Here is a 72,089-nt window from a genome sequence, read left to right as displayed (position 1 = left end):
AAATTCATTTAGGTACAGCGTCGCACGACCGCGCAATTGTCCGTTAAAGTCACGCAGTAAAAAAAAAATCGCAAAAAAACCCCTGGTCAGGAAGGGGGTAAAATCTTCCGGGGCTTAAGTGGTTAAAACACTTTATAGCACAAACCACAAAATGCACTTACATCAAAGAAGTCCAGCAATCGCATTTAAAAACGAATTATAGGCAAATACAACAACACCCCTCCGTCCAGGACTTGAGAATCGCTGTGACGTCAGCACGTCGCTCCGCCCAGGTCACCTTCATTCCCAAGTCAAGAATGGATGGGTGTTGTTGTATTTGCCGGCCGGCATAATTCGATTCTAAATGAGATTGCTGGACTTTGATGTAAGTGCATTTTATGGTTTGTGTTTTAAGGACTTTATGCTATATTTTGGGTTTGACCTATGACCCTACTGCCGTGATGATTGGTTTGCATACCACAAGGTGGCTCTCAGAAGACCCCTAAAGGCCCTGGCTGGGTATTTAGCCACAAGCGAGATTGACCTTCTGTGATAGGAGGTCTGTATGAGCCGGTAAGCATGCATATCACTCCTATGAGCGGCCATGACACTATCTCACAAGGCATCGAATCATTATTATACAGCCTGGACCATGACTTCCCGCACTTCATTTCCTATATCAGAGCCTGACTCCAGCCAAATCTCCTTGTCAGTTTAGGATGAAGCAAGGATTTGCTGTCTATGGGAAGAGATTTCTCTCCTCTTCCTGTCTGGCAGCTATCACTGAAACAGGAAGTGAGGGGAAATCTTTCCAGAGGGGACAGCAGTAAGAACCTAACCAAGGCCCCCTACGCCTCTCCACTCCATCTTAAACTGAAATATAGGCTGGAGTTGGGATTTAACATATATTAGATATTATCAGAATGAATTTTTATGCAAATCAAAAGTGCAGCAACCAATAAGAATCTACCTCTCATCGGTATGGAGTTGGAAGTGAGTTGTGAAATGAGGAAGGGTGACAGATAAAAATGTCTGTGTGCTCAGAGCCCCTCTCTGTCTGTGTGCCTTCACCTCACTCCACTTCCTGCCAAAAGAGCCGAAAGAGCATCATCAGGAAGCGGAACCAATTATAGTGGGAAAGTTTCTCGGGGACAGGAAGACGCACGGACATGTGGCTAACCATAGAGAGGAGCCACGTACAGAGCGGCCGCGGGAGCGAGAAAGGGAGCTGCGATGTGATAGGCGCCCTCTAGAGGGCGGAAGGTGTGCAGTGCAATGACTGGGAACTGTAAACATCAACTGGTTGATATTTTTGCTTACTCTGCCTCTGTATATTATAAAGAATTGTATCTTTTTAAAAAAATATAAAGAAATAAATGTAGGTATATAAATAATATAATTCTTGTTTTAACTCTTTTCCACCCCTTGCTACATCTCAGTAGGGCCCCTTTCACACTTGTACGACCTGAAAGTCGAGCGACTTTGAGCAATGCCACCAACCTGGAGACTAGTGAGGGAGGAAAGCAGGAGGGAGACCAATGAGGGAGGCCAGTAAGAGAGGCATCCAAAAGGAGGCCAGTAAGAGAGGCATCCAAAAGGAGGCCAGTAAGAGAGGCATCCAAAAAGGAGACCAGTAACAAAGGCATCAAAGAAGGACACAAGTAAGTGAGGCATCCAAGAAGGACACGAGTAAGAGAGGCATCCAAGAAGAATGCCAGTAAGAGAAGCAGCCAAGAAGGAGACCAGTAAGAGAGGCATCCAAGAAGGAGGCCAATAAGAGAGGCATCCAAGAAGGAGGCCAATAAGAGAGGCATCCAAGAAGGAGACCAGTAAGAGAGGCATCCAAGAAGGAGGCCAATAAGAGAGGCATCCAAGAAGGAGACCAGTAAGAGAGGCATCCAAGAAGGACACCAGTGAGAGAGGCATCCAAGAAGGAGGCCATTAAAAGCGGCATCCAAGAAGGAGGCCAGTAAGAGAGGCATCCAAGGAGGCCAGTAAGAGAGGCATCCAAGAAGGAGGCCAGTAAGAGAGGCATCCAAGAAGGAGGCCAGTAAGAGAGGCATCCAAGAAGGAGACCAGTAAGAGAAGCATCCAAGAAGGAGGCCAGTAAGAGAGGCATCCAAGAAGGAGACCAGTAAGAGAGGCATCCAAGAAGGAGACCAGTAAAAGAGGCATCCAAGAAGGAGACCAGTAAGAGATGCATCCAAGAAGGAGGCCAGTAAGAGAAGCAGCCAAGAAGGAGACCAGTAAGAGAGGCATCCAAGAAGGACATCAGTAAGAGAGGCATCCAAGAAGGACATCAGTAAGAGAGGCATCCAAGAAGGATGCCAATAAGAGAGGCATCCAAGAAGGACACCAGTAAAAGAGGCATCCAAGAAGGAGGCCAGTAAGAGAGGCATCCAAGAAGGAGGCCAGTAAGAGAGGCAACCAAGAAGGAGGCCAGTAAGAGAGGCATCCAAGAAGGAGGCCAATAAGAGAGGCATCCAAGAAGGACACCAGTGAGAGAGGCATCCAAGAAGGAGGCAAGTAAGAGAGGCATCCAAGAAGGAGGCCAGTAAGAGAGGCATCCAAGAAGGACAGCAGTAAGAGAGGCATCCAAGAAGGAGGCCAGTAAGAGAGGCATCCAAGAAGGAGACTAGTAAGAAAGGCATCCAAAAAGGACACCAGTAAGAGAGGCATCCAACAAGGAGACCAGTAAGAGAAGCATCCAAGAAGGAGGCCAGTAAGAGAGGCATCCAAGAAGGAGATCAGTAAGGGAGGCATCCAAGAAGGACACCAGTAAGAGCAGCATCCAAGAAGGAGACTAGTAAGAGAGGCACCCAGGATGGAGACCAGTAAGAGAGACATCCAAGAAGGATACCAGTAAGAGAAGCATCCAAGAAGGAGGCCAGTAAAAGAGGCACCCAAGAAGGAGACCAGTAAGAGAGGCATCCAAGAAGGACACCAGTAAGAGAGGCATTCAAGAAGGAGGCCAGTAAGAGAGGAATTCAAGATGAGATCAGTAAGAGAGGCATCCAAAAAGGACACCAGTAAGAGAGGCATCCAAGTAGGAGACCAGTAAAAGAGGTATCCAAGCAAGAGACAAGTAAGAGAGGCATCCAAGAAGGAGACCAGAAAGAGAGGCATCCAAGAAGGAGATCAATAAGAGCAGCATCCAAGAAGGAGGCCAGTAAAAGAGGCACCCAAGAAGGAGACCAGTAAGAGAGGCATCCAAGAAGGACACCAGTAAGAGAAGCATCCAAGAAGGAGACCAGTAAGAGCAGCATCCAAGAAGGAGGCCAGTAAAAGAGGCACCCAAGAAAGAGACCAGTAAGAGAGGCATGCAAGAAGGACACCAGTAAGAGAGGCATCCAAGAAGGAGACCAGTAAGAGAGGCATCCAAGAAGGAGACCAGTAAGAGAGGCATCCAAAAAGGACACCAGTAAGAGAGGCATCCAACAAGAAGACCAGTAAGAGAAGCATCCAAGAAGGAGGCCAGTAAGAGAGGCATCCAAGAAGGAGACCAGTAAGAGAGGCATCCAAGAAGGACACCAGAAAGAGAGGCATTCAAGAAGGAGGCCAGTAAGAGAGGCATTCAAGATGAGACCAGTAAGAGAGGCATCCAAGAAGGACACCAGTGAGAGAGGCATCCAAGAAGGAGGCCAGTAAGAGATGCATCCAAGAAGGAGGCCAGTAAGAGAGGAATCCAAGAAGGAGACCGGTAAGAGAGGCATCAAAGAAGGAGACCAGTAAAAGAGGCACCCAAGAAGGAAACCAGTAAGAGAGGCATCCAAGAAGGAGGCCAGTAAGAGAAGCAGCCAAGAAGGAGACCAGTAAGAGAGGCATTCAATAAGGACATCAGTAAGAGAGGCATCCAAGAAGGAGGCCAATAAGAGAGGCATCCAAGAAGGACACCAGTGAGAGGCATCCAAGAAGGAGGCCAGTAAGAGAGGCATCCAAGAAGGACAGCAGTAAGAGAGGCATCCAAGAAGGAGGCCAGTAAGAGAGGCATCCAAGAAGGAGACTAGTAAGAAAGGCGTCCAAAAAGGACATCAGTAAGAGAGGCTTCCAACAAGAAGACCAGTAAGAGAAGCATCCAAGAAGGAGGCCAGTAAGAGAGGCATCCAAGAAGGAGACCAGTAAGAGAGGCATCCAAGAAGGACACCAGAAAGAGAGGCATTCAAGAAGGAGGCCAGTAAGAGAGGCATTCAAGATGAGACCAGTAAGAGAGGCATCCAAAAAGGACACTAGTAAGAGAGGCATCCAACAAGGAGACCAGTAAGAGAAGCATTCAAGAAGGAGGCCAGTAAGAGAGGCATCCAAGAAGGAGACCAGTAAGAGAGGCATCCAAGAAGGAGACCAGTAAAAGAGGCATCCAAGAAGGAGACCAGTAAGAGAGGCATCCAAGAAGGAGACCAGTAAGAGAGGCATCCAAGAAGGAGGCCAGTAAGAGAGGCACCCAGGATGGAGACCAGTAAGAGAGACATCAAAGAAGGAGACCAGTAAGAGCAGCATCCAAAAAGTAGGCCAGTAAAAGAGGCACCCAAGAAGGAGGCCAGTAAGAGAGGCATCCAAGAAGGAGGCCAATAAGAGAGGCATCCAAGAAGGACACCAGTGAGAGAGGCATCCAAGAAGGAGGCAAGTAAGAGAGGCATCCAAGAAGGAGGCCAGTAAGAGAGGCATCCAAGAAGGACAGCAGTAAGAGAGGCATCCAAGAAGGAGGCCAGTAAGAGAGGCATCCAAGAAGGAGACTAGTAAGAAAGGCATCCAAAAAGGACACCAGTAAGAGAGGCATCCAACAAGGAGACCAGTAAGAGAAGCATCCAAGAAGGAGGCCAGTAAGAGAGGCATCCAAGAAGGAGATCAGTAAGGGAGGCATCCAAGAAGGACACCAGTAAGAGCAGCATCCAAGAAGGAGACTAGTAAGAGAGGCACCCAGGATGGAGACCAGTAAGAGAGACATGCAAGAAGGATACCAGTAAGAGAAGCATCCAAGAAGGAGGCCAGTAAAAGAGGCACCCAAGAAGGAGACCAGTAAGAGAGGCATCCAAGAAGGACACCAGTAAGAGAGGCATTCAAGAAGGAGGCCAGTAAGAGAGGAATTCAAGATGAGATCAGTAAGAGAGGCATCCAAAAAGGACACCAGTAAGAGAGGCATCCAAGTAGGAGACCAGTAAAAGAGGTATCCAAGCAAGAGACAAGTAAGAGAGGCATCCAAGAAGGAGACCAGAAAGAGAGGCATCCAAGAAGGAGATCAATAAGAGCAGCATCCAAGAAGGAGGCCAGTAAAAGAGGCACCCAAGAAGGAGACCAGTAAGAGAGGCATCCAAGAAGGACACCAGTAAGAGAAGCATCCAAGAAGGAGACCAGTAAGAGCAGCATCCAAGAAGGAGGCCAGTAAAAGAGGCACCCAAGAAAGAGACCAGTAAGAGAGGCATGCAAGAAGGACACCAGTAAGAGAGGCATCCAAGAAGGAGACCAGTAAAAGAAGCATCCAAGAAGGAGGCCAGTAAGAGAGGCATCCAAGAAGGAGACCAGTAAGAGAGGCATCCAAGAAGGAGACCAGTAAGAGAGGCATCCAAAAAGGACACCAGTAAGAGAGGCATCCAACAAGAAGACCAGTAAGAGAAGCATCCAAGAAGGAGGCCAGTAAGAGAGGCATCCAAGAAGGAGACCAGTAAGAGAGGCATCCAAGAAGGACACCAGAAAGAGAGGCATTCAAGAAGGAGGCCAGTAAGAGAGGCATTCAAGATGAGACCAGTAAGAGAGGCATCCAAGAAGGACACCAGTGAGAGAGGCATCCAAGAAGGAGGCCAGTAAGAGATGCATCCAAGAAGGAGGCCAGTAAGAGAGGAATCCAAGAAGGAGACCGGTAAGAGAGGCATCAAAGAAGGAGACCAGTAAAAGAGGCACCCAAGAAGGAAACCAGTAAGAGAGGCATCCAAGAAGGAGGCCAGTAAGAGAAGCAGCCAAGAAGGAGACCAGTAAGAGAGGCATTCAATAAGGACATCAGTAAGAGAGGCATCCAAGAAGGAGGCCAATAAGAGAGGCATCCAAGAAGGACACCAGTGAGAGGCATCCAAGAAGGAGGCCAGTAAGAGAGGCATCCAAGAAGGACAGCAGTAAGAGAGGCATCCAAGAAGGAGGCCAGTAAGAGAGGCATCCAAGAAGGAGACTAGTAAGAAAGGCGTCCAAAAAGGACATCAGTAAGAGAGGCTTCCAACAAGAAGACCAGTAAGAGAAGCATCCAAGAAGGAGGCCAGTAAGAGAGGCATCCAAGAAGGAGACCAGTAAGAGAGGCATCCAAGAAGGACACCAGAAAGAGAGGCATTCAAGAAGGAGGCCAGTAAGAGAGGCATTCAAGATGAGACCAGTAAGAGAGGCATCCAAAAAGGAGACCAGTAAAAGAGGCATCCAAGAAGGAGACCAGTAAGAGAGGCATCCAAGAAGGAGACCAGTAAGAGAGGCATCCAAGAAGGAGGCCAGTAAGAGAGGCACCCAGGATGGAGACCAGTAAGAGAGACATCAAAGAAGGAGACCAGTAAGAGCAGCATCCAAAAAGTAGGCCAGTAAAAGAGGCACCCAAGAAGGAGGCCAGTAAGAGAGGCATCCAAGAAGGAGACCAGTAAGAGAGGCATCCAAGAAGGAGACCAGTAAGCGAGGCATACAAGAAGGAGACCAGTAAGAGAGGCATTCAAGAAGGAGACCAGTAAACGAGGCATCCAAGAAGGAGACCAGTAAGAGAGGCATCCAAGAAGGAGACCAGTAAGAGCAGCATCCAAGAAGGAGGCCAGTAAGAGAAGCATCCAAGAAGTACACCAGTAAGAGAAGCATCCAAGAAGGAGGCCAGTAAAAGAGGCACCCAAGAAGGAGACCAGTAAGAGTGGCATCCAAGAAGGACACCAGTAAGAGAGGCATTCAAGAAGGAGACCAGTAAGAAAGGCATTCAAGAAGGAGACCAGTAACAGAGGCATTCAAGAAGAATGGCCAGTAAAAGAGGCACCCAAGAAGGAGACCAGTAAGAGAGGCATCCAAGAAGTACACCAGTAAGAGAAGCATCCAAGAAGGAGGCCAGTAAAAGAGGCACCCATGAAGGAGACCAGTAAGAGAGGCATCCAAGAAAGACACCAGTAAGAGAGGCATTCAAGAAGGACACCAGTAAGAGAGGCATTCAAGAAGGAGACCAGTAAGAGAGGCATTCAAGAAGGAGACCAGTAAGCGAGGCATACAAGAAGGAGACCAGTAAGCGAGGCATACAAGAAGGAGACCAGTAAGAGAGGCATTCAAGAAGGAGACCAGTAAGAGAGGCAACCAAGATAGAGACTAGGTAACGAGGCAAACTAATAACGACATCCTCGGCCTAAAAAAAGAAAAACCCCACTATATAGCTAAAATTATGACAACGTTGTCAACACCACTTGGAAATTCCCCCAAATTTCTGAAAATACTAAAAAACATGGTCAAAAATTCAACATCATGAAAAATCAAGCACAAATGTGATCATAAAGCATCAAGCCCAAAAGGTGACTGACTGCCAAATAAGAAATGGCGCTGAAGGAAAGGATAGCCGATGAATGAACATCCATACATGTGACAAATCCAGTATGCTGTAGAGTGAAACAAAAAACTTTAAATAAACAAAAACACAGTACTGACCAGCTAACCTGGTGAACTGTGTATCAGATCAGTGTGTAAATTAGATCTGGGCAAATTGCAGCCCCAGGGCCACATTTAGGGTTGCCACCTGTCCAGGATTGACCCAGAGAGTCTGGGTTTTGAATACTGTGTCCGGGCTTCAGACCGCCTGAAACACAGACACATTTTTTAGAATGGTCTGCAGTTCCCCAAGTAACTGAGTACCACATCCGCCAAGTACATACTGTACATCTGCTTCTTCTGTCTTTACCTGAGCTCCGGTTACACCTTTTCATTCACATGTCAACCGATTTCCCCCACTGCTGCTGGAAACTCTCTTGTTGTTACCAGCTGCACAGCGGACATTTTCTTCCACAACACATGTACTGACCCAACCCATGACGTGCTGATCCCTACGTCTCAGGTTACTGCTTTCCTGACCATAACTTGAAAGCACACTTGTACTGATAACTATAAAGCAGACATTACTTTCTTCCACAGTACAGCACATCCTTTCTTCTCTGACACTCCAGCACTTTACATGAGAAGACATGCCGTTTCTTGGGTATATATCCGGTCATTGCCGGTAGCAACCACTGCTGTAACTCAGAGGAAAATCCCGGACGATGCCCCAAATGTAGCACTGTCCCCGTAGGGCTTGCTGTGTGATGACTTCTTGGGCCTCTTCTGATTACCTGTTTGCTCATTACTCAATAAACAGTCCAGGGTTTTTGGTTTCATATTTATTGTGGAACTTGGATGTGAGAAGGGAATAGTGGGACACTCCAACTGAACTTTTCACAGTAGATAAGGACAACTCTCACTTGGCATCACCACCAGGTTATTTGTGGAAGAGTCACACTGCTTTAACCATACTGCTACTTGTATAGAAGAATTAAGTCTTGCTCTCTCTAGCAGCAGACTTGAAGCAACTACTTTATCTTCAGGATACTGTCTGACATCCCCTTTACTGACATCCATCCACTGATTCTTCCACGGAACAGATGACCCTCACAGGACAGATCCCATGACTCAGATTTGTACTCCCTGTAGGCAAAATCAGATCCTTCTCAGTGTCTCCCTTCCAGTCAGCTCTGCGGGTGTTATGAGGCAGGTGGAAGCCTGTCGTGCAGAGAAGGCTTTCTGTTGCTTGGATGGAAACCTGAGGTGAGTAGCACAGGCTAGCCTGAGGTGCGGGGTCTAAGCATCCACCGGTCTTCACCAGAGCCTCTGATGGTGAGGATGGATTTGGTTGCAGGTGGATACCAGGTCGCGGTCCCCAGGGTTGCCCCACCAGAAGGTAACCTGTCAAGGTCCGAAGATGGATGAGCCAACAAGGAGAATCCAGAAGAGTAGTCAAAACGAGCCGGGATCAGGACGGGCAGCAAACAAGCGAGGTCAGGGACGAGCCAAAGGTCAACAGGTATCAGACAAGAATCAACAGGAAGCAGGTTCGGAACACAGGAGAGCTGAAGTCAACACAGCAAAGTGCAAATGCACCAGCTGCCTTTAAATAGGCCTCCTTTGGCGCCAAGCGTCCGAGTCAACGTGTGAGAACGCGTAATGTGCGTGGGGTCACGCACGTTACCGAATGCGCATGCGCATTGGCTAATGCGTATTAGCCAGGCGCTTATTCGCGCATGCGTATTAGCCAATTAGCGTCTTCTAACAGCGGGACATCTGGGTTCAGCTCCTATCTGACTCTCAGACCCTCAGGTCGACTACTGAGGCCGCATGCCAGCTTCTACAGAGGAGGGGCAGCCGCCCCTCCCTGCGGTACCCCACTCTCCAGCCAAAGACCCCGAGCACATGTGCCCTTGGCATTTATTTAGTCACCCAGCATGCACCAAAGCACTTTCCTCTGCCAAGCCAATTACCATGGCTGTTACAATGCCTGTGCCCTCACTTGTCAGGTTTCCTCCCACTGTCCAATATGCCTCCCTATTGGACCAGTGAGAAACATTTCAGACAAGCTGAGCTGCACCTGAGCACCATGAACAGACCCTACCGATGGATCCTGCTCTCTGGTAGGCAAAGAGCAATATAAATGGACCTGGCAATCTCTCTGGTAAGCAGAAAAACCCAAAAACTATACTCTCTCTTCTAGCACCTACCTAGGAGGGTGCTACACATAAAACTTAAACAAATCCTCCTACATACGTTGCACCTGTTTATCTGCAGCCTCTCTTCTCTACAGCCTTTCAAAGTGCAGAATTTCTACAACTTGTCTGAGCTGTAAGAAAGCAGGGGACGAGAAGCTGAAGTTACACTCTGCAGAACTCAGTGAGAGCTGATTGAAAGGAAGGGACACACACCTCTTCACACAGCCCACAGGAACAGAGCTAAGGCTGTCAATCACAGGCTGTGTGCTGGAGCTCCCTCCCCTGTCACCTTCTTATCTTTTGGTGTCAGGAAAACCTGTCAGAAGTGATTCATGTTGATAGCAGAGGAGACAGCAGACAGAAATGACACTTAGTGCTCTGGATTGAGACAAGTACACACTATAGAGGGATATGCTTTGTTCATATTTCATGTCTGAGGCTTACAACCACTTTAACCACTTGGCCTCTGTAAGATTTACCCCCCCTTCATGTCCTGGCAATTTTTTGTGATACGGCCCTGCATTACTTTAACTAACAATTGCGCGGTCATGCGACGCTGTACACATATATAAAATGTAATTTTTTGGTGATATTTGATCACTTTTGTGTTTTTTATTTTTTTTTTTTTTTGTGTACATATTTTAAATTTTATTATGATTATATATGGGGGGGGGGGGGGTTCACCACTATCTGCACATTGCTGCTCTGCAATATTTATTACCTTTTTTAGAGAGGGTGACACCATCACTACTACGTTCTAATACACTGGTTGATTTACATCTCTGTTATTAGTATTGTATGTGGGGGGGGGGGGTTCACCATTATTTGCACATTGAAGCTCTGCAATTTATCAAAATATTTTTGCAGAGGGGGTGACACCATCACTACTATATTGCAATACATTGGTTGATTTGCACTGGATATTACTTTTTCTAGGTTTCACAATTGCACTTATAAGTCCATTTGTACAATTTTATAGATGAAGTGTAGGGCAGTGCTGCATTTTTTTCTTTTTATTGATTTGGGTTAGACGAGGGAATCAGCTAACAAGATTCTCCCCTGTATGCTGGTGGTCAGTGTGCCCCCTGTATGCTGGTGGTCAGTGTGACCCCTGTATGCTGGTGGTACATGCAGGGTTCAGGAAGATGCTACATGCAGGGTTCAGGAGGATGCTACGTGCAGGGTTCAGGAGGATGCTACATGCAGGGATCAGGAGGATGCTACATGCAGGGTTCAGGAGGATGCTACGTGCAGGGTTCAGGGGGATGCTACATGCAGTGTTCAGGGGGATGCTACATGCAGGGCTCAGAGAATTCTATGTGCATGGTTCAGGAGGATGCTACGTGCAGGGCTCAGGGAATGCTATGTGCAGGATTCAGGAGGATGCTACGTGCAGGGCTCAGGGAATGCTACGTGCAGGGTTCAGGAGGATGCAACTTGCAGGGCTCAGGAGGATGCTACGTGCAGGGTTCAGGGGGATGCTACATGCAGGGTTCAGGGTGATGCTACATGTAGGGTTCAGGGGGATGCTACGTGCAGGGCACAGGGTTCAGGAAGATGCTACGTGCAGGGGACATGATACAAGAGATGGTCAGAGATTGCTATCTCTTGTATGATGCTCGCAGTCTCTAACCATCTCTTGTATGATATCTGCAGTCTCTAACCATCTCTTGTGTCATGACCATAGTCTCTAACCATCTCTTATATGATGCTCGCAGTTTCTGACCATTCCTTGTATAATGCCCACAGTCTCTGACCATCTCTTGTGTGATGCTCGCAGTCTCTAACCATCTCTTGTATGATGCTCACAGTCTCTGACCATCTCTTGTGTGATACTCTCAGTCTCTGACTATCTATTGTATGATGCTCACAGTCTCTAATCATCTCTAGTATGAAGCTCACAGTCTCTAGCCATCTCTTGTATTATGCCCACAGTCTCTAACCATCTCTTGTATGATGCTTGCAGTCTCTAACCATCTCTTGTATGATGCTCACAGTCTCTAACCATCTCTTGTATGATGCTCACAGTTTCTGACCATCTCTTGTGTGATGTTCGCAGTCTCTGACCATCTCTTGTGTGATACTCTCAGTCTCTGACTATCTATTGTATGATGCTCACAGTCTCTAATCATCTCTAGTATGAAGCTCACAGTCTCTAATCATCTCTTGTATTATGCCCACAGTCTCTAACCATCTCTTGTATGATGCTTGTAGTCTCTAACCATCTTTTGTATGATGCTCCCAGTCTCTAACTATCTCTTGTATGATGCTCACAGTCTCTAGCCATCTCTTGTATGATGCTTGAGGTCTCTAACCATCTCTTGTGTAATGCAGCCACCACATTTAGTGATTGGTAAGCTGCAATATATATTTTTGGTTTTGGGTTTAACACTGCTTTAACTTATATTACTTTCCCCTATGTGGCTAGAGACTGTGAGCTTCATACTAGAGATGATTAGAGACTGTGAGCATCATACAATAGATAGAGACTGAGAGTATCACACAAGAGATGGTCAGAGACTGCGAACATCACACAAGTGGTGGGGTGTCTTGATATCTTCTAGCTGGGAACCTGGTGCCTGTGTATGGTGGTGGAGTGTTTTGTCTGCTGGCATTCAGGGTCCCAGTACCGAATGCCAGCAGGCAAGTATATAGTAGTGGAGTGTCTTGATATTTGGCCGTTTAGGCCCTGTTACCTGTATATGTTGGCGGAGTGTCTTGATATCTGGGAGTTGGGGCTCCAATACCTGTATATGGTTTTGGAAGGTCCTGTTATCTGGCAGTTGGGGCCCCAGTACATGTATATTGTGGTGGGGTGTCTTGATATCTGACAGTTGGGACCCTGGTACCTGTGTATGGTTGTCGAGCGTCTTGATAGCTGGAAGTTTGGGCCCCAGTACCTGTATATGGTGGTGGGGTGTCTTAATATTTGGCAGTTTAGGCCCCGTTACCTGTATATGGTGACACAGTGTCTCGATGTCTGGTAGTTGAAGCCCCGGTACCTGTATGTTGGCTCGGTTGTCGTCTTATGAATTTCTCAGAGCTTTGATCTTTGTACTGAATAATATATCTACATCAGGAAAGATTCAGGTGCCAAGAGGTGACTCACTCACCTCTCTGACCTGAATGGGGCTGACTCAGTAGCAGGCATGGTCAATACCAGCCATAAGCAAAGCCTTATTTGGAACAAAGATCTCTGTCCCTCTTTCCTCCTCATTTGTCCCTCATTTTAGTCTGATCTATATAGTTGTATATAAAATGCACTTTTCATCTATCAAAAAGTGTCTCCCAGTGCTAAACCCTTCATCCAATTTCTAAATTGCTTCATTTTTAAATTCTAAAAGCCAAAATACGGTAAAGGAATAGTAGTGGTAAAAAAGCACTTGTGGGTTCAACTAATCATTTTTTTTGTATAAATCTCCTTTAACCTCTTTACCACTGCTCACATTGCTGCTACTGCAGCAATGTGGCTCGTTATCGTCCAGCGACGTAGACCTACGTCGCTGGACTCCGCCCCTTGTGGGCGGCGCGTGCGCCGCCGGAGGCTCGCTCCCGCTGTTTTCAGTCACAGCGGGAGTCGGGCCAGGGGAGGAGCGACGGCGATCGCCGCCGCTCTTCCCCGATCGTCGGGGAATCTAGTTTGGAGATCTGCCCGCTTGTGTAAACAGAGCGGGCGGATCTCCTCAGTGACAAGGAGTGACAGATTGCAGGGTTCAGCATAGCTGAACATGCAATATGTCCTTGTGTCACTCAGTCACCTCCCCCCCACACACGTTAGTAAGCACCAGGCATACATTAACCCCTCCCTCTCCAATAAAGTTAACCCCTTCCCTGCCAGTGTCATTTTTACAGTAACAGTGCATATTTATAGCACTGATTACTGTAGAAATGTCACTGGTACCCCCAAAAGTGTCAAAAATGTCAGTCAAGGGTCTGATCTGTCCGCCGCAATGTTGCAGTCCCGCAAAAAAAATCGCAGATCGCCGCCATTACTCGTTAAAAAAAAAACACCAAAAATGACAGAAATCTTTCCCTTAGTTAGTAAACGCAATAACTTTTGCGCAAACCAATCAAAATATGCTCATTGTGATTTTTTTTTACCAAAAATATGTAGCATAAAACAAATTGGCCAAAAATTTAAAAAAATTTAGATTTTTACATTTTTTGGGGGGAATTTCATATAAAAAAATGTGAAAAATATTGTTATTTTTTCAAAATTTATGCTCTTTTTTTGTTTATAGCGCAAAAAGTAAAAATCGCAGAGGTGATCAAATACCACCAAAAGAAAGCTCTGTTTGTGGGAAAAAAAGGACATAAATTTCGTTTGGGTACGACGTCGCACGACCGCGCAATTGTCAGTTAAAGTCGCACAGCGCCGAATCCCAAAAAGTGGCCTGGACGAGAGACAGCAAAATCCTCCGGTGGTAAAGTGGTTAAGGGGGGCATGGCGGGGGTGTGTGTCCTATGCCTACATACGTTTGCTAATATATGTCCTTCATTCCCATTTTAAAGAGTTGGGGGGTATGCATAAGTGTCCTTTTTAGTTCTTGGTGGAGTTGTGAAAAAAATTATTTTTGGTATATTTTGCTGTGTCCCCATTAGAAGGATTCCCACTCACTTTCTGTTCCGGTGACACCGCCATACAGGAAAGTCACACAGTGGCACAGGGAATGATTGGAAGACATAAGAGAAACCTTACTCTTCCCCACTCTGTTCAAAGCTGTACTGAGTTGCAGATTCAAAATCTTGTGAGGTAAGTCAGTGGCTGATTGCCAGTTCTGCGAACAAACCAGAACATTTAAAAGCATTTAATGGCTGTCCCTGGTAGCAGATTTTAGATTTTTGCAAATGTCTTCTAGGACAAGCTATTTGAGATTGGTTCCACCCCCAAAACACTTTTTAGAGAGGTCCCATGGATGCAGCGTGGCCTTTCTTCTGATCACAACAGTAAGGATATCTGGTTGAAGAACATATAGAGGGCTCCTATGGATCAAAGAGAATTTGGAGACGGACCCCTCAGTGAAATCCTCTGGACATGTGATCTTGTCTGGGTGTTTCCCTTCCATTTTCTCATGGGTCAGAGACCTTTAAGGTGATTTAAGGTGATTTCAGGGGATTAGCACGTTGGTCAGTGTGGCAGAGCAGTGGTGATTGTGACCATTGCCACAGCTTCATATAGAAGACAAAGGTCACCAAGAATAAGAATAATGAAAGAGGAAGAATAGTGATGGAGGCCACCAAAGAGGAATAAAGTGATGAAGGCCACCAAAGAGGAAGACTATTGAGAGAGGCCACCAAAGAGGAGAATAGTAATGGAGGCCACCAGAGAGGGATACTAGTGAGGGAGGCCACCAAAGTTGAAATTAGTGATGGAAGCCACCAAGAGGCTGACCAGTGAGGAAGGCCACCAATAGAGAGACTAATGAGAGAGGCCACCAAGAGGAAAACCAATGAGGGGGAGCACTAAGCAGGAGACTAGCGAATGAGACCAGTGACCACTAAGAGACCAATGAAGAAGTTACCAGCATTTGACGTGATGTAGTATTCTTCTTAGTGGAGAGGAGTGATGTTGCTTTCCATGTTCCGCTCTTGCCTGGGAAGGTCCCTTCCATAACCATAAGGATCAGAGTCCCTTTGTGGTGTATTGGTTCTCCATGCTGGACTCTCAGGATGATGATTGGCTGACATCCCTGATCTCCTTGGGGGAGGGTCTCTTTGGCAAGCATGTTGGTCAGTTTGGCAGAGTAGGGGTTAGAGGATAATTTTAAAGAAGTCCCGGATACTGTAGCGGTCTCTTCTTTTGTCAGAGACATAAGTGCTGGGGGCTTAAAAAGGTAGTTTAAAGTGGTGGCAAAAAGGGGTGGGGATGTCATAATCTCCACCCCATCCAATCAGAGAATGCCACGTAGTCATTGAAAAAAATACGAAGAAACAAATTTGAACTGTGAATGGCAATGATGCCAAGCAAGCACCCCCCTGTGTTCAATGTGCAGAGGGGAAGCCACTTGGCACAGGGCTCTGAAGACAGCGGTGACCACTGTAGTACCGATGAGATGGTCAGCTTCCCCCAGTGATCCCCCAGGTATGAGATATGCATGCTTACATTGTGCCAAGCTGCTCATATGATCTGCTGTTGTAGGATGAAGTCATTATATCTGTGGGCATTTATTATTAACTGCTGATTGGACATTTAGGCAGCAGCAGTACACTATAAACCCCCTTCCCCCTGCCCCACCGCCTACAGTCCACTGTAGCTTGCATATGACAATTTTTTTTTCCTTTAACTATGGTCATACACACTGAATTCCTATCTGATATGTGCATCTAAAAATACTAACAGAAAAAAATAAATAAATAAATAAAAATGAATACCTGATTAAAAAGCAGCTTTCTCTGCAATATTTACCTTCTGTCCAGAGATTTCCCCCGCAATACTTCTTCTTTCCACCAGGGGATGTCCTCAGACTGATGACCAGCATCAGTCAAGAACCCGCACCCACCCAGTGACTGGACAATGAAAGAGAAGCAGCAGACTGATAAGCTCATCTCTCTGTTCTCTCCTCCCATCAGCATGCTTCCTGCACTGCAGTACAGCTCTTTGTGTTGCTTCTACCTCTGCCAATATGAGGTCTGCTGTGCAGGGACCGACCGAGTTTACACCTTTTGTGCGGCCTCACAAAACTTGATCTTTATCCGTGGGGCTTCATATCTGTGCTACTGTGTTTGTGTTGAGAGCGCTCCCAGCATAGAGACCAACCTGTTAAAGTGGAGTTCCACCCAAAAGTGGAACTTCCACTGATCTGCTTCCTTCCCCTCCCCGGTGACATATTTGGCACCTTTCAGGGGGAAGGGGGGAACGGGTACATGTTTTAGACATGTACTATTCCTCACTTTTGGGAGATGGCGCCGCGGCGCGGTCCCTCGGAAGTTTGGCCCCCTCTCCTCCTTCCCCACCGCTGACCAATTAGAAAGCACAGCATGATTCGGGCAAGCACAGTAGGGAACCGGCTTCACTGCTGGTATTCTCTTATGACGAAGAGGGGTGACAGTGTATATAACACATAGACACGGGTACCCAGGGCAGCCATCAGAAATTTTGGGGCCCCTTACACAACTTTAAGCCTGGGCCCCTTCGGGCCTGACCACCAACGTTCCGCAGGACCCGCCCTCTGGCCGTCCCACCGAATCCATCCACTGGCCATCCCATTAATACATAAAAATGAATCTAATCCAGCAAAGAGACATCCCCATATATTCAGCAAAGAGACATCCCAGACCAGCAAAGAGATAGCCTCATATATTCAGCAAAGAGACATCTCAATCCAGTAAAGAGACAGCCTCATATTTTCAGCAAAAAACATCCCATGCCAGTAAAGAGACGGTCTCATATATTCCGCAAAGAGACATCCCAATCCAACAAAGAGACGGCATCATATATTCAGCAAAGAGACATCCCAGTCCAGCAAAGAGACAGCCTCATATTTTCAGCAAATAGACGACGCAATCCAGCAAAGAGACATCCCTTCAGCTGCATCGGCTTACTCTGCAGCTGCCCTGCTTTAGAAATTGCTAGCTACTACAACAGCAACAACTCGGTCTCGTTGGTTGGGGCCTGGGCGGCCGGGCCCCTCGGAATGCCCGGGCCCCCTACATGTGTATGGGCTGTCCCCCCCTGATGGCTAACCTGCGGGTACCTTCCAGTGCTGTATCTTGGCCTAGACCCACAAGGTCCAGGCCTAGGGCGGCACTTTGCAGGGAGGCAGCAAAAAAGCTTCAACCCGCACAAAAAAAAAAAAATAAACAGCCTTCTCCCGACTCCTGCACGAAAAGGGTCCCGGCTGGCTTGCGCTACACTTTTAGTATAGTGGCAGTTTTAAGGGGTGAATTAGGTGGGAGGGCAGGGTCCAGGATGCAAATCAGTCTGGCCGCCCCATAAAGCAGTCACACTGCTACCTGCCGGTATGATAATACCGGCCAATGAGGACATTCAGACAGACCGCAGGCCGCCGACCACACTTAATACAACTGGCCTGACGGCCGCCAATGCTAATAGTTGTGGCACTGCAGCCTAATGCTCCACCTACCCTCCTCCGCCCCCAGGTATGGCAGGCATCATGTCAATAATATCATTTCATTTCTTTAAACATCCTTGTCCTTGAGTGAGCATATTGAATTGCATCATATACAATTAACACTTTTATTTGCATATGATGGCAATAATATTTTGGACCTGCTCACCTCATATGTACTATCGCAATATGTCACTGGATTAGTAAGAATACTCCTATCCTATAAGATATTTGTCTTGTGTTTGCTGCCCCTGATTATTTCACTTATTTGTATAATGACTCTGGACTTCCTATTTATTAAACAAATAAGTGAAATTATCCTATGATTACAATCAGTGGCAGCAAACACAAGTCCAAATATCCTAAAAGAAAGGAGTAATCTTACTAATCCAGTGACATAAGGATGTACTAATGGGCACTGATAAGGTTACGCTGCACTGGTGGCCACTGATGAGGTGGCACTGATAAGCTGCATTGATGGCGCTGCACTGATAAGACAGCACTGATATGCTGCACTGATGGGCACTGATATGCTGCATTGATGGGTGCTAATAGGTTGCACTGATGGGCACTGATATGCTGCACTGATGGTCATTGATATGCTGCACTGATGGTCATTGATATGCTGCACTGATGGGCGCTAATAGGCTGCACTGATGAGCACTAATATGCTGCTCTGATGGCCACTGATGAGGCGGCAACGGTGGGTACTGATAAATAACACTGATGGGCACGAATGAGGCTTGACTGATAAGGCAGCACTGATATGCTGCACTGATGGGCACTGATGAGGCTGCACTGATGGGCACGAGGCAGCATTGATAAGCTTTACTAATGGAGCTGCAAGGATATGCTGCTCTGATGGGCACTGATATGTTGTACTGATGGGCACTAATAGGCTGCACTGATGACCACTGATGAGGCTGCGCTCATGGCCACTGATGAGGCGGCACTGATAAGCTGCACTGATGGGGCTGCACTGATAAGGCAGCACTGATGGGCACTGATTTGATGCACTGATAGGCTGCACTGGTGGCCACTTATGAGGCCGCACTGATATGCTGCACTAATGAGGCTGCACTGAAGGGCAGTAATGAGGCTGCACTGATGGGCACTAGTAAGGCTGCACTGATTGGCACTGATGAGGCTGAGCTTAAGGGAACTGATGAGGCTTTACAGATGGGCACTAGACTGTGGTTGTGGTCTGTGGTTTACAGATGACAACGCAGGTCATAAGCAGGAAGGGGTGTGGCCTTTACAGGAAGGGTGGGACATATTTCAGTTAGGGGGTGCCTAAGTTCAGTCAGGCCTAGGGCAGCACAAAACCTAAATACACCACTGCTGGGGGGAGCTGCACACTGAGGGTATCATGCAGTTTGGTGTGGCCAGATATTAAAGCGGAGTTCCACCCAAAAGTGGAACTTCCGCTTTAGGTATTCTAACCCCCTGACATGCCACATTTGGCATGTCATTTTTTTTGGGGGGGGAGCGGGTACCTATTTTTGACATGTACCCGCTCCCACTTCCGCTCGGAGTTCTCCTCTCCCCCTCCCTCCCTGCAATCTTCTGGGACATGTCAGAGGTCCCAGAAGATTGCCGGCCAATCAAGACGCGCAGCGCGACTCGCGCATGCGCAGTGGGTACCCGGCTGTGAAGCCGCAAACTGTCACAGCCGGGTGCCCACAGCAGTGATGCCGGCGCCGCCGAGACCAGAGGGGGAGGATCGAGGCTTCGGGCGGCCGCATCGCTGGACTGTTGGACAGGTGAGTGAAATGGCTGGAACTCCGCTTTAACCACTTCCTCCAAAGGACAAACCCATACGTCCTCGGGGTAAAACTGTCTCCTGGGGGCCATGGTTAGAGCTGCAGTCATGACCCCGGTATCTTTTTCTTTTTCAGCCGGCGATGCTGAATAAACTAAAAGCGATCAGAGCGAATAAATAGCCACTGGATCGCTTTTCCATGTGATGCAATGGGTTCCACCCCCTTCCCACTGCCTTCTTGGTCTTTCCCGTTCCACCAAGGAGCCAGGAACTGAAACCAGTGGGTTTGCCGGCTTACCATAGAGATGAAGGAGGACCAGGAATGTCCCCGATCATCTCTATGGTCTAGGAAACCAGAAACGGCGAGTATTTTGTCACTTCCGGTTTTGGTCTGATGTAAACAAGCCATTACCAGCCTGTGAAAGCGTTTGATCAAACCGATATTTGTAACATTTATAAGTATGTGATATAAAATGTTATCTCTGTTATATCAGGTTATAGTCAGACTGCATCTGATCGAAACTCCGGATGTAACCGCCCAAACTGCACGGGCAGGGAGGGGGCGGAGTCACTGCTCAGACTCATTGAGATCTGAATTTCAGCCTTAGAGCTATTGAGCTATATAGTAAGAAGCCGGCCTTTTTTCAGCCAAGCTGCTAAGGAGAGCCTAGAAAATACCTGAAAAGGAGCTGAGTGTTCCACCTACTGGCTAAAAATGAGAATACAAAGTAATCAGATCCCCCTGCAAGAAATATATTAAAAAGTGTTTAGGAAAATACATGTAAAATACGACACATTTACTTCATTCGTTTTGGATAAAAATGTTATTCTATCGCTAGGCACTCTAAGCACTTAGCAGGTGAGGCCGCCATCTTGGCGATTGCGTTGGCCGGGGATCGAACCCGGGTCAGCTGCCGAGAAGGCAGCTATGCTCACCACTGCAACACCAACGCAGGGCATGTCTTTGAAGTGTGGGAGGAAAGCGGAGTACCCACGCAAGCACAGGGAGAACATGCAAACTCCATGCAGGTAGTGTCCAGGTCAGGATTTGAACCAAGGACCCTAGTGCTGCAAGGCTAACCGCTAAGCCTTTGTGCTGTCCATATATGGCCTTTGATCTCTAAGGCCTGCCCCCGCTGAGCGGGGTACATCAGTTATGTCGAATAGAGCTTAGAGATGATGCCTTCGGCTCTACATTGTCACATGGATGGGTTAGGTGACATCATCCATCTTATGTCCCTCCTGAATGTCCTGTCTGTGAAGAAGAAGAGAACTCTTCTACTGTATAGTTGGTCTGGGGAATAGCGATGTTAAAATCGTTTGATGTTCATGCCTATCGAAAGGACCCCAGTGCTGCAAAGCTAAGCACTAAGCCTCTGTGCTGCCTATATTTGATCTTTCTTTTCTAAGGCCCGCCCCCGCTGAGCAGGATAAAACAGTGATGTCCATTGTAGCTTATGCTGACCATACAAGGATCAAAATTTAGTCGGTTAAGCATTGACTATGTGTGGCCACTGTGGTTAAACAGAGGTGGGAGGGTGAAGAAGAGGGACAGAAGAGGATAACTCACTGTGAGGGGGTGAAGGGGGGGCAGAGGAGGATACTACTATGGGGGTTGAAGGGGGACAGAGGAGGACAAGCTACTGTGAGAGGGTGAAGGGGGACAGTGGAGTAGAGCCTACTTTGTAGGGGGGGGGGTGTAAAGGGGTGAAGGGGGGAAGAAGACACCATACCCCCCCAGCAGGTTGTCTCCTGCCCCCTTTACCTCCCCACAGCAGTGTCCTCCTCCGCCCCCCTTCATCCCCCCACATTAGGGTTTCCTCCGCTGTACTTTTTCACCCCCTCCCCCAAAGTGAGTTGTCCTTCTCTGTCCCCCTTTACCCCCCACAGTAGGTTGTCCTCCTCTATCTCCCTTCACACCCCACAGTGAGTTGTCCTCTTCTGTCCGTTATTACCCCCCCCCCCCCCATAGTTGGTTGTCCTCTGCCCTACTGACAACAACCACTACTCTACTGACACCGTCTTGCTTACCTTATCATGTCCAGTGCTCCGCTGATACTGTCCTCTACCAATCTTGGACCGTCCATTGCCCAAATCATAACATCCAGTGCTTTACTGACACTGTCCACTGCTCTACTGATATTGTCCGGTGTCCACACACGGTTGGTTGGTGTACTGATATCATCCACGGCTTTCCTGACACTGACCATTGATCTGCTGACACTGACCTCTGCCATACTGGCACTGTCCATTGCTGAAATCATAACATACAGTGCTCTACTGACCATGACCCCTGCTCTGCTGACAGTGTCCACTTTCCACACACCGTTCGCTGCTGTACTGATACAGGACACTGCTTTCCTGACACTGACCATTGATCTGATGATATTGACCTCTGACATACTGACACCATTCGCTGCCCTACTCAGTGAAGCACTTGATGGTAGAGGTAGATTGCTGTTATCACATGGTGGGTTGATGTCATCCGTCTTTCTTGGAATGATATGACGGCACATATCACTGGGTTGCCCATGCTTGCTGCTTTCCCCGAGTTCATTGATCCAGGGTAAAGCACTTGGTGGGATGCTGTTATCACATGGTGGGGTAATGCCATCCGTCTTTGCTGGGGTGATGTTATCCGTCTTTCGTGAGGTGATAGGCCTGGTGATAGCACTGGGTCGTCGAAGCCTGCTGGTTTTCCTGAGCTCATTCATGGGTAAAGCACTTGTTAGTGGGGTGATCTGATCACTTGATGGTGGGGTGATGATATCACTTGTTGGTGGGGTTAGCTCATCACTTGAAGGTGGGGTGATATTATCACTTGTTGGTGGGGTGATCTCCTCACTTGTTGGTGGGTTGATCTCCTCACTTGTTATTGGAATGATCTCATCACTTGTTGGTGGAATGATCTCCTCACTTGATGGTGGAGTGATCTCATCACTTGTTGGTGGAGTGATCTCATCACTTGTTGGTGGAGTGATCTCATCACTTGATGGTGGAGTGATCTCATCACTTGTTGGTGGAGTGATCTCATCACTTGATGGTGGAGTGATCTCATCACTTGATGGTGGAGTGATCTCACCACTTGATAGTGGGGTGATCTCCTCACTTGTTGGTGGGGTGATCTCACCACTTGATGATGGGGTGATCTCACCACTTGATGGTGGGGTGATCTCCTCACTTGATGGTGGGGTGATCTCCTCATTTGTTGGTGGGGTGATCTCCTCACTTGTTGGTGGGGTGATCCCCTCACTCGGTGGGGCGATCTCCTCACTCGTTGGTGGGGTGATCTCCTCACTTGTTGGTGGGGTGATCTCCTCACTTGTTGGTGGGTTGATCTCATTTGTTGGTGAGGTGATCTCATCACTTGATGATGAAGTGATGTCATCAATCGTATACTGGCAGGCGACATGGTGGCCCCCTTCCAGTTTGATTGGTGGAGTCTGCGTGTAAGCTCCGCTGATACTGTCCTCCTCCAAACTTGGACCGTCCATTGCCCAAATCATAACATCCAGTGCTTTACTGACACTGTCCACTGCTCTACTGATATTGTCCGGTGTCCACACACGGTTGGTTGGTGTACTGATATCATCCACGGCTTTCCTGACACTGACCATTGATCTGCTGACACTGACCTCTGCCATACTGGCACTGTCCATTGCTGAAATCATAACATACAGTGCTCTACTGACCATGACCCCTGCTCTGCTGACAGTGTCCACTTTCCACACACCGTTCGCTGCTGTACTGATACAGGACACTGCTTTCCTGACACTGACCATTGATCTGATGATATTGACCTCTGACATACTGACACCATTCGCTGCCCTACCCAGTGAAGCACTTGTTGGTAGATTGCTGTTATCACATAGTAGGGTTAGCTCCTCACTTGACGGTGGGGTGATCTCCTCAATTGTTGGTGGGGTGATCTCCTTACTTGTTGGTGGAATGATCTCATCACTTGTTGGTGGGGTGATCTCCTTACTTGTTGGTGGGGTGATCTCCTCACTTGTTGGTGGGGTGATCTCCTCACTTGTTGGTGGGGTGATCTCCTCACTTGTTGGTGGGGTGATCTTCTCACTTGTTGGTGGGGTGATCTTCTCACTTGATGGTGGGGTGATCTCCTCATTTGTTGGTGGGGTGATTTCCTCACTTGTTGGTGGGGTGATCCCCTCACTCGGTGGGGTGATCTCCTCACTTGTTGGCGGAGTGATCGCATCACTTAAAGATGAAGTGATGTCATCAATCGTATACTGGCAGGCGACATGGTGGCCCCCTTCCATTAACTACTCACTGACCCGGCCTTTTCTGGCACTTTTTGTTTAAAAGTTTAAATCAGTATTTTTTGATAGAAAATGACTTAGAACCCCCAGACATTAGATATTTGTTAGCAGAGACCCTAGAGAATGAAATGGCGATCATTGCAATTTTATTCATGTCACGCGGTATTTGAAATGCATTTTTTTCAAACTAAATTTTGTTTTGAAAAAATATACTTTAATGAATGAAAAAAAAAACACACAATATATTCCTCTATTTGTTTTGTAAAATAAAAAGATGATGTTACGACGAGTAAATATGCTAACATGACATGGTTTAAAATTACGCACACATTTGTGGAATGGCGACAAAGTATGATACATAAAAATCTCCATAGGCGACGCTTTAGCCACTTAAGCCCCGGAGGATTTTCCTGCTCAAAGACCAGGGCCTATTTTGCGATTCGGCACTGCGTGACTTTAATGGACAATTGCACGGTCGTGTGACGCTGTACCCAAATTCAATTGAAGTCCTTTTGTTCCCACAAACAGAGCTTTCTTTTGGTGGTATTTGATCACCTGTGCGATTGTTATTTTTTTTTGCGCTATAAACAAAAAAAGAGCGTCAATTTTGAAAAAATAACAATATTTTTCACATTTTTTTATATGATATTCCCCAAAAAAAAATCAAATTTTTTTTAACATTTTAGGCCAATTTGTTTTCTGCTAAATATTTTTGGTAAAAAAAATTGCAATAAGCGTATTTTGATTGGTTTGCGCAAAAGTTATTGCGTTTACTAACTAAGGGAAAGATTTATGTCATTTTTATTGTTTTTTTTTTTTTAACTAGTAATGGCGGCGATCTGCGATTTTTTTTGCGGGACTGCGACATTGCGGCGGACAGATCGGACCCTTGACTGACATTTTTGACACTTTTGTGGGTACCAGTGACATTACTACAGTAATCAGTGCTATAAATATGCACTGTTATTGTAAAAATGACACTGGCAGGGAAGGGGTTAACTTTATTAGTGATCAAGGGGTTAAGTGTGTCCCTAGGGGCGTGATTCTAACTGTGGGGGGGCGTGGCTTGTGATGTAACCACAGAGACATACAATCCTACATAGCAGGATCGTATAGTCTCTGCAGTTACACCAGGGAGAATGACAGGTGACTTTGTTTACATCAGCCGCCTGCCTTTCTCCCTCTCCAGCGGGAAATCGCGAGTGACCGGCGGACATCGGAGCCACCAGTCACTCGCGTGGGGATGTCCCTGAACGAGCGGGGGCGGGAGCGCGCCTCTGGCGGCGCGGGCTTGCCCCCTGCAGGCTCCTGGGCGAGCGACGTAGTACTACTTTGCCCAGGAGGGCTGACTGCTGCAGTAAATATACTTTACCTTAAATCTCTTTATTTTTGGAATGTAAACATCCCCTGTGATAGAAATAAGGGTGACAGGTCCTCTTTATGGAGAGATCCGCCATCTATAAGACCCCAAATCCCCAAATCTCTTCTTTACATTTCAAAGCAAAAGATCCAAAAAAACATATTTTTCAATGACTGAATGAATAAAATCGGACCAATCAGGGTGCAGATTGCAGGAGCTCCTCCCCTCTATGGCCCAGTTTGACCAGCAGGGGCTCTGTGTATGGACTACATCTCCCAGCATGCCCCGCTCTCCCCATAGAGCTTTGTGGTAATGTACAGATATGGGATGGGAACACAATAATCCCCCCCCCCCCATGGCGGGTCTCTGGGGTACACACACTATTGCTGACTCCATGAGCTCACATTCTATTACTATAGATGAGCAAATAGAAGCTCAGCCTGGCACTAGCCAATAACAAAGATGGCGGCCGGGAGACAGCGAGGGGGCGGAGACTTCATTTGCTGTCATAGAAACCAGGAAGTGGAGTGACAACAACAGAGGCTGTGATTGGAGATCCCGGGGAATAGCTCAGGAAGGGGGAGTGACCAACCAGGAGCATAGTGAGGGGGAGGGGAAGAACTACAAGTCCCAGCATTACCACATAGTACAGGAGGGTCTAGGAGGAGGAATCCCCGGATGTGGAGTGCTGGAGAGTCCTCCAATGAGATGATACAGGACCCCTCCCCCACCTCTATAGATCTACAGGACCCCTCCCCCACCTCTAGATCGACAGGTCCCCTTCCCCACCTCTATAGTTCTACAGGACCCCTCCCCCACTGCAATATAGATCTTCAGGGCCCCTTCCCCACCTGTATACATCTACAGGACCCCTCCTTTACTGCTATAGATCTACAGGACCCCTCCCTCACCACTTTACAGCTACAGGACCCATCCCCCACTGCTATAAATCTACAGGACCCCTCCCTCACCACTTTACAGCTACAGAACCCCTCCCCCACTGCTATAGATCTACAGGACCCCTCCCTCACCACTTTACAGCTACAGGACCCCTCCCTCACCACTTTACAGCTACATGACCCCTCCCCCACCTCTATACATCTACAGGACCCCTCCTCTACTGCTATAGATCTACAGGACCCCTCCCTCACCACTTTACAGCTACAGGACCCCTCCCCAACTGCTATAGATCTACAGGACCCCTCCCTCACCACTTTACAGCTACAGGACCCCTCCCCCACTGCTATAGATCTACAGGACCCCTTCCTCACCACTTTACAGCTACAGGACCATTCCTCCACTGCTATAGATCTACAGGACCCCTTCCTCACCACTTTACAGCTACAGGACCCCTCCCCCACTGCTATAGATCTACAGGACCCGTCCCTCACCACTTTACAGCTACAGGACCCCTCCCCCACTGCTATAGATCTACAGGACCCCTCCCTTACCACTTTACAGCTACAGGACCCCTCCCCCACTGCTATAGATCTACAGGACCCCTCCCTCACCACTTTACAGCTACAGGACCCCTCCCCCACTGCTATAGATCTACAGGACCCCTCCCTCACCACGCTTCTTACATTGTTTTGCCAGTGTTTTCCCTCTGCTTATGAGTATTGTTTTTCTATCTAAGGCTCCGTTCACATGTCAGCGTATGGATCGCGGGCAGAACCGTCGCGGTTCCGCCCGCGATCCGGAGATTATTGCAAATCGTGGGACGCCTGTGCGTTGCCCGTTGATTTGCAATAGCCCCCCAAACGCTGAGCGATGTTGCCGCGATTTCCGCCTGCCGAATTGCGGTAACATCGCGCAAAAAAAATCGCGGGACGCAATACGCTCCAAAGAAGCTCTTGTACTTTTTTGGGCGTAATGCGTCCCGCGATTTTTTTTTTTGCGCACAGGCGTCCCGCGATTTGCAATAATCTCCGGATCGCGGGCGGAACCGCGGCGGTTCTGCCCGCGATCCATACGCTGACATGTGAACGCAGCCTGAATAAAATAATTTCTACAGTACTTTACTATATGAGCCCTTTCCTCCCTATATATGGTCGGGACCTCCAATCCATGCCTATGAATGATGTACGCCATATATGAGTATTACTTAGGCTACGTTCACATCTTGGCGTTGCTATTTTCAGGCGTTTTTGTGCAGGCGTTTTTAGGTTGACTAGTAACCAATGGAAAAAAATAAAAACGCCTGAAATCTGCCCAAAAAGAAGCTCATGTACTTTTTTGAGCGTTGGGCGTTTTGCTTAAAACGTCAAAACGCTCAGATGTGAACAGGGGCCATTGAAATGAATAGGATTTGTCTTGTTGGGCGTTTTTTGAGCTGATCCTAGAGCAGAAAAACGCCCCAAAAACGTTCCAAAACGCCTACATGTGAACTTAGCCTAATGGAAGGAGTGATATGCTGATGTATACTCCAAATGAGTAAGGATGCCCTTGATGAGAACCTATCTCTGATTTATACCACGCCTGTTACCCCTGCAGGGGTACCTTGATCTGGTGAGTGCGGCATTTACTGAGAGGGGAGCACAATAGTACCCTCCCCCGCACGCATCACCTTCAAGATTTTCACCTTACCCTCCGGGTTTTGGGATTTTTTGGAAACGACCCTTTCTATATTATGGACTTTTAATTTAAAGTGCACTGTATCACTTTTTCCACGGACTCACTTTTGGACTTGGTCACTTTTCTTCTTTATGTGTTATATGCCATCTACCACGTCAATGATTTTTTACTGAGGTGACTTTTTACCCAGTCCTCCTTTCCTTTTTTATATATATACTTTATATATATATATATATACATTTATATGTGTTGCATATATATTTTTTGTAATTTATACGGATTCAAAATACACATATCATTTTAATAATTCATTTTATTTATATTTAGTTGCACGTGGGGACACCACTTTGCCCCTTATTGGGGTTCACCCCATTATTTTAGCACCACGTCACTTTATTATAGTTTTCTACCTCATCACTATATGTTACCTGTGGATTATTTTTTGCTCAACACTTATCTTTGATCATTTGCCACTTTGGGGTCAACCCTCCCCTCCCCCTCTTTTTTGAGGGGCTCACTGTCATCTCATTTCATGTTGCACTTTGGCACTATATCACTTTAAAATGTCACTATACTGAGAGATATTTATCCTTGTTATATGATATCTTATGTGTATTCATTTACATTTTAATTGACTGTTATTTATTTACTTGCCCATCATTTATTACACACTTTGTAATACTAATATTACTAATAATACTCACCCCCCCCCCCCATTTTTCCACTGATTTGGCTGCCACACCGGTGTTCTATCAGAAAACCCTACCCCATCAGAAATCCGTACACTCGTCATTTCCGGTCCAGATCAGCTCCTTTATTACATGTAGGGTGTTCCAAGATGGAGGCAGGATATCCCTTTTATTACAGGTTGGGTGTTCCAAGATGGCGGCGGAATACCCCTTTATTACAGGTTGGGTGTTCCAAGATGGAGACAGAATACCCCTTTATTACAGGTTGGGTGTTCCAAGATGGAGGCAGAAATATCCCTTTAATACAGGTAGTGTGTTCCAAGATGGCGGCGGAATACCTCTTTATTACAGGTTGGGTGTTCCAAGATGGCAGCGGAATACCCCTTTATTACAGGGTGTTCTAAGATGGCAGCGGAATACCCCTTTATTACACGTAGGGTGTTCCAAGATGGAGGCAGGATATCCCTTTTATTACAGATTGGGTGTTCCAAGATGGAGGCAGAAATATCCCTTTAATACAGGTAGTGTGTTCCAAGATGGCAGCGGAATACCCCTTTATTACAGGTTGGGTGTTCCAAGATGGCAGCGGAATACCCCTTTATTAAAGGTTGGGTGTTCCAAGATGGCAGCGGAATACCCCTTTATTACAGGAAGGGTGTTCAAAGATGGCGGCTGAATACCCCTTTATTACAGGTTGGGTGTTCCAAGATGGAGGCGGAATACACCTTTATTACAGGTTGGGTGTTCCAAGATGGAGGCGGAATACCCCTTTATCACAGGTTGGGTGTTCCAAGATGGCAGCGGAATACCCCTTTATTACAGGTTGGGTGTTCCAAGATGGTGGCGGAATACCCCTTTATTACAGGTTGGGTGTTCCAAGATGGAGGCGGAACAACCCTTTATTACAGGTTGGGTGTTCCAAGATGGCAGCGGAATACCCCTTTATTACAGGTAGGGTGTTCCAAGATGGCAGCAGAATACCCCTTTATTACAGGTTGGGTGTTCCAAGATGGAGGCGGAATACCCCTTTATTACAGGTAGGGTGTTCCAAGATGGCAGCAGAATACCCCTTTATTACAGGTTGGGTGTTCCAAGATGGCGGCGGAAGAAGGTTGGCCCGTAGTGCACCAAAATGGCGGTTGACGTCGCTTCTGTTGTTGCGCGGTGACGTCACGTAGGTCAGGTGACTAGCGCGCAGTTAGTCAGGGAGAAGGGCCGACGCCATCATGTACCGGACGCCGATGCGGCGCGGCTTTTCCCCGGATTCCCCCCAGGATTTGTACCGGAACTCCTCCGTGTCTCCCCCCCACAATGGCCGGTCCCGCCGCTCCCCCGATAGGCAGCTCTCTCCGCTCAGGAGAGGCCGATCTCCCGCCAGACGGCGATCCCGATCGCGGGACCGTTCCCGGTCTAGGCCCGGCACCTCCCGCCGATCCAGATCTAGAAACCGGTCCCGATCTAGAAATCGATCCCGATCCAGAAACCGATCAAGATCTAGAAACCGGTCCAAATCTAGAAACCGGTCCAGATCCCGGCCCCGCAGGCGCCTTTCCATCTCACCGTACACCCAGCGCTCGGGGGACAGCTATTCATATGAGGGGCGTGACCAGGTGAGATTATCCCGCCCCTGCACAGCCCTGAAACCCCGCCCAGTTAAGGCAAAGCCTGATTTGTGTGTTTCCTAATCTTTCAGTGACTCCTCCCCGTAGCTGTGTATGCTCCTCCCACACAGGTCACATGACTCTTCTTCCCTCCCTATTGCCATGTATGTTATCCTTTTCCTCTGTGTACTCCGCTAATAATCATCCTTTTTTTTTAAAATTAACTTTATTGTAACAATCATTTAATCATCGTCTTTTTCCTCTGCAGCGCCGCTACTCACCCAGTAATCGGTCACCGCGAGGGTCCCCCTCCCCGGACCGCCATCGCAGGAACAGGTACTGGCTCCGCCCACATATGCCCCATAATGTAATTCTCTTACCTGATTGGCCTCTGGGAAGCTGTAAATCGCTACAGTCACCCGGGATGGCGCAGGGGCTGCACTTCTGCATAGTAACCACAGGGGGTCGCTCACTCGGTATGGGCGCCATTCAGAGAATGTCTACTTGACCTCCTGAAGGTTTAACCCCCCCCCCCCCTTCGTGACCAGGCCATTTTTTTTGCGAGACGGCACTACTTTAACCACTTCAGCCCCGGAAGATTTTACCCCCCCTTTCTGACCAGGCCCTATTTTGCGATTCAGCACTGCGTGACTTTAACTGACAATTGCGCGGTCGTGCGATGCTGTGCCTAAACAAAATTTACGTCCTTTTTTTCCCACAAATATAACTTTCTTTTGGTGATATTTGATCAACTCTGCAATTTTATTTTTTGCGCTATAAACAAAAAAAGAGTGATAATTTTGGAAAAAAAAACAATATTTTTCACATTCTGCTATATAACATTGAAAAAAAAAATTAAAAATCAAAATTTTTTTAACATTTTAGGCCAATTTGTTTTCTGCTACATATTTTTGGTAAAAAGAAAATCACAATAAGCGTATTTTGATTGGTTTGCGCAAAAGTTATTGCGTCTACTAACTACGGGAAAGATTTTGTCATTTTTATTGTTTTTTTTTTTTTTTTTTTACTAGTAATGGCGGCGATCTGCGATTTTTTTTTTTTTTTTTTTTTTTTTTTTTTTGCGGGACTGCGACATTGCGGCGGACAGATCGGACCCCTAACTGACATTTTTGACACTTTTGAGGGTACCAGTGACACTACAGTAATCAATGCTAAAAATATGCACTGTTACTGTAAAAATGACACTGGCAGGGAAGGGGGTTAAACACTGTGGGTGATCAATGGGTTAAATGTGTACCTAGGGGCGTGATTCTAACTGTGGGGGGCGTGGCTTCTGGAATGACCATAGAGAACTGTAATCCTATATAGAAGGATCACAGGGGATCTGTGATCATTCCAGCAGTGTTAATTTTGGCAGCAAATTTCAACTTAGTTTTAGTTATAGTCTTTTGACTAAAATGCCATTTTAGTTTTAGTCGTATTTTAGTCATCTGAATTGTTTGTTTTAGTCGTATTTTAGTAAACTAACTAAAATTGTGTTAATTTAGTCGGCGAAAACGTTTTTGTCGACGAAATTAACACTGCATTCCAGGGAGAAGAACGGTCAGCTGTGTTTACAACAGCTGACCGTTCTTCTCTCTCAGCAGGGAGCGATCGCTGGTGTCAGGCGGCGATCGGACCCGCTGCCAAGTAGGGGCGGGAGAGCGCCGGCGCATGCTCGCCCTTTAGCTGCAGGCGCGCGACAGACGTATACCTATGTTGGTTCGCGCGGGGGGCGCGCCCTTCCGCAGTATAACTGCGGCGGGTGGTCAGGAAGTGGTTAAAGGGCACACTGAAGGGCACATCTATTGTAAGGTTCACTCTGATGGGCACAACAAAATGAGCCCATTAGTGTGTCCCTTAGCATATAAAAAGGGGAACTCTGATGGGCAGATTTAGTTGTGCCCATTAGAGTGACCCTTACATTAAATGTGCCCTTTAAGAGAAAATGTGCCCATTAGAGTGCCCCTTATTTTATGTTAATGTTCACTCTGATGGGCATATTTTATGTTAAGGGGCACACTGGCACATTTAATGTATGGTTCACCCTGATGGGCACAACAAAATGTGCACATCAGAGTGCCCCTTAACATAAATGTACCCATCAGAGTGCTCCTTAATATAAAATAAGGGGTATGCCAATGGGCACTTTTTATGTGAAAGGGGCACGCTGATGGGCACATATGTTAAGGGGGCACTCTGATGAGGGACACCTGATGTAAAGGGGACACTCTGATGAAGAAGACCGATGTAAGTGGGCACTTTGACGGGAGTATCTAATGTAAGGGGACACTCTGATGGGAACACTATATATATATATATATATATATATATAGTACTCTGGCGGTGGCAACTAATTCATGGGGGTAGTCCAAAGGGGGGCACCCATTGTAATGAATTGCTCTGCTAGGGACACCTGATGTAAGGGGGGACACCGACCTAGCGCATTATCCTCAATATAAGGCTTTATTTAAATGACATTAAAAATGGCTACTCACAGACGTAGAAAAAAGTAAAACGTATCAAGCTGGATTGCTCAAAAGTCCGTGTTTAGTCCATATAATCGTCCATGATGAGATGCTGACGCGTTTCGAGGCCTAGCCTCTTCCTCAGAGCCACTGTGTCATGACTGTCTCTTTGGTTTAAATAGTGAGGTAGCGACCCAGTCACTGCCCCCAGGTGGGAGTGTCTCCTCCCCCGGGGGAGTGGCTAGAGCACCACCCACTCTTGTGACATAATTGGTAGTATACAGTGGCATACATCGATCATGCAAGTACAATACAAATGCTAAAATAATAATATATACGTGGAATAAAAACGTGCATAAAAACAGTGCAACAAAAAAATCCAGATAAAAACCACCATGAGCAAATGCTTTCTCAGTGTACTTAACCACTTAAGCCCCGGAAGATTTTACCCCCATTCCGACCAGGGGGTATTTTGCGATTCGGCACTGCGTGACTTTAACGGACAATTGCGCGGTCGTGCGACGCTGTACCTAAACGAATTTGGCGTCCTTTTTTTTCCCCACAAACAGAGCTTTCTTTTGGTGGTATTTGATCACCTGTGCGATTTTTTTTTTTTTTTTTTTTTTTTTTTTTTTTGATCACGCGCTATAAACAAAAAAAGAGCGACAATTTTGCAAAAATAACAATATTTTTCACATTTTTTTTATATGAAATTCCCCCCAAAAAAAAATGTAAAAATCAAAATTTTTTAACATTTTCGGCCAATTTGTTTTATGCTACATATGTTTGGTAAAAAAAATCGCAAAAAGCGTATTTTGATTGGTTTGCGCAAAAGTTATCGCGTTTACTAACTAAGGGAAAGATTTCTGTCATTTTTGTTGTTTTTTTTTTTTTTTTAACGTGTAATGGCGGCGATCTGCGATTTTTTTTTTTTTTTTTTTTTTTTTTTTTTTTTTTTTTTTTTTTTGCGGTACTGCGACATTGCGGCGGACAGATCGGACCCTTGACTGACATTTTTGACACTTTTGGGGTTACCAGTGACATTTCTACAGTAATCAGTGCTATATATATATGCACTGCTACTGTAAAAATACACTGGTAGTGAAGGGGTTAACTTTATTTGGGAGGGAGGGGCTGTGTGTGTCCCTAGGGGCGTGCTTTCTACTGTGATTGGCTGTGGCTTCAGCTGTAAGGACACTGATCAACGGATCTACATAGTAGATCCATGTGATCAGTGTCTTTGCAGCGAGGAGAATGACAGGCAGCTTGTTTACACAAGCTGCCTGACATTCTCCCCCTCCCCCGCCGATCGCCGAGTGGCCGGCGGACATCGGGTCCGCTGGTCACACGCGCGGGGGGGGTGCGTGACCGAGCAGGTGCGCGCCTCCGGGGGCGCGCGCTCGCTCCCTAGACCCTCACAAGCAAGCAACGTAGCCCTACGTTAGTTTGCCTGTGAGGGGCTGACCGCTGACGTAGATAGTCGTGCGGCGGTCGGCAAGTGGTTAAAGTCATTGTAGACGCTCCCTGGACTGACAGTAGGGAGCAGCTAATATAAGTATTATTTGGTAATCACCCCACAATTTTTCTATTACCTTTGCCGTCTGCTGTATCTAGTCCAGGCTATATACTTGTCTATTCATAATGATGGTGATCCGCCCCCTCCTCTCCATGCTTTACCCCTGCTGATTCCATCATACTGGGGGGGGGGGGGCTCCACACTAGATAAGAGGGGTCAGAGAGGGGGTAGGAGGCCGATCATGCACTCTGTACCCCTAGCCTGCTTCATTTTTGCTTTTAGTATCGATGGACTACCCCAGTCCGTTAAGGGCAGCAAAACTTTAGCCATCTGAGAAGCCAGTTGTCAGTCCCGTGAAGTGTGTGGTCGAGGGGCCTGGATACCAAGCGCAGGAGAAGGGTGGTTACACCTTATTGTTTTTTTGTAAGGGGGGGGGGGCACAATTGAGGATTTACAGAGTATTATTGGAGTGTGTGGAGGAAATGGTAAGAAAAGCGCGTCTTGCGCCAAAAAAAGGAAAGAAGACGCGTACAATCTTTCATTGCACAGACTTGTGATTCGGACCTCAGTCTGAAAATTTTTTAGTGACTGGACCTCCTTGACTTTTATTTTATCACCCCCGCCCTAGAGAATAAAATGGCGGTTATTGCAATATTTTATGTCGCACCGTATCTGCACAGTGGTCTTTCAAAAGTAATTTTTTGCGGAAAAAAATTACACTTCAATGAATTAAAAAAAAAAGTAAAGTTAGCCCATTTTTTTCTTATTATGTGAAAGATGTTACGCTAAGAATCGATCTTTATTCTAAGCAAACAATTTGTAAATTCTCATTTTATCCAGAATTGTGATGCTCAAACCCTTTACGGAGGATCTAGCAAGGAGCCCCTATGAGGGTACTGTAAGCGCGGAGTCTTCTATCTAGAAATGATGCTTTATGCTCACATAAAGTCCAAATTTTAATCTGATTTGGCAGAATTGGCTCTGCCCTGACATGGGGGGGTGGGGGGGTGGGGTGTTTCCTGTGGGGGGGTGGGGTGTTTCCTGTGGGGGGGTGGGGGCGTGGGGTGTTTCCGGTGGGGGGGTGTTTCCTGTAGGGGGGTGGCGGCGTGGGGTGTTTCCTGTGGGGGCATGGGGTGTTTCCTGTGGGGGCGTGGGTGTTTCCTGTGGGGGCGTGGGTGTTTCCTGTGGGGGCGTGGGTGTTTCCTGTGGGGGCGTGGGTGTTTCCTGTGGGGGCGTGGGGGTTTCCTGTGGGGGGGTGGGGGTTTCCTGTGGGGGCGTGGGGTGTTTCCTGTGGGGGGGTGGGGGTTTCCTGTCGGGGCGTGGGGGGGTTTCCTGTGGGGGGGGGGTGGGGGCGTGGGGATGTTTCCTGTGGGGGGGGGGTGTTTCCTGTGGGGGGGGTGGGGGGATGTTTCTTGTGGGGGTGTTTCCTGTGGCGGGGTGGGGGGTTTCCTGTGTGGGGGGTGGGGGCGTGGGGATGTTTCCTGTGTGGGGGGTGTTTCCTGTGGGGGGGGTGGGGGGATGTTTCTTGTGGGGGGGTGTTTCCTGTGGGGGGTGGGGGGATGTTTCTTGTGGGGGGGTGGGGGGTGTTTCTTGTGGGTCTCCACCAATAGAATGTAGAATAGCTGCAGCCTGAGGCTGGTTATGAGCGGATGTGTGACCATTGCATCCTGTTTTAGGTCTCGGGGACGTTCTACGTTTTCCACCGATAGCCCACGCCGTACAGAGGAGCCTCTGCCCATGCCCAAGAAATCCATTTTAAAGAAGCGTACTGAAGTGGAAGTCACCAGCCAGGACATGCCTCCTCAGGTAAGCAGACCTCTGTTTCCCACAGGTAAAGGAGAGAGAGCGAGTGTGTGTGTATATATAAATTATTATTATTATACAGGATTTATGTGACGCCAACAATTTGCGCAGCTCTTTACAACATAAGGGCAGACAGTACAGATGCAATACAGATCAAAGCCAGAGGAATCAGAGGGACTTGCTTTGTGTGAGTATATAACTGTTCTACTTGAGTAAAAGGTTTTATTATGAGTAAGGCTGGTGCGTCCTCTGTTCTTGTTTCAATTAACCTACCAGCAGATCTTTGGAGTACCCGGAGGAAACGCACGCAGACACAGGGAGAACATATGCACAATGGCTGCCATCAGTCTGCTTTGTTTACAGGATTTCAGCAAGTCCCTATCCCACCAGTAACTACATAAAGAGGAGCTCTGCCATGTTCTGTCTCTCCCCTGAGATGCTGTATAGAAGAGATCTGCCATGTTATCATTTTTCCCTTGAGACCCTGAACAGAGGAGACCTGCCATGTTCTGTCTCTCCCCTGAGATACTGAACAGAGGAGACCTGCCATGTTCTGTCTCTCCCCTGAGACCCTGAACAGAGGAGACCTGCCATGTTCTGTCTCTCCCCTGAGATACTGAACAGAGGAGATCTGCCATGTTCTGTCTCTCCCCTGAGATACTGAGCAGAGGAGATCTGCCATGTTCTGTCTCTCCCCTGAGATACTGAACAGAGGAGACCTGCCATGTTCTGTCTCTCCCCTGAGATACTGAGCAGAGGAGATCTGCCATGTTCTGTCTCTCCCCTGAGATACTGAGCAGAGGAGATCTGCCATGTTCTGTCTCTCCCCTGCGATCCTGAACAGAGGAGATCTGCCATGTTCTGTCTCTCCCCTGAGATACTGAGCAGAGGAGATCTGCCATGTTCTGTCTCTCCCCTGAGATTCTAAACAGAGGAGATCTGCCATGTTCTGTCTCTCCCGAGATACTGAACAGAGGAGATCTGCCATGTTCTGTCTCTCCCGAGATACTGAACAGAGGAGATCTGCCATGTTCTGTCTCTCCCCTGAGATTCTAAACAGAGGAGATCTGCCATGTTCTGTCTCTCCCCTGAGATCCTGAACAGAGGAGATCTGCCATGTTCTGTCTCTCCCCTGAGATCCTGAACAGAGGAGATCTGCCATGTTCTGTCTCTCCCCTGAGATACTGAGCAGAGGAGATCTGCCATGTTCTGTCTCTCCCCTGAGATCCTGAACAGAGGACATCTGCCATGTTGTATCTTGCCCTGAGATCCTCAACAGAGGACATCTGCCTTGATCAGTCTTGCCTTGACATCCTTGAAAAGAGGAGATCTGCCATCTTCTGTCTTGCCCTGAGATCATGAATCGAGGAGATCAGCCATGTTATGTTTCTCTCCTGAGATCCTGTACAGAGATCTGTCGTGTTTTATCTCTCCCCTGGGATCCTGTACAGAAGGGAACTGCCATTTTCCAGCTCTTCCCTGTGAACCTATAAAGCTGAGCTGAAGCAAAACTATTTTTTTTTTTTCATGTTTTTATTAGAATCATCAAAGTTTGTATTACAAACAGTACAGATGTGCAGAGTACCCCAGCTGCGTATATGGGACGTGGATGTAATATCCATGGAGTATTTGTCTTGCTTGGCTTCGTAGGATGTTCTCTTTTCAGTCCTGCCCTTGACTGCGTGATCAGCAACTTTACAAGAGGTCGGATTGTGCTCCTTTCTCAATGCAGGAATTTTCTACAGAGGAATCTCCAAAATCCCACCTCTTCCTTTCACCTACGCCAGTGGGTCTTCACAGGCTTTCGGAGCTTGACTCCTATTTAGCCTGAAGGGCTTGAAAACAAAGGTCAGCCAATATCTGTGAAAAACCTTTTTGCTTAAAGATGCACCTCCACTTCAATATAGGGGGTGCTGAATGTGCATTTGGATAGTTCCTTGGGTAGTTTGTCTCTCTTACATTTAAAGCAAAACTTCACCCAAAAGGGCACATTTTGATCTCCCTCCTTTACCACATTTGGAATACACTTTTTTAAGGGGGGTGGGAGAGGAGTGGTTACCTGGTTTTGACAGGTGCCCGCTCCCACTCTCGGTCTGTTTGCTGTAGCGGATCCACTGGAAGCTCTCGCCTTCCCTGCTTCAGGGAGGTTCCAGAAGGCTGCGGGACCATTTAAAGTGCGCATTGGGAAGCCGCAAGGATTCACAGCTGGCTGCCCACAGTTAACATGCTACTGACCCAAAGACTGGCGAAGAACCGGCCCAGGTGAGGATGGCGCTGGACCCTGGGACAAGTATGTGTCTGTTTATTAACCGCTTGCCGACCGGCGCAATTAAATATACTGCGGCGGTCAGCCCCGTGCAGGCAAAGTGACGTAGGGGTAACATCACTTGCCTGCGAGCCAATAGGGGGCGAGCGCGGGCTGCCGGAGGCTTCTCTTTCTTTTGACTACATCATGTTGTGGGTCTGTTTTTTATTCCTTAACCAGGTTGTTCAACTTGTTTGTTGGGTTTTTTGTTTTTGGTAGCCTCTCAGGCTTAGTGTTATTTTGGGTGGAATCATTACCCTGTGGAGGTGATCTCCTGCTCATTGCCCTGTGGTGGTGATCTCCTGCTCATTGCCCTGTGGTGGTGATCTCCTGCTCATTGCCCTGTGGTGGTGATCTCCTGCTTATTGCCCTGTGGTGGTGATCTCCTGCTCATTGCCCTGTGGAGGTGATCTCCTGCTCATTGCCCTGTGGTGGTGATCTCCTGCTCATTGCCCTGTGGTGGTGATCTCCTGCTCATTGCCCTGTGGTGGTGATCTCCTGCTTATTGCCCTGTGGTGGTGATCTCCTGCTCATTGCCCTGTGGAGGTGATCTCCTGCTCATTGCCCTGTGGTGGCGATCTCCTGCTCATTGCCCTGTGGAGGCGATCTCCTGCTCATTGCCCTGTGGTGGCGATCTCCTGCTCATTGCCCTGTGGTGGCGATCTCCTGCTCTTGAACAGCCGGCTGATCTTATCTGGCCTCCTCTTGGTTTCTGGCAACTTCCCCAGTCTTCTCGTTTGGATTTGTGCTTTGGTCCTTCAGAATGTTCTGGCCAAATATTGGTGGGGGGTCTGTCAGTAGCTGCTGTTCACCCCTCTGGACGATGGTAAGACATAGATGGAGGATGGAAATGTCTAATCGTCCAAAGTGCTGCTGTATAGTTATGTAATGTTTCTTAAGCCCCGTACACACGTACCGATCGTCGGCCGAACGATCGGCCGTCTTTTGTCCGAGGGCTGTCTTGTTTGTTGAAAAGTGCAAAAGACTGCACACGAATTTTGTCGGCCAACAACAGCTGACTGCAGAAGTGATGTCATGTGATGGTTAACTTTCCTTGTCTTTTTTTCTTTTCTGAGCATGTCCAGTCTTGCAAATCTGCTGTCTGTCGGCCAAAATCTGTACTGACTGGCGAACAATCGGCCGCTCTGGTGTTGGCCAACAAAAATTTTAATGCTTGCACGGCCGAAAATGCGCTGTCGGCTGTCGGAAGCATCATACTAACAAGCCGAAAATCGGCCGATCGGTCGTCGGCCGAATATTTACGGCCGACAATCGGTACGTGTTTACGGGCCTTTACTGAAAGCGAAACCATTTTTGTGTAATTGTATTGTGTGTATATTTTAACCACTACAAGACCTGAGATTTGTTGCTTACAAGTCAAAATCAGTATTTTTTGCTAGAAAATTACTTAGAATCCCCAAACATTTTTTATATATAGATATAGAATGGCGGTTGTTGCAATATTTTATGTCGCACTGTATTTGCACAGTGGTCTTTCAAAATTATTATTTATTTTTTTTTTTTACATACTTTAATAAAAAAAAAAAATTTAAAGTTAGCCAAGTTTTTTTTTTTTTTTGTATAGTGTGAAATATGATGTTACGCCGAGTAGATACCTTACATGTCACGCTTTAAAATTGCATGCACTCGTGAAATGGCGATGAACTACTGTAGTCAAAAATCTCCATAGGCGATGATATAAAACTTTTTAACAATTACCTGTTTAAATTTACAGAGGAGGTCCTGCGCTAGAATTATTGCTCTGGCGATCGCGGTGATGGTTTTAAAACTGTTTACAGTTGCGGGCATGACTTGCGTATGTGTTTACTTTTGGCGCGTGGGCACGGAGAAACGGGCACTTTTAAAGAAATAAAAAATAAAATGAAGAGAAAACATTTTTTCTCTTATGTAATTACAGTATATTTTTATACTGTCCCTTTTTTTTTTTTTTCTGATTGTTTTATTGCTGTCACAAGGCACGTAAACATTGCTTGTGACAGGTACTCTTTATGGAGGGATCTGGGATCTAAAACCTCTCCACTGTACTTGAAATTATTCAAAACGCCAAGATCGGTGGTGTTGAATACTGTGGATTTTTTAAAACTGGCGCTGTTGGCTGCCGAGTAAAACAGAAGTGACGTCGCTTCCGGGTTACTAAATCGAAGACCTGATCAAAGCCGATTCCAGCTTTGTTCCGGTCTCTGGCCAGCCGAAGTGGACCATAACCAAGCGACGTCACTTCTGCCTAACGGCCTTGAAGGGCCCCTTTTTTTATTTTATTTTTTTAGACAAATGTAAAATGACCTTTCTCTTTCGATCATTGACGGACACAGCTCCATATCTTTTTTTTGACCCTTGGGTTATGCTGATCTCTGGCGGAACAAAGTTAAGAGATTGACTACGCCCATAGGGCAGTCCCAGGGGGTATACTCCCACTTCCTACTCTAGCTCTTCAGTTTTTTTTCTGCCTAGTCAGGAGTAAGGACCTATGTCTCTGCTGGGATCTTTGGTCCTAGCATTTTTTCCTTTTGTTGTTTTCTTTCTAAAATCAAGTCTGTTCCAGTGAGAACTACAATCTGCCAGACTGGGTGACACACTGGATATTCTAGGTCCTTACGGTCTTCCCAGTCTGGCCAGCGAGCGCGTACAGACTGCAGCTCGGCGCTAGGTCGGTGGCGACATAGCCCCACTGGATGGGGGCTGGCCGGCGAGTGAAACACCTCGCGAGGACACACACGACCTGGTCGCGGCCTGAGTCGCAGTGTACCTCTGGCCCGCAGCATCCCCCATTACAAAATGGGGAGGTGATCTGCACGGAGTGGTGCCCGCCTGGTTCCAAGGTGTGTAGTTTTTTAACAAGACCCTTTTGTCAGGAGAGCCGAGTCTTTGGTCCGCCACATGTTTTACTGTGACTGGTTCGGTCCTTGGACCAGTGTTCACCATATCTTTGGTGTCCCTGACTTGCCCAAATGGGCACAGCTTTTGTGCTGGGATCTGGGAGGGGGAACAGCCTCCACCTGCCCTTGAGGAGCTGGCGGTCTTTTTGGTCCAGGGGTTGCAATTCATCTGTGATGCCTCTCTGGATGCGGTTCCCTTAGTCTCCGGGCTGTCTGTGACAGCAATATCTTTTGGTGCATGATATAGCTAATATACTGGTCTGCGAACCAGGCTGTCTAGAAGGCCTTGTGTGATCTTCCCTTTGGGAAATCGCCTGTTCGGAGTCTCGCTGGCAGGACCTCCTCAAGAGGTTCCTTGCGGACCCAGTCTGGTATGCGGACCCAGTCTGGTATGCTGAGAGCAGGTCCTTCCAGACCTGCGGACAAGATCTCTCTTCCTGAAGGGATGCCATCACCCATGTTTGGGGGGAGGGAGGATGTCTTTGCTGTCTCCGGACCCGTGGGCCTCCCTGATCAGACAGGTGGGTCCATGATTTGATTAGACCGCCAACAAGATCGAGTTTTCGATCTTCTACTTTAGTGCGGTTCTCTCCTTCCAGCCTGAATTCATCCCCAAACCGCCTGCGAGGTCTCTTCCGGGTGCTGCAAAACTTGCTACTACAAGGGGTGATTGTTCCAGTCTTAGAATCGGAACGTTTGTTTTCTGGCTTTTATTTCAAACATGTTTGCAGGTCCTAGGAAGGAAAGTGTGGTACTTCCAATCTTGGACCTCCCAAGTTCTGAACCGTTTTTTTGTGCAGGTACAGATTTTTCGAGGTAGCCGACATTCTAAAGTTCAGCAGTGTCTCCAGTGGGGAACTCCGGAGGTATACCTTTTTGGCCTCTCGTCTCAACAGGAAGGTACAGAGAATTGTGGCAATGTCTCAGGATCCTCTGGCCAACACGTAAGGGAAACCGGTCATCGTAGTGGCTCCAGACTGGCCTCGCCCGTCTTGGTATGATGATCTGGTATGGCTGATCACCGATGCCCCTTGGAGACTTCCTCTCAAAGAGGATCTATTGGCCCAAGGGCCAATCTTCCATCATGCTTTACAGTCGCTGGCTTTAACGGCTTGGCTGTTGAAAGCCAGGTGTTGAAGGATAGGGGGTTGTCTGAATCTGTGATTCCCACGTTGTTAAAGGCTAGAAAATCTACCTCCAAGGAAGATTTACCATTGCGCTTGGAAGGCGTGGTGTGCGTCTCTTGGGGTTCATCCCCGTTCCCTTTCGGTGGCTTGGATTTTGGCATTCCTCCGGGGTGCTGAGCAGCGCCTGCCCTGGGATACCGTCAAGGGCCAGGTTTTCGGCCTTGGTCTTATTTTACTGTCCTTTTGGGTACGCATTCTTTGGTTCACACCTTTATTCAGGGGGTTCGTCACTTGGCTCCCCCAATACAGTCTCCATTGCCTCCGTGGGATCTCAATTTGGTGCTGTCGGTTCTCCAGTAACTGCCTTTCGAAACTTTTTGCAAGCCTCCTCTGCTTACATTGTCCCAGAAAGTAGCCTTCTTGATGGCTATTACTTCTGCATTCAGGGTGTTGGAGCTGGTGGCGTTGTCTTGTCCCAACTTACCTCGTTTCTCAGAGGGATAAAGTGGTATATCGCCATTGTTAATCATTCCTTCCATCTGTTTCTGGTTTCCATCTGAATGAAGACATTGTGTTGCCTTCCCTGTGTCCTAAGCCTAAACATCCTAAGGTGATTTCCTTGCACTCTCTGGATGTGGGTCGGGCGGTCAGGGTGTACCTTGCAGCAACCGAGTCGTTTAGGAAATCAGCCTTACTATTTGTCCTTACGGATGGACCTCGCAAAGGGTTGGTCGCGTCTGCCGCGATCATTTCCAGATGGACAAGACAGATGGTGTCGCAGGCCTATTCCATCAAAGGTCAGGTTCCTCTGTTCCCTGTTAAGGCACTTTCTACGTGGGCGCTTAGTGCCTCTTGGGCCTTCTGCCATCAGGTTTGCAAGGCGGCCACATGGTTGTCTGTGCACACTTTCATAACATTTTTTAATATGGATGTACTGGCACCTGAGAATGCTGCTTTTGGTCGCAAGGTTTTGCAGGCCGCTGTTTGAGAGGACCTGGTCCTCTTGGAGGTTGTATTGTTAGGTAAGCTACAGTTGTTCCTGGTTGTGCTCCATTTTACCTGGTTGGCTAGATTTAGACTTTTGGGAATTTTGTATGCTGTTTTTTCCACCCCTCATGTTTGATTCTGGAGCTATGTCTGTCAATGAACGAAAGAGGAAATTGGATTTTTCGCTTACCGTAAAATCCTTTTTTCTGATGTTCATTGACGGACACGGCACCCACCCCTCTTGAGTTGGGTTACTTTTCTTCTGACACTGCTTGCAACTAAACTGAATGCCTAGAGCAGAGTGTAAGAGTATATGCCCTGGAACTGCCCCATAGGCGTGGTAAAGCTTTTTCCTGCCTAGTGTCCTACTCCTGTAGGGGGCGGCGGCATACCTAATGGTTAAGATTCTGGAGCTGTGACCGTCCATGACTGTCAGACAGTCAGAGACTTTGGTTTTTAAGTGTAAATGTGAGATTAAGGTCTTTTTGACCCGGATCTCACAATAAAGAGGACCTGTCATGCCTATTTTTATTACAAGGGATGTTTACATTTCTTATAATAGGAATAAAAGTGATCAAAAAAAAAATTAAAAGGACAGTGTAAAGATAAAAAGTTAAACAATGCATATGCAAGTTGCGCCGCATATGTAAACAGTGTTCAAACCACATATAAGAGGTATCACCGCGATCATTAGAGCGAGAACAATATTTCTTGCACTAGACCTTCTCTAACTCTAAACAGGTAACCTGTAAAAAATTTTAAAGCGTCGCCTATGGAGATTTTTAAATACCGACGTTTGTCGCTATTCCACGAGCGTGTGCAATTTTTAAGTATGACATGTTGGGGGTATCTCTTTTCTCACCATAACATCATCTTTCACATTATACAAAAAACAAATGCGTTTGTAAGAGCACTGCGCAAATACGGTGTGACGCAAAGTATTGCAACGATCTACATTTTATTCCCTAGGGTCTCTGCTAAAACAAGGAATATATGATGTTTGGGGGTTCGAAGTAATTTTCTAGCAAAAAATTCTAAATTTTAACATGTAAACAACAAATGTCAGAAATAGGCCTGGTCCTTAAGTGGTTAAAATCCCTGCAATGTACATAGATCACCCAGAGGAGAGTTTTTTTTTTTTTCCCCCTACATCCACTTTTTCTACGATTTAAGCCCCAGTTGCTGGTGTAGAGTGTTCTCTGATGTGCTGGAACAATAAAGTTGATTTCTCTTTCGTTCATTGGTGTACACAGCTCCTGATCTTCTTAACCATTGGGTTATACTGCCCCCTACAGGAGTAGGACACTAGGCAGAAAAAAAATCTGGCTATGCCTATGCAGTCCCAGGGGGGTATACTCCCTCTCACTGCTATAGGTACTCAGTTTTTTTTCTGCCTAGTCAGAAGTAAGGACTTAGTTCCTTGCTGGGATCTCTGGTCCTGGCAATTTATTTTTTTCCTGTGAGATCTACAATCAACTGCCGGACTAGGTGACGGACTAGATAATCTAGATCCAGTGTTCACCCCAGTCTGGCCAGCAAGCGCGCACAAACCTCAGCTCCACACTTGATCGGCGAGTTTGCATACGACCGGGTCTCGGCCCGAGTTGCAGCGTTCCTCCTGGCCGACAGTCCCCCATTTCAGTGGAGAGAAAGTTCTGTCTGGAGCGGTGTCCGTCTGGTTCCTAGTATGGTAAGTCACTGTCGTCCCCCCCCCCCCCCCCCCCCCCCGTAGGGTTTTGGGGTTGGACGTGGGCCCCTCCATGGGACGGTTTAACCCCCTGGGTTCCCCTCTTTACTGTTAGGCATCCCCTTCATCGGTCTGGTGTTCCCTGTGGGCAATATCATCCCCCATCCACCCCCCCCTTCACTGATGCTGGGGCTGTAGGGTGGCCTGGTCCACCGCCCAGGGTTGGGACAGGGTGCTGTACTGGCAATGGGGGCGGGGGATGCACCGCCGGCAACCAGGCCTTTCGGCTGTGGGGGGCTGTACCTGGTGGGGGCTTCTGCCAGGGCCACCCCTTCTTGCCTGTGCCATTTTCTGAGGCCTAGGGATCCCTCCTGGGTCCCTCGGAGCCTCGTGGTGCCGCCATTTTCTTGTAGCCTGTGTGCTTAATGCATAGCGGCCATGTTTGTGTAGTCCGGCGCCCGTTTTCCGGTGGTTTGCCATTGAAAATAGCGGCGGCCATAACAGGTCTGGGCTGCAATTTCACCAGTGGAAGCCCCTCCTCATCCCCTGGTGCTAACTCCTGGATCTTTTAATTTCCTGATCGCCGTTCGTGCAGTGCAGATTCTCCTGGTAGCTGCTGTGCCTTGTTTCTGCGGTGTGGTGAGTCTGGTGGGGTCCTCTCTCTGAGGATCAATTAGTGCTCTGTGGTTGGCAACCAGGTGGGCTGCCAGAGTGGTGGGGGTTAAGTGTTAACACTTTTTTGTGGGGTCCTCCCTATAGGGACTCATGGAGTCTTTGGAGCACATCTCCCCACCTGATCTCCTCTTTGACTTTGAGGCTGTGGGGCCCTCCGGGTCCCATCCATCCTTCGATGCACTGACTGCGGTCCTGGAGTTCTTTTGGGCGACGGGCTGGCAAAAAGTGCCCCCCGCCTCATCTTGTCTCATCAGATCCTGAATCGGATTCGGCCGCCGTGGACGTGGGTCACCCTTCTGAGTCTGCGACCATGTGCTCTGAATCCTTTGATAGTGAGGAGGATTCCTCCACTTCTGCAACTGCGTACGAAAAGGCGCTGGTGGGTGCACTGATTGTAGCTGTGCGTGAGACCTTTAAAGATGGAGGACACTGAAGCTGCGGCAGAGGCTCAGGTTCCCTTTGGCATTCACAATCCATCCAGAGCAAAAAAGGTGTTCCCTTTCCCCTCCTATTTGGCAGAATTTTCACTAAATAGTGGGGATGACCAAAATGTCCCCTTGGGGTCCCTAAGCGATTTTGTTAGGCAATAACCCTATGAGGAGTCCCTTCTTAAGAGGTGGACTGTTCCACCAGTGGTGAACCCTCCGGGTTCCAGAATAAACAAGGCAACCATGATTCCGGTTGAAGAGTCCCTGGCCTTTAGGACCCGGCTGACAGGAAGGCGGAGGCTGTGGCATGTATTATGTACACTCTGGCTGGTTTGGCACTGAGGCTGAAATTCACAATTGCCCTGGTGTCTCAGACTCTGACCGGATGGGCTAGGCTTTTGCAGCATGACCTGGAGGGGGGAGTAGCTCCCCCCCTTGCCTTTGTTGAGCTGGCAGACCAGCTGGTCCAGGGGCTTGCAGTTTATCTGTGATGTCTCTTTGCCTGATGCTCCCCGAGTGGCATGGCTCTCTTTTTTGGCAGTGGTCCTTCGGCGTGTCTTTTGGCTGAAATGCTGGTCTGCGGACCAGACTTCTAAAAAGGCCTTGACTGATCTTCCCTTTCAAGGAGATCACCTTTTTGGTGCTACCCTGGATGACATCATTAAAGGTTTTTTTCGCCCCTCGGGGTCGACTGACAAGGGATCGGAGCCCTTTGGGGTTTCCTCTAGAGCAGTGGTCCTCAACTCTGGTCCTCAGGCCCACTAACAGGCCAGATTTTAAGTATTACCTTGGGGAGATACAGACTAGAATACTGCAATCACTGAGCAGCAAATGATATCACCTGGGATTTGTTTCAGTTATCTTGCAAACCTGGCCTGCTAGTAGGCCCTGAGGACCAGGGTTGAGGACCACTGCTCTAGAGGATCCAAGCAAGTTGGTCTGGAAAGTCAAGAGCGGGCTTCTTCAGATCCACAGCATGAAGGTGTGCCCTCACCCGTATCTGGTGTATCACAACGCCTTCGCTGGTTCCCGGACCTGTGGACTACCCTGGTACAAGTCAGGTGGGTCCATGAGGTCATTCGGTCCAGCTACAAGATCGAGTTTCGTTCTTACCCTCTGGTAAGGTTCTTCCTTCCAACGTGCGACTGTCCCTGGTCCGCTTACCACCTCTTTTTGGGGCGGTGCAACACCTTTTAAAAGGGGTTATGGTCCCATGTTCTGACTTCGGAACGTATTCAGATGTTTTTCTCAAACCTGTTTTACAGTTCCCAGGAAGGAAGGCAGGTGCGTCCAATTCTGGACCTCAAGGTGCTGAACTGCTTTGTGCGGGTGCAGAAGTGCAGAATCGAGTCCGTTTGCATGGTGATGACTTGCCTGCATCGGGGGATTTTTCTTGTTTCCATCGACATCAAGAATGCTTACCTTCACATTCCAATATTTGTTGGTCTCCAGCGCTTTCTCCGCTTTGCCGTGGTAGAGGAGCATATCAGTTTGTGGCATTACCCTTTGGTGACATGCCTCTGCTCCTTGGGTCTTCACAAAAGTGTTGGCCCCGATGCTAGCATTGTTACGCCAATGGGGGATCGTGGTACTGGGCTACTTGGATGACCTCCTTCTGCGAGCGGAGTCTCCTACTGCTCTGGTGATAAAACCTGGAATTTACCATACGAACTTGAGGGTATTTGGCTGGATTCTGAATTTTCAGAAGTCTGCTCTGGTTCTGTCTACAAAACTGGACTATCTGGGTCTGACTCTGGACTCGGCCTTAGCCAGAGTGCTCCTTCCTCTGGACAAAATCCAGAAATTGCAGGCTGTAATTCGTGTCCTGCTGTCCAGCAGATGGTCATTTCTCCGGCCTTGCATGCGAGTGCTGGGCCTGAGGGTGTCTACCTTCAAGGTGGTTCCGTTTGCACAGTTCCATATGAGGTCCCTGCAAGGGAGATTCTGGCCACATGGGACAAGAATGCGCAGTCTCTGGACAATCGGATCCGGCTGAGCCAGGGGAACGAAAGAGTCCCTGATAAGGTGGCTTCGTTTTTTGGCAATTCGGCTGGGCAAATCCTTCCTCTCCTTGTAATGGACAGTGGTCAGCACGGATGCCAGCCTGTCTTGCAGGGGAGGCGTCCTCGGCAAAATTTTCTTCTCCGGGTCTGGACACTGGAAGAGTCCAGACTAGTGATCAATGTCTTTGTACTCTGAGCGATCAGACTGTGCCTGGAACATTGGACGGATCGTCTTCAGGGATGTCCAGTGCGCATTCAATTGGACAATACCCTGGCCGTAGCTTATGTCAATCGGCGGATCGATCCCCCGCTGAGAAAAACGGAGTCCGTCCGACGGACTCCATGTGTGAAATAGCCCTTAGAGTCGCTGGGTTTGACGGCTTGGCTGTTGAACGCCAGGTGCTGATGGCTAGTCAGTGATTCCAACGCTGTTTAAAATCTAGGAAATGAAATTCTAGGAACATCTACCATCATACGTGGAAGACGTACATTGCATTGTGTAAGTCTCTTGGGGTTCATCCTCGCTCTTCTTTTTTTCTGTGGCTTGGATCTTGACCTTCCTTCAAAGGGGAGTTAAGCAGAAACTGTCCTTGAGTACTATCAAGGTTCAGGTGTCGGCCTTAGCGGTCTTCTTTCAATGGCCCTTGGCCACATACTCCTTGGTGCAAACTTTTCTTCAGGGAGTTGGGCACTTGACCCCTCCATTGCTGTCTCTGTTGCCGCCTTGGGACCTCAATTTGGTGCTCTCAGTCCTCCAGAAGCCTCCTTTTTAGAACCTTCGGGAGATTCCCCTGCTTATGCTGTCCCAGAAGGTGGCCTTTTTTAGTGGCATTCACCTCTGCGTGCAGGGTGTCTGAATTGGCAGCATTACCCTTTCCTCCACCTTACTTGGTGGGCCTTCACTCATCAGGCGTCAATGATGCAGTTTTGCAAGGCGGCCACCTGGTCTTCAGTGCACACTTTCACAAAGTTAATTTTTGGCTGTTCCCACCCCTTATGTTTAACACTGCTTTGGGGGTGTCCCAATGGTTAAGCAGATCAGGAGCTGTGTCTCTCAATGAAGAAAGAGGAAATGGGATTTTTGACTTCTCGTAAAATCCATTTCTCTGATGATCATTGACGGACACAGCACCCACCCCTCTGTGGAGTTGTAAGTCTTCTAACACTACTTGTAACAAAAATGAGTACCTATAGCATAGAGGGAGTATACCCTCTGGGACTGTCCATAGACGTAGTCAGTCTTTTTTTTTTTTTTTTGCCTAGTATCCTACTCCTGTAGGGGGCAGTATAACCCAATGGTTAAGAAGATCAGGAGCTGTGTCCATCAATGAACATCAGAGAAATGGATTTTACGGTAAGTCAAAAATCCAATTTTAAGCTTTCCAGAACAACATTGTGAGTCATCATTTTATACATTTATCCATTCCCCTATATATATAAAATATATAAAATAAAAGCAGTAAAGTAGTTGAAGGGGTTTATTTTTGTGTTATTTTTATTAATGTCTATACAGTTGTATGAAAAATGATTACATAACATTAACAGTTTTTCCCTGTAATCCCCTAAACAGGTTGACAGCTATTCAAGTCTTGGAAAACCTTCATCGTCTCTCCTGAGCAATGTTGGCAGTATGCACCCAGGAGACTTGGCCACCAATCCACTCTCTTCATCAATGATTCAGAGGTCTGGTTCTCCGCTTGTAACTGGGATTTCTTCTGCAGCAGCAGGGGGGAGAAGTCTGACCACAACAGAGGAGCTTAGCGGCAAAGCCCCTCTAAACCCTGCGCCTAATTCCAAAGCAAATGACCCCCTAAACAGGCCACATGCTTCTTCTACAGGCAGTTATTTGGGTTTGCTCAACACAGAATCTCCTGGAGTTCCTTTTGGCTCTCCGACTTCTTTTCTGAACACAAAGGAAGTCGGTAAAAGCTCCGCTCTAGGAGACGACTATTTGCCATTGCATGATCCGGTGAAGCCAGAGATGAAATTAACCACTGCAGCAACTGTCTCTGAACAGAAGCAGGAACATAAGAGGAGCCTTGCGGAAATTGAAGAGGAGGAGCGATTTCTGTACGGGGACGAGGATAAGACCCCCGAGTCAAGCAAAGAGCCACCCAAGCAAACTCCACCCACGCAGACACCACCAATGCAAGCAGGACCAGCGAAGGTTCCCAAGAATACTCCTGATGAGAAAGAGTATGCCAAGATCCATGATCTGCTAAAGACTATTGGACTAGATATTGGTGTGGCAGAGATTGGGAAACTTGCCGTGAGGACTCAAGAGCGGCTTCATGGAAAGAAATTGATACCAAAAGTAGCCCAGACCCCATCAGAAAAGTCCCAGAACACCATCACAAGTCCTTCTGAATCAAAGGCCAAACCTGAACTGACTGGAATAACAGAACAGAAGGAGAAGGCTGTGCCCAAAGTAGCAGCAAAAACCATGACGCCTTCAAAGTCTCCTGTGACTGAAAAGCCTCTATCAGTTGCCCAGCAGTTGGGACCTACTTTTAAAGAGAAGACACCGCCTGTAATACCGAAGACTGCTGCCAAAGAGCAGAGCCAGCCTGCATCCAAAATCCAGACAATAGGGCAACAACTTAGTACTGTGCAATCATCCAGTGGTAGCTCAGTCCAGGCAATCAGCACTGTGCAGTCATTTACCACGGTTCAATCACCCCCAGTTTTAGTTCAGCCACCCCCAGTTGCTCCTGTCCCAGAGCTGACCCCTCCTCCTATAAGTCCCTCTCAGGTTCCTATTTACTCTCCATACAACCCCTCCCCAATGGTACACAACTTTGCAGTTCCCCCTCCCACATATAACCCGTATTCCCCTTATGTGTCATACCAAACGTCCAACTGGGCCATGTATCCCCCACCAGTTCACCCTCCGCCGCCACTGCCGCCGCATCCTGCTCTACCACCTCCAGTATCTTCCCCTCATTTACCTACCCCTCCTCCGACAACTCACAACCCCCGCAGTAACCTACGTGTCATCGAAACGAATGCAGATTTCACAGAGGCTGCAGCAAAGAATGACCCGAAAACCCCCGCTTCTTCGACTTCAGGGCTGCTGGCCAAACATGAAGCTGAATTTAGAAATAAAGAAGCCGAGAAGTTTAAAGTAAGTCCCTTCCAGAGACTCTGCCATTTTTGGTTTGAGTTGGGGAAAAAACAGCATGAATATTTTTCTTTTCCATTGTTGCTTGATATAATTTTAATCCGGCCATACATACATTGAGGCTTATTTACTAAAATTGAAGAGTACATAATCTGGTGCAACTCTGCCATCCAATCAGGTGCCAGGTTTTATTGTCAAAGCTTAATTGAACACGCTTAAGTTAGAAGCTGATTGGCTACCATGTATAGCTGCACTAGATTTTGAGTGCTTCAGTTTTAGTAAATCTCTATATATATTTTTTTATTGTTAATCCAGTGCATTGAACAGAAGAATAAAGAGGAATGGATTCCTCCAGCCACACAAATAAGGTTGATAGGGATATCCTACCTACTGATATATTGTTTTCTGACAGCGGGGACTCTGTTGTCAAAATACACTGATCGAGACCTTATCAAACAAGCCTGCGGAGGGGGAGTAGCCACCCATGGAACGATATTCGGCCGGTCCCTACTTAACCGGCTGAATTTCGATCCATTTATAGACCGCTTTACATAAATTTTTATTTTTGGTTAATAAAGCACTTTGGTCAGTCTAGCTGTCTTTCCTCAATTGCCTCCATGATATATGGATGTAGTGGAAAATATTCAAACAATGAAACGCGTTGGTTAAAATAGTGTTGGGCCCCATGGTTAAAATAGTGTTGGGCCCCATTCACACCTGCAAGTGGTTAGCAATGCTGGAGACCCAGCGGGGGTTCCCAGCCATTAGCTATGGGCGGCAGCTGCATTGAAAGCAATGGGAGACTGACAGCTCCCACAGCTAATCACTCCTGTTTAGCTGTGGGAGCTGTGTAATCATTCATGGAGCTGAAGTTAGAAACCGATTAGCTACCATGAAGAGCTGCACCAGATTTTGCCCTCTCCAGTTTTGGTGAATCAACCCCTTTGTGTCTAGGGCTGATCATTCGTAGGTAATTCCTCCTTGAGCGATTTACATGCGATTGGCCGCGATTAGCTGTGGGAAATGTCAGCCTTCCTTTACATTCAGTGGGGCTCCCACCCACAGCTAATCGCTGGGAGCCCCTGCTGGGTCTCTCATGCTATTGGCCTCATTGACATGTGTGTGTTGGAAGCCTTCATTGATTAAAAGAGATGTATGGGGTTTTTTTTGTAAAAATTATACTTACCTAGGTGGATGCTGCATCTGTCTCCCGACGCCTCTAAGACTGAGAACCTAGAGATCAAACACCGCTGATCGCTCCGTTCTCACAGCTCCTGAGCAGAGAAGTTGGTAACTGTCAGCTGGCAAATTAGTTATTTAAAAAAAAAAAAAATTAAATTTTTACTCAAAATATAAAAAAAACACTTTCTCGCTTTTCTGCTGGTCCTTTCTCCCTCACATTTCTGCAATGTGAAGAATTGAATTTTTTAAATTAATTCGAGTAATGCAATTTACTTTTTTCTTCCTCCAGTTTTGCCAGCTTTTTCCAGATGCTGCTGTGCTTCTAAGGAAAAGTGGGTGGAATAACCATCTAGCTACTGAGCAGCCCTGCCCAGAGCATTCGTGGCTGTAGTCCTGGCTGGGAGACGTTGCAAGGCAGCGTAGCCCATCTGCGGGCCCACGCAAAGGCAGCGTATTCCTTCTGCGGGCCCCCCCCCCCGCAAAGGCAAAAAGGCGGCGTAGCCCTTCTGCGTGCCCCCGCAAAGGCGGCGTAGCCCTTCTGCGTGCCCCCGCAAAGGCGGCTTAGCCCTTCTGCGTGCCCCCGCAAAGGCGGCTTAGCCCTTCTGCGTGCCCCCGCAAAGGCGGCTTAGCCCTTCTGCGTGCCCCCGCAAAGGCGGCTTAGCCCATCTGCGTGCCCCCGCAAAGGCGGCTTAGCCCTTCTGCGGGCCCCCGCAAAGGCAGCCGTAGCCCATCTGCGTGCCCCCGCAAAGGCGGCGTAGCCCATCTGCGGGCCCGCGCAAAGGCAGGCGTAGCCCATCTGCGGGCCCGCGCAAAGGCAGGCGTAGCCCATCTGCGGGCCCGCGCAAGGCACATAAATTAAAATGGGTGATAAGTGATGGCGCCAATTTTTCAAAAATACACAAAGAAATATACAAAAAAATATGAGTGCAGCTGCCCCTTAAGGCTGATCGTGGGCAGAATCACCGCGATTCTGCCCGCGATCCGGAAATCATTGCAAATCGCGGGACACCTGTGAGTTGCACGTGATTTGCAATAGCACCCCAAATGCTGTGCGATGTTGCCGCGATTTGCGCCCGCCGAATCGCGGTAACATCACGCAAAAAAAAAAAACACGGTACGCATGACGCCCAAAAAAGGTACAAGAGCTTATTTGGGGCGCCATTCGTCCCGCAATTTTTTTTGCGCGATGTTACCGCGATTCTGCAGGCGCAAATTGTGGCAACATCGCACAGCGTTTGGGGTGCCATTGCAAATCACGGGCAACGCACAGGAGTCCCGCGATTTGCAATGATTTCCGGATCACGGGCAGAATCGCAGTGATTCTCCCCGCGATAAATACACTGACATGTGAGTGAAGCCTTAAAGTAATATAACCACTTAAGGCTTTACTAATGCAAAAGAAAAGGTATGGAGCTACTCAAGCAAATCCATAAATCTTATAGGAAAAATATATTACTCGGTCCAATCTTATGAAAGCCCCAAGAGAACTGCAGCATAATCTTCACAAAGCAATCCAATCACCATGATGAAACAATGTTATTTAAACTTTCCTTACACCGTGCTCTATCACAAAGTGTGTATAAAATGCATACTCACCGGCTATGGTAAAATTTGCCTTAATTGAATCCAACTCATTCATCACCAGCCTTCCAGGAGATCCTATTTATATCTTCAGCTCTCAAGTCCAGACGTTTTTACAGGTATCTCTCTCTCATACATTGTTTAAGAAACAGACCTGGGAAGGGTATAATAAAACCTCATCGTGCAGTACGTTTTATTAAATAATAAAACCAATCATAAAGAATAAAAAATGGGCATTTACATTTGATGGTGCTATAAGTCAACACCAACATATACAGCTTGAATGTGCGCTTGCTGTGCGTTCCAACGCTTGGATACGCGACCCAGGGTTAACCGGTAGGGACGTCAATAATGGCAGAGGCGCAGCCTCAATGAATTTTGCGGAAATCACGTCAACCTATATATTCCCCAAAATGCATTGAGGCTGCGCGTCTGCCATTACTGACGTCATTACGGGGTAACCCTGGGTCGCGTATCTGGTTGCTTCTGGAGTACACGGCAAGTGTACATTGAGGCTGTGTATATTAGGGATCGACCGATTATCGCAAAGCCGATATGTCGAGGGAAGATATGCAATTTCCCCGATATATCGGAATTGGCCACCAAGGTTACCGATATTGACGATATTTCGGGAAAGTGCTTGTACCGGAGTGATGCCTGCAGCTAGAGCTCATCACCCCGGTACTGGCGTCCATAGCCGAAGGTCGGCTGTCTTGTAATGACAACCGATGTGGCTGAGAAGAAGCTCGGCTGTCATTACAAGGAGCGGGAGGGGACTTCCCCCCAGCCCCCCCCCCCCCTCCCCTCCTGCCGCCTTCTTGGTGGGACGGGAGACCCGGGCAACCAGCCTGCACGGCCGTCGAAGACCCGATCAAAGCCGCATTCGGGTCTCCATGTAAAAATCCCAGAATTGATGTCATGACATCACTTCCAGGTACTCGGCGCCAGATTTAAAAAAAAGACAGCATTCAAAACAGCCAAACTTGGCATTTTGAATGCTTTTAAGTGCAGAGGAGGGGTTTGGGGTCCCTCCACAAGAGTACCTGTCAAGTAAAAAGAAAAAAAAATGTTTTTTTAAATGTACGAAAATATCGGCCGATACGTGATGACCAAAATATCGGTATCGGCAATGAAAAAACGATATCGGTCGATCCCTACTATATATGTTGGTGCTTACTTATAGCACCATCAAATGGAAGTGCGCATTTTATATTCTTTAGGATTGGTTTTAGTTTTTAATAAACGTAATGCACAATGGTGTTTTTTATTATACATTTCTCGGGTCAGTTTCTTAAATTATCTAGGAGAGAGAGAGAGATACCTGCAAAAGTGTCTGGGCTTGAGAGCTGAAGATACAAAAGGAAATCCATTTAATTTGGATACAGCGTCGCACAACCGCGCAATTGTCCGGTAAAGTAACGCAGTGCCGAATCGCAAAATAGGGCCTGGTCATTAAGGGGGGAAAATCCTTCCGGTCTTAAAGTGGTTAACTAGCGATTATCTCCCATTGCCTTTGGATGTGGTGACCGTTGTGGCACTTTCCATGGTATGACTTTCACAACCTTGACAGCTGGTTGAGGTTGTAAATTTTAGTCATACAGAATAAGATGAATGTACACGTCCCATGTTTTTTTTTTTTTTTTTTGTCAACTGGAGAATGAAATTATATTTGCTCAGAGTTCTCTCTAAATTGCATTTGGTACTGAATGAACCACCGGTTCCAGTGGTACAATTCAGTACAATCCCCAGCTTCCTCCTTAGTCCTGTTGCAGGCAGAACGACCCTGTCCTGCCCACTTCCTGAGAGCTCAGCCTATTGTTTACATGCGGGGGAGGTAGGCTGTATGTCTTTGCGCATGGTGGGCTCACAACACTCCAGGACTGAGTGGTTGTAAAAGCTTGTTCGAAACCCGCTGCGTGCTAAATAAAAAAAACATTGTGTCGCGACGCTACAAAGCTTTGCTATGTTTTTTTATACTTTTTTTTTTTTTCACTTTATTGAAGTGTCACAAAATGACACATTAATGAAGTCTATGTACCACATAGACTTGTGTAGCGGCACGGAATAAGGCCCAACTCTGTGCTGCTACATATATGTGTACGGCCGGCGTGAAGCGGAGTTCATAACATGGGGGAAGAAGACCTCAAACCAGCATGAGGAAAATTCAACACTGCCCTTAGAACATGTTATTTTACTGAAATTAGTTAGTGAATCATTCAACAGTAAGGGAATTTAAATAAGAACTCCATATTTCAAAACACTTTTTACATAGTTTTTGGCCAAGCTCACTATGTCCCTCACTAACCCTGTGAGGCCGCTGGATGTGCGGTATATACTGCATGTAGCTGCGGCCACATACAGCATGCTGCACTATGTTCCGGTTGCAAGCTGAGTCATCCTCTCTCATACCCGAAACACGGATCATTCTACAGCAGCGGGACTCAGCCGCTCAGAGCAAGTGATGTACAGTCTACAGCAGCGGCACTCAGTCGCTCAGAGCAAGCGATGTTTTCTATCAATGAATACAAAGCTTCCTCTGATTGGCTGAGTCGGAGGTTGTGACATCAGCCCGCCTCTGACTCAGTTATTCAGAGGAAGCTTTGTATTCATTGATAAAATACATCACTTGCTCTGAGCGCCGCTGCCGCAGACTGACTTGTGTTCCCGAGTATGAGACAGCAAGTCTTGGCTCGCACCCGGAACACAGTGTGGCATGCTGTATGTACCCGCAGCTACATTCAGTTTATACGGCACATTCAGCGGCCTTACAGGTTAGTGAGGGACATAGTTCGTTTGCCTGAAACAAGCCATGTAACATGTTTTGAAAGAGAGTTTTTCTTTAAACATTATTAGGAGGAACATAGATTTACCACACAGAAAGAAAGCAACGCTCACTGGAATTCCCACAAAGGAGGTGAGATTTTGGTGTACATGCTCAGAGGGTCTTCCATTCACTCAAACTGTAGCAAAAGCAAGGATAGGCAGCCGGTAACTCAAATGATTCACACTGTAGCAATAGCAAGGATAGGCAGTCGGTAACCCAAATGATTCACACTGTAGCAATAGCAAGGATAGGCAGCCGGTAACTCAAATGATTCACACTGTAGCAATAGCAAGGATAGGCAGCCGGTAACTCAAATGATTCACACTGTAGCAATAGCAAGGATAGGCTGCTGGCAACTTGAATCATTCACATGTGATAATCTTTATTTGCCACAGGGTAGGAAATGCTACAGAATAGGAAAACGTATGCATTTCGGCACAGTGGGTCGAAACACGTAAGATTTCTAATTCGGTACTCGCCCTGTGGCAAATAAAGGTTATCGTGGTTAACATGTGGATGTTTGGAATTGCCGGCTGCCTATCTTGACATAAATTTATATCGAGGCAAAAAAAAAAGGCAGTCGATTTGACAACTTGGTCTTTTTCTGCGGTCACTCTTCTATGTTTATTTGCCTTGGGGCCCAATTCATAACCATTTATCTTCTGACTGGTGGTAAGTGCCCCACGTTCCAGGTATTTTTTGCACGTCATTGACATCGGTCAGTACCGTAATTGATGTATCATAACTTGTTAAACTAGAAGAAGCTGTTCTTAGTGATGGAAGTTCAAGGTAAGTGCGGAGCCTCCAGTGTTATTTTCCTTCACTTGTCTTGCCTGAGACTAGTCTGGATTTTAATTTACTAAAATGTTGAGATGATGACACGTGGAAAAAAAATGCTTCCATTTATTTAAGGTGCTGGATGAATTGGAGGGACTCAAGCAGGACCTGAATGCCAAAACCTTAAACAAGAAGAATCTGAGCACAAAGGTGGAGCAGCTGCGTATACAGCATGGTGAGGAACCCTTCTCCTTTATTACTCTACCATACATGGACCCAAGCGGGGGTGTGGGCCAGTAAAACTGTATACATTCCACTGAAATAATTTCTTCACAATAATATGCTTACAGCCGCCATATTGCTTTTGTCATGTCACAGGATATCTCCTGCGGAAGAAGCGCCGGGAGAAAGATGGTCACAAGGACCCTCTCCTGGAGGAGCTGAACAATGTTCTGGATAGTGCCCGTCGGCAGATCAACTCTCTAAACAAGGAAATTCTAGAAACCAAGCAGAAGCAACAGCAGTTGATCAAGGTGGCGGAGATCCTAGGTGCTAGCCCTATGGATTTAGCAGACAAAAGGGAAACTTCTAAAGAAAGGGAGAAGAGCCCTCTCTCCCCTCAGGTGAGCAGTATTCAGAGGGCCTGCTCTTCTGGCAGCACTATAACTTCTTTCATTAGCTCTATATATGTTTTCTTTGATATTTCACCAGCTATATATATATTTTGTGGAACTTATTCCATTTTTTTTCAGTTCTTCCTTGCTAAGATGCTCCTTTCTTATCTTATCTAGGACTCCAGTAGTGATACAATATCCAGTGGAAGCATCAAGGAGAGCAGGGACTCCAAGGAGAGGAGGGACTCCAAGGAGAGGAAAGACACCAAGGAGAGGAAAGACTCCAAGGAGAGGAGGGACTCCAAGGAGAGGAGGGACTCCAAGGAGAGGAGGGACTCCAAGGAGAGGAGGGACTCCAAGGAGAGGAAAGACTCCAAGGAGAGGAGGGACTCCAAAGAGAGGAAAGACTCAAAGTCCAGCAGAGACTTCTCGCCCGCAACCAAAATAAAATCAGATGTTAAACCCGAAGGCAGATCCGATTCTTCAGGGGACGTTTCCCCTTCCATCAGTACTTCTCGCTTGTCTGTAAAGGCAGAAGATGACGTAAAGCCTAAACGATCTTCAAGATCCCCAAGACGCCGCTCTGGCAAGAGAAGTAACTCAGAATCCAGCTCATCTAGCTCGTCAAAGTCTGAGGAAATCTCTAAATCACGGGACAAGTCCGTTTCAAAAAGTCCACGATCTAGTGCTCCTCAAAAGGTCTCCCCCAAGAAAGAGAACCCAGCTCCTATTGAGATCAGGGACATATTTGAGTATTATGATTCTGGTGGACATTGGTGCGAGGACTGCAATAGTGTGTGCATGAATTTACTCGAATTTCTCCTACATTTCCACGAAAGAAAGCACAATGAGGTATGAATCAGAGGACTGTTATTTCTCCGTTTGCAGGTGGAGGGGAACTTTTGTCTTCACTGTGGATAAATTGTGATACTGAGTGCAAATATGGTAACCTTATTATTTTTTTTTTTTTTAAACGTGTAAATTCTCAGATCTGTATCTTTTGTGTACTGCAATAGAGTTTGAAGCAACCGCAAAGGCCCTGGGTGAAGACGAAAGAGCCTGAAGTCAGTAGTCCAAAGAAGCAGAAAAAGCAGCAGAAGTTGAATGTCCCTCTGAAAGGTGAGTCGCCCTGTGTACATGATCAGTAAATGCAACAAACGTTCAGTCATGTTGTATGTGTCTGACATTTCTGTACTCGACCCCTAGGTGCAGAATTTATGGTTCCAACTAAAGGCTTTTACTGCTCGCTTTGCGATCGGTCCTTTGCAGATCACGTAGAAGCTGATGAACATCTCCGAACGTTTTCTCACAATGAAAAATTCAAGGTTTGTTTTTTTCCATAAGTCTTCCATTGCTTCAAAAACTATACATGGTTGGGTGAAGAAATGCAGGAAGATTATTGGCAAGATGAGTATGCAGCAGTGGTGTCATGTTGGTTAAAGCTGAACTTTGCCTTTATTCACATCTGTAGAAATTCTCTCCTATGTTGAAACGGACTACTCTCAATTGCTTGCAAACTTTCAACTCCACTGTATATTCTTTGAACCTGCAGCAGCTGTTTTGAGCCTACCTTTATTTACTGTCTGAATCATATTAGTTGCTTCTTCTCCTGATCTGTACTGTTGTTGGCCCTCCCCCTACAGCTTTAAACTTTCTTTGCCTTCAGCTTGATCTTTAGGGCTTGTCAGTTGCTGTACTCCTATTCCCGAGTATTATGTGAAAGAACACATCCCTTGCTTGCTTTGTTTTACTGGCCATTGGGTGCTGCAAACTTTACCTGTGCAATCTGCTGTATTAGATTCAAAAAATCAAAAAACTGATTAGCAGAAGATTGCACAGATAGTGTTCAGTGGCCAACAGGAAAGAGCATGGACGTCTAAAGGGATGCTGGTGACGTGTTTTCTTATAATGCGTGGGAACAGCAGTACAGTGACTAGGAGATACCCATTAAGGCGTCCAGCATTTACAAAAAACCCTGACAAGAGGTAGCGGACTCCTTGGGAGGGCTTATGAGAGAAGATCCGAAGCAGGGTGCAGTAATGTTTTACAGGAGCCTGCTGGTCCCTGCCACCAGTTTTGATCCTGCTACAGCGCCAGCAGAAAGAGCCAGATGACGTCACCAGGTCTCAAGGAATTTCCTAAAAGCAAAACTGATTGAAAAACCTTAAATTGCATGTTGCTCATTGGAGGAACAAGGGAAGATCTTCTATGCGAACATTCAACATCCGCTTTAAGGGAATAAGAAGGGGGTTACACTAATAATGCATCAAAAAAATGAATATCAGTTTTGTATTGCTTTGGGAATGCCATTGCTGTCTCTAGGAGTTTCTGTATTTTTTTGTTGCTTCACCCAAGCTTGGATAAAGGAGATGAGTGCATGAGTGGCGCTACAGATAGTAATGCATCTCTCATTGCAGCCCCCCAAACTGAAAAAAAACATGCTGAGCTGTAAACCCACTCCAGTCATATGCTGGATGTGTAAAATTACACTTGCATGTCTTATATTTTTTAATTTCCAGTTCAAGTGAGCAAAGCCTGGTCCATGTGTTCTGTGTTAAAGAGCAACACCAGTGTTCAGACTGGTTGATTCTCCTTTTTCAACAATCTTGAGACCAAGTTCATATGGTTTTGGTTATTTGATCAGCACTGGAGGGAGTCCGGAGCAGCAGTTTCTCTAGAATTGGTAAATATTTTAGTTTATCTATTATTTTAAATGTATCCATTTTAGCATTGATGTGGGTATGGATCCACCACCAAATACTTATGGGAAATTAATAAAACGCCTGTCCTATTAAAGAGATTTTCCTTCACTTCCTGTTCTGTTGACACAAAAAGAAGTATGCAGAAGTTTCCCATCCGTTTCATGAGTAGGGTCAATCTTGAAGACAGGCTTTTTATATTTAGGTATATTTTAGGGCTGTATGCGGTATGGAGAATGCAGGACCCATACCTTTTTTAATGCAGGCCTGTCTTTTCAATTCCTTTCTTTTATCTTCAAATGCTGGTTATCCCCAATATCTGGTCTCTCTTTTATGGAAATTCAACAGCTTCCATGGTCAATCAGTGGCCTGCCTTCTTCCAGATGGCCAGCCTTTGGTCACCAATAACAATTAACTGGGTTTGGCCTGAACTAAGTTCAGCAGAAACTGTGGGAAGCGGTCACATAATCACATCCCCACCAGGCAAATCCACTGGGGCATTCCTCGCCCTGCAACTGCATTTACATAAAGGGGCAGGGATGCTTGTGAAGTCATTTACCTAATATGGTCATTTTAGGTCAGTGACATTGGCCAAATATGGCAATGTGGCCAAATTGGGTCAAAGATGCCACAAGCATCCCCACCCCCTGCATGTACCTGAAGATGCGGGGTGGGGAATGCCCCAGCAGCAGTTAACTGGGTTGGTAAGGATGCGATCATGTGACAACTTCGCACGGATTGCCAAGTTGGATTCGTTTTGAGTTTGTACCTAACCCAGCTTATCCTTTCCCACCAACTAGAAGGAGCAGAACGAGGCAATATGCGGATTGTCCTCAGAAGTTGTGGTTGGCGTTTGCCTAACAGAGCACATGGACTTTTTTGGTTGTCACCAGGTACTGTGTAGATAAACCCGTAGTTGCCTTTTCTGTAGACCTGCAGATTACCTTAGAAACTGAGCACAGGTTCATTTGAGGGTCTCAACTCCGATGTTTTTAAATGCTTTGCAAATACTTGTTAACACTCCACTTTCTGGGGTTCACACGCTGAAGTAGGTTCCGATTTGTTTCCTTCTAATAAGCAACAGTTTGCATTCTTTTTTGGTTCTGTTACCTGACTTAAAATCAAATCCTTTTTTTTTTTTTCTTCTTTTTTTGTTACAGAAATATACAGATGAGAACATCAATTATGAAGTGTCTCGTCGCGAGAGGAAAAAGGCCAGCTTGTCCGCAGCCCAGGAGGCAGCGCGCAAGCAAGCGGAACAGAAACGTAAACTGCAGAACGAAGAGCACAGCCGATCAAAGAAAGCAAAGAAAGACAATGAGGCGGACAAGGTGGACAAGAGGGAGGCAAACAAGGCAGACAAGGTGGACAAGAGGGAGGCAAACAAGGCGGACAAGGTGGACAAGAGGGAGGCAAACAAGGCGGACAAGGTGGACAAGAGCGAGGCGAACAAGGCAGACAAGGTGGACAAGAGCAACAGCAGGCGCAGGTCACACATATCAACCTCGCCGGTCAAGTCTGATCCAAAACGGAAGTCAAAAACCCCAGATAAAGAGCCAGTAAAAGCCCCCACATTTGGAAAGTTTACATGGAAGTCAACAGAAGACAATAATCAAGCGGCTGGCAGCACAGAAAAAGATGAGGGGGCAGCAGGGAAAGAAAAAGAGGAAGAGGCCAAGGGGCAAAACACCAAGCCAAAGGGAATTGAAATTAGGCTTCTGGGTAAACCCAGCAATTCCCAGAGTAGAACTACTTCATCTTCTGGTAATCCTACTTCGTCTTCTGGTAATCGTACTTCATCTTCTGGCAATCGTACTTCGTCTTCTGGTAATCGTTCTTCGTCGTCTGGAACTCCTACTTCGTCGTCTGGTACTCCTACTTCGTCTTCTGGTACTCCAACTTCGTCTACTAGTACTCCTACTTCATCTTCTGGTACTCCATATTCCAGTACTCCATATTCCAGTACTCCATCTTTGTCAACCTCAACAGTGACCACTGCTTCCATCGCTGCCTCTTTTACCACGCCCACTGCTTCCAATGTCCCACGTATCAAAGTTAGACCAAACCTACCAGTTCCTTTGGCTCTCCTAAGAAAGTCCAACATCACTGTAAACAAGCCTGCCCCTCTAAACACGTTCCTGTCTATAAAGTCTGCGGATGCCACATCCAAATCCTTACCTGTAGTCAAAAGCACAGCACAGACCGTTCTGTCAGAAGATATTGTTTCTAAAGCTTTTGAAGGTGAAGAGGTGGTTCTAAAAGGAACTCAAGAAACCAAACAACAGCCTATTCAAACAGTCACAAAAAAGGATGATTCTAATAGCAATCAAGTTCCGATTCCAACGGTTTCCCCCAAAACTACTACATCCCAGCCAAATAGGGGCAGTGAGTTGTATGATATGCTGTTTAAAAAGGTACCCGTAGGTGCTCTTCTGCAGGGTGCCAAAGCAAAGGCTGGACAAAGCAGTAAAGTAGCACCTTCTTCAAAACCCGCATCGTCCACAAATCCCTCAAAAACTGGTTCAAGCAATTCCAGTAAGTTGGCAGAGAGCAAAAGTTCTGAGAAACTCCAGCAAGAAAAAAGCACTCCGCAGTCGAGTCAGAGTCCAGGCCATTCAACAGCTCCCCGAATATCGGAGGATCCCAGTAAGAATGTTTTACCTGAGCCAGCTAAAGGAGTTGCAGGCAGTTCAACAAACAGTACATCCAAAGTTAATAAACTAATCGGGCCCTTACCAAAGGAGATGAGCCCTGTTGAAACGAAGACTGTTTCTAAACCTGAAAAAGCAGCTTCTCAAGCTGGACAGGGACCTTCTCTGTCAATGAACCCGCTGACCGGTCGGATGGAGTATTCATCTATGCAATTTTCAAAACCCCTGCAAACAAATAAAACGAAACCCCCAGAAACCCAAAAAGTTTCGGTTACACACATCCAGACTGTTAAGCAGATGAAACAGATGCGTTCAGTAGTGATAGCTGTTGGGCCACCAAAACCCTCTTATAATCAAACTTCCAAACTGAACCAAAAATTTAAAAGGGAGCCGTTGTCTCTGCCCACCTCTTTGTTTGGTCACATATCAGACCCAGGCTGTAAAGACATAAAAATCACACCTATTGCAACTCCGAAACCCACCATTGATATGGGAAAAGCTACAGAAAATCAGCCTTCTATCAGTAAACAAACAATGCAGCAAGAACTTGAATCCTACTACAAGCTAATAGCTACTGAAGAAGACCCTGCAGATTTAATACCTTCTGAAGACGAAGATCCGGAGGCAGAGGTTGCAAGTGCTCCACACAAGGTGGAGATTCCAGAAAAGAAGATGAAACTAGAAAACCCTCCACTGGCCATGAAGGCACCCGTTAATCCCACGGTGCCTGATGTGGCCAGTGAAGATGTTGATGATTCTGATATGGCCTGCGAAGTCCCTGAGGGCCCTGGGAGTAACTTCTCCACCTCAGGACTGGGAATGGTACAATCCAGTTATAGTTTTTCCCCAACCTTTGGGGCCAAATCCAGGCAACCTTCCAACTACTCGCGTGGAACGGTTTTAATGGATAGAGATTATACAAAGAAACCGCAGAGCACCCCTGCAACAAGTTACTCCATGGAGGAATTGGAGGCATTAACCACGTGTGATTCGGATTAGATCTGCGTCCTGCATTTGGAATACAATTTATCCATTTAGCATCCATAGGAGTAACTGACGATCACATAGGATGTTAAAATCTGTAAATATGAAGATGTCTGCCAGAGCTTTGACCAGTTACATGATGACTTTTCTAGACTCATTTGTTTAATCGTGTGCTGGTTTATGTTGGCAATATTTTTCTTGAGTAAAATGTGGCTGAATGTTTTTTTGTTACAGTTCACATTTGTTCATCAGTTTTGTATTTACTTTGACATAATTTTCTTTTAATGTTCATAATTTTTTTTTTTTTTTTTTTATTGGCTTGTAAGTAATTCCGTATGTATATTTTCTGATAGATGAAGAGCTGATCTTATATTTCATGGCCATTTTGAAAATTGCTCTCCTGGTCCCTTTTTTCAGTTCCTCACACCAAGCTTAGAAGTGTGATGGTTTTTAGCAGACCTTGCTCTCAGAGGTCCAGGAGAACCGGCTTGTATTTCTTATTTGAAATTCTGTAAATATTCCCTGTTGGATTGCCTTTATAGACATGTTTCAATGTTAGGTTTCATGTTCTTTTAGCTATGTGTGCATGTTTCCATATTATCTCAGATGTTCCACTGACTGAGGATAATGAAGGACGTTCCTGCCATATCTGGTAAGGTTACAAATGAGTTAGCACTTTTTATTTTGTTTTTCTTCCCCACTGGCCCTGTTTTACTTGATTTATGTCCACAGATGACTGCAGAGTTGCGACAATAATATGCTTTCGCTCGCTGTTCCTGATCCTTACCAACAACAAAAGGTGGCCTGTGGTTTTGAACGTTTTTTTTTTTTTCTTATTTTACAAAATGTTACACAATGCATAATAAATCATGTGTTTCAATTAAAGGTGATCCATAACAATTAATTTTCATGGTTTCTTTTACTTGTATGATTATTGGAAACACTTGGCCTTTTCAGTGTACAAGAGCAGGGGCGTTGCATCAGCATTAGGATTGCCCTCAAAGGGCCGGTTGTATCTGTAAGATAAATGTAAGATAAAATAAATATAATAAATAATAATAATAAATAAAATGTAAGATAAATGTATCTACACTCCTCATTTTAAATAATTGCCTCTGCACTTGATTATTACTGGTTTTAGTAACAACGTATCATACCAGTGGTGTGCGACCCTCCTTTTAAACTGGCATAGAATTGTATTATTATCATAATAATTATATGCAGATGTCCAGGGCACCTCTCCTTATATCAGATATCAAGACCAGGGGCGTTGCATTAGCATTATGATTGCCCTCAAAGGGCCGGTTGTATCTGTAAGGCTGTATAAATGTATCTACACTCATCATTTTAAATAATTGCCTCTGCATTTGATTATTACTGGTTTTAGTAACAACGTATCATAGTATCATACTAGTGGTGTGCGACCCTCCTTTTAAACTGGCATAGAATTGTATTATAATTATTAGCAGATGTCTAGGGCACCCCTCCTTATATCAGATATCAAGACCCCCCCTTCCCTCCCTTTCTCACACACACTCAGGCTCGGTTCACACTGTCGCTCCAACTTAGGGGGCGACCTGTGAAGTCGCGTGCGGCGCGACTTGCGCGGACTTCATAAAATGAATGTCTATGCAAGTCGCCTCCGGGTCGCCCTGAAGTAGTACAGGACCCTTTTTCTAAGTCGAAGCGCCTTGTGTCGCTCCTATTAGAACGGCTCCTGTACTACACAATGGGAGCGTGACGGACCGCGACTTGTCAGGCTCACAAGTCGCAGTCCAAGTCAGATCAATGTTAATGCGGTCTCACACTCTATCAAAAGTCAAGAGACCACCATCTGCTGGGGGCAGAGCCAGCGAAGGGTCTGGAGGAGGGCTGAAGTCATCTGTCAGAGTCTGCTGAATGCTAATACCAGGAAAAGGGGTGCTGCAGCCACACAGAGAGGTGCAAGATCTGCAGGCGGAGTTCTGACAACTACTGAGATGGGGGGGGGGGGAGGGGCAGAGACCAGGCTCTTTGCAGCTGCACGGAGAAGCACAGGATCTGACGGAGGAGTTCTGTCATCCTCTCTGCTGACAACTGCTGAGGCAAGGTGGGGGCAGAGACGAGGGGGGTGCCACAGCTACAGGAGAGAGGTGTGAGGGCCACATTAAGCGGCCTGTCGGTCTGGATTCGGCCCACGGGCCTTGTGCTTGACGCGTGAGCTACAGGATCAAAGATTTTTCCACTCTAGTTTTTCCTGTATAACTGAATTTGTTGAATGGTGACAGAATAGATCCAGAAAGGACTTTATAAGTACTTTTACTGTACCTAGGGATGCACCGATCCGATATTGGCACTGATATGGCCATTTTAAATGGATCGGGGGATCAGTAACATTGACCGATCCGGTTTTTGCTGAGTAACGGCTCAGCCATCCCTTACTAGGTGCAGTAGTAGTATGGGGATGGGAGCCGCTACTTCCTGTATAGGTCCGGCTCACAGGCGGAGTGATATCAGATGCACTCCGTCTGTGAATGGAGGAGCCACACACATGAAGCAGTGGCTTTGCTCTGTACTGCAGCCGCTTGCTTTGTGTGTAGCTCCGGATCGGTTCCGGTATCGGCGATTTCACAATGCCAGATATCGGTATCGGGTCCAAAAAAGTCGGATCGGTGCATCCCTAGCTGTACACAGATGCGTAATAACACTCTTGTATTGCCCATTTTGACAAATCTCAGAGTTTTCCATTTTCCCGTTTGGGGTTCACTCTGCCATCTTGTTGTAGCTCCTCTGACCATCCCTACTGGATGTGCTTGCTCTGGTTCTATAACAAGCTGTATATAATTTGCCAGATTCAGATGTAATATCAGTCACACGGGCAGCTTATTTACTAGGGGGTAATGATCATCAACACCTTTATTAATTTATAATATACTACTGAGATCATCTTATCCCCTATAAAACATGCACTGGTCACCCTTATACTTAGAGTGACTCCACTTTTGTTGAGGGGAAAATAAAAATGCCCCTCTGGGTGATCTCTGTACATTGCAGGGATTTTTACAAACTTTGTTGCAGATTCCTACCTTTTGGTATTCTGAAGAAATAGCTGTTTGTGTCCATGTGAGTCAGAGTAGTTTTTATATTAGTCAGCTGCTGCACCTGCAGGGCTCCAATGAGGAAATTGGCAGGGTTTGCATCCCTTTTAGATGCAATTTCCATTTTGGCGTCTGTCCCCAAAAATGACATTTTTGTTGCAGGAGATGCCAAAAATTACTTTTATCTTAGTACAGGCTTCTGTGAAAATCAGTGAGCCAATCACACAAGCAGGAAATTACCCATTTTGGAGCTTGTCCCCAAAAATGACATTTTTGTTGCAGGAGATGTCAAAAATCGGACTTGTATCTTAGTGCAGACTTCTGCGAAAATCAGTGAGCCAATAACACAAGCAGGAAATGACCTATCTGGGGGGACGTTCTGTAAACCATCTGTGTAAAGAATGCCTCCAGGCGGCCATATTTCATTTTACAGAAAATGCTGCAGATTGAAAAGGAAGGGTCGTTTTATACGCTAGATTTTTTTTTTTAGTTTGCTATTTCTTTTCCCCAAGAAAGTGGATTCACTTTTTTAACCACTTGCTTGACCGCCCCACGCAGATTTACTGCGGCAGGGCGGCTCGGCTGCGCATAATCACTTAGATCTACGTGATTATGTGGTCTCGGCGACATGTGCGCACCGCCGGAGCCGCGCTCCCGCTGTGATTAGACTCAGCATGGGCCAGACCGCGGGAGGTGTGGGCTCGATCGCCGCCGGCTTCCCGTGATCTTTGGGGAAACTGACAGGAGAACCACCTGCCTATGTAAACAAAGCGGGCGGCTCTCCTGTCACACAGGCATAGTAATATTGTGTGAAACACCGATCTCTGTGTGCCTTTCACAGAGCTCCCCACCCCCACAGTTTGCAAGCACATTTGGGCTTACATTTACCCCCTTGATCACGCCCCATTAATAACCCCTTCCCTGCCAGTATCATTTATACAGTAACAGTTCGTATTATTTAGCACTGATTATTGTACTAATGTCACTTGTACCCAAAAAGTGTCAGATTTGTCTGCCGCAATGTCACAGTCTCGCTAAAAATCGCTGATCACCACCATTACTAATAAAAACAAGAAAAAAAAACTCCAAAAATCTATCCTATAGTTTGTAAACACGATAACTTTTGCGCAAACCAATTAAAATACGCTTTTTGGGATTTTCTTTACCAACAATATGTAGCAGAGTACAAATTGGCCTAAACTGATGAAAAAAAATTTGATTTTTGTTATTTATTATTGGGAATGTTTTATAGCAGAAAGTAAAGGGGGGGACATCAGTTTTATTTGGGTACAGCGTCGCAAGACTGCGCAATTGTCCGTTAAATTAACGCAGTGCAAAATTGTAAAAAATGGCCTGGTCATTAACCGCTTGCCAACCGCTCACATTGCTGCTACTGCAGCACAGCGGCTCGGCTGGGTCTGGCGTCGTAGACCTACGTTGTCACATACCTCCCTCTTTCGGCGGCGTGCGCGGGCCGCCCACCGGAGGTTCGCTCCCGCTGTGTCTAGTCGGGCCAGGGGAGGAGAGGCGGTGATCACCGCTGCTCTTCCCCAATCGTTGGGGGAAAGAGTTAGGAAATCCGCCCGCTTGTGTAAACAAAGCAGGCGGATCCTCTCTGTGACAGGCAGGGACAGATCACAGGATTCAGCATAGCTGAACCTGCGATCTCTGTGTCACACAACCCCCTCCCCCCACACACGTCAGTAAGCATGAGGCATGCATTTAACCCCTTGATCACCAACAGTGTTAACCCCTTCCCCGCCAGTGTAATTTTTACAGTAACAGTGCATATTTATAGCACTGATTACTGCAGTAATGTCACTGGTACCCCCAAAAATGTCAGGCGTCCGATCTGTCCGCCGCAATGTCGCAAAAAGAATCGCAGATCACCGCCATTACTAGTAAAAAAAAAATATAAACAATAAACATTACAAATCTTTCCCGTAGTTAGTAAACGCAATAACTTTTGCGCAAACCAATCAAAATACGCTTGTGATTTTTTTTTTTAACCAAAAATATGTAACAGAATACAAATTGGCCTAAAATGTTAAATTTAGATTTTTACATTTCTTTTGGGGAATGTTGTATATTAGAATGTGAAAAAATATTGTTTTTTTTTTTTTTCAAAAGTGTCGCTTTTTTTTTCCAAAAATTAAAAATCGCACAGGTGATCAAAGACCACCAAAAGAAAGCTCTATTGTGGGGAAAAAAAGGACATAAATTTAATTTGGGTACAGCGTTGCACGACCGTGCAATTGTCTGTTAAAATAATGCAGTGCCGAATCGCAAAATAGGGCCTGGTCCAGTCTTAAAGTGGTTAAAAAATACCTTCATTGAGAATTTTTTTGTCAAAGACATGTAGTTAAATACATTTTGGCCCAAATATACGACAAAAATTTAATATATTGGATATTTTTTAACTGTCAAAGTAGAAAATGTCAACTTTTCACAAAATGTTCGCTTTTTTTTATTAATATCGCAAAAAAAATAACGCAGTTGCTGCAGATTTGTCGGCTGCACAGCCTTGATGCCAATCTCCCGTTCCACTACATCCCAAAGGTGCTCTATTGGATTGGGATCTGGTGACTGTGGAGGCCATTGGAGGACAGTGACCTCATTGTCATGTTCAAGAAACCAGTGGTGAGATGATTGGAGCTTTGTGACATGGTGCATTATCCTGCTGCAAGTAACCATCAGAAGATGGGTACACTGCATTCATAAAGGGATGGACATGGTCAGCAACAATAGTCAGGTAGGCCATGTTGTTTAAACGATGCACAATTGGCAGTAAGGGGCCCGAAGTGTGCCAAGAAAATATCCCCCATGCCATTACACCACCAGCCTGAACCATTGATCCAAAAACAAAAAGCAGAGCGCCTCTAAGTGTTATCAGTTAATTTAAAAGGGTAAGGCCCCTTTTACACAGGCGGACCGTTCAGATCCGCCTGTCCGTTTTTTGGCGGATCTGAACGGTCCCCCCCATGCATTCCTATGGGGCATCGGATGGCAGCGGAGACATGTCCGCTGACATCCCATCTGATCCGTCAAATCTGGATGGATGGAAACCCTATTTTCCATCCGTCCATCGGATCGGATGAGAACGGACCGACGGTCCGTTCCCATCCGATTTCCCCCATAGAGATGCATTGGGAACTGACAGCTGTGTCTCCGGACACAGCTGTCCTGCTGCTCAGTGGGGGATCGGCGTCTCGATTCCCCGCTGAGATAAACGGAATCCGTCCGACGGATGGATAGTGTGAAAGGGGCCTAAGGCAGGTAACAGGAAAACTGCTCACATTTAAAACCGTATAAAATAGCTTATCTGTTGGGTGGTCTGCAGGAACACGGGTCCACGGCTGGATGCTGTGGCTCCAAGAGGTGGTGCAGGGGATGGTGAAGGAGGGGGAGATGCCTGGAGGGCCAAGAGACCAGATAGTAGGATGGCCAGTGGCTTCAGGAAGGTGTTCTGTTCCTCACGGAGACACCTGGTGAGCCGAGAGACCGTTTGGTAGGATGGTCGACGGCTTCAGAAGGGCGCCCTGCTCCTCAGTACATCCGGCGCCGACAGATAGGGGAGCACAGCGTGACGGATCCAGCAGCCAATCTGTCGGTGCCCGGATGTACTGAGGAGCAGGGCCATCCTACTATCTGGTCTCTTGGCCCTCCAGGCATCTCCCTCCTTCACCATCCCCTGCACCACCAGTTTTCCTGTACCTGCCTTACCTTTTTAATTAAACTGATAACACTTCGAGGCGCTCTGCTTTTTGTTTTTATTTCCACTTTCAGAGCTGACTTCTCTCTGCAGCTGAGCTGGCCCTGAGTGTCCTCTATTTCAGCCATCAACTACACCAAACTAATGACTATACATGAACTGCATATCCTTTGATGCTATATAGGTATGTGTGATGCGCCAACTCCTATCCTGCTTGTTCATGAACCATTGATACTCTATCTCTCCATAAGTGCTGATTCATTGTCACTTTCAATCCTATCTCCTCCCTTTTTACTTTCCATAGCGCTCCCTCAAGGCTTTGAACTCCTATTCTCTTTTTTCCTGCCACTGGTTATTTGATACCCTTTTAATATCACCCAAATCTGCCTCTACCTTCTACTCACCAGAAGATGTTAAAACACTTCCTATGATTCAGTCTTTCCATAACCGTGTGTAATGTTTCTCCTCTCCCCTGACTCTTTCATTAGGATCAATAACACAACTATCATTACCTCCCATCATGCTCGGGTGCTAGGTGTAGTCCTGGATTCTGACCTGTCCTTTAAGCCTTACATGCAGTAACTGTTTAAATATTTGAGCCCTTAACTCCATAACATTTCTAAAATATGCACCTTCTTAACCAATTACTACATCAGGCTAGTCATTGGCACCCTTGTTCTCTTTTGCAATTCCCTTCTCGTTGGCCTACCCGACCCAGGCTATCCTCTCGTCTATTGTGAATGCTGATGGATTCATCCACCTAATCATTGTGTCCGCTACCCCTCTCTGTCAATTCCTTCATTGACTTTCACATGCCAAACAAATAAACTACTAATAACATTATGCAAAGCCGGCCACCGCTCTTTCCTGAGCTACATCACCAACCTTATATCAACCAAACCCCCTTGCTGTTCCTCTCAATATCTCCTGCTTTCTAG

The 72,089-nt window shown here is 46.8% G+C and overlaps 2 protein-coding genes across 3 annotated transcripts in view; one reads left to right on the top strand and one right to left on the bottom strand.

The window, feature by feature from the left end:
- The window catches only part of ABCC10 (ATP binding cassette subfamily C member 10), an 86,630-nt gene extending 73,934 nt beyond the window's left edge, over positions 1 to 12,696 (bottom strand). Inside the window, exon 1 of one of the 2 annotated variants that reach the window (XM_082249854.1) lies at positions 12,647 to 12,696. The gene's annotated coding sequence lies outside the window, so the exon portion shown is untranslated. Of the gene's footprint in view, positions 1 to 1,050; positions 1,142 to 12,646 lie in introns of those variants that run through there. The other variant, XM_082249853.1, reaches the window with a different exon arrangement.
- Positions 12,697 to 29,625: 16,929 nt separating this feature from the next.
- On the top strand, positions 29,626 to 64,431 carry ZNF318 (zinc finger protein 318). Its single transcript, XM_082249295.1, is given in 14 exon segments — positions 29,626 to 30,042; positions 30,302 to 30,369; positions 35,694 to 35,823; positions 35,903 to 36,007; positions 49,500 to 51,053; positions 57,550 to 57,649; positions 57,793 to 58,037; positions 58,353 to 58,880; positions 59,045 to 59,147; positions 59,235 to 59,353; positions 61,888 to 62,058; positions 62,191 to 62,464; positions 62,467 to 62,470; positions 62,691 to 64,431. Coding segments are annotated over 14 exon segments (5,472 nt in total). The 5' UTR covers positions 29,626 to 29,658; the 3' UTR covers positions 64,378 to 64,431.
- The last annotated feature ends 7,658 nt before the right edge of the window (positions 64,432 to 72,089 follow it).

The sequence above is a fragment of the Pelophylax lessonae genome (genome assembly GCF_965119305.1).
Source record: "Pelophylax lessonae genome assembly, chromosome: 3".
Taxonomy (NCBI): domain Eukaryota; kingdom Metazoa; phylum Chordata; class Amphibia; order Anura; family Ranidae; genus Pelophylax; species Pelophylax lessonae.
Note: the sequence above shows the minus strand (reverse complement) of the source record. Positions and strands in the feature narration are given on the sequence as shown.